The sequence below is a fragment of the Trachemys scripta genome, chromosome 22 (genome assembly GCF_013100865.1).
Source record: "Trachemys scripta elegans isolate TJP31775 chromosome 22, CAS_Tse_1.0, whole genome shotgun sequence".
In the NCBI taxonomy this organism is placed as follows: Eukaryota; Metazoa; Chordata; order Testudines; family Emydidae; genus Trachemys; species Trachemys scripta.
Genome location: NC_048319.1, coordinates 12,247,507 through 12,318,794, shown reverse-complemented (window position 1 = coordinate 12,318,794; position 71,288 = coordinate 12,247,507). Strand labels below are relative to the sequence as shown.

General features: G+C 50.0%; 2 protein-coding genes across 2 annotated transcripts in view; both read right to left on the bottom strand.

Moving 5' to 3' along the window:
* The window catches only part of LOC117869006 (unconventional myosin-Vb-like), a 51,111-nt gene extending 48,833 nt beyond the window's left edge, over window positions 1-2,278 (bottom strand). The window contains exon 1 of the mRNA XM_034755458.1: window positions 2,184-2,278. The gene's annotated coding sequence lies outside the window, so the exon portion shown is untranslated. The remainder of the gene's footprint in view (window positions 1-2,183) is intronic.
* Window positions 2,279-33,579: 31,301 nt separating this feature from the next.
* Window positions 33,580-60,237, bottom strand: MEX3D (mex-3 RNA binding family member D). The gene is made up of 2 exons (XM_034755429.1): window positions 59,649-60,237; window positions 33,580-35,830 (listed from the first exon to the last, which is right to left on the bottom strand). Exons 1-2 carry the CDS (start codon window positions 60,235-60,237, stop codon window positions 34,560-34,562), a joined length of 1,860 nt encoding a protein of 619 aa, XP_034611320.1. The 3' UTR covers window positions 33,580-34,559.
* Between the last annotated feature and the right edge of the window lie 11,051 nt (window positions 60,238-71,288).

Sequence of the window (71,288 nt, the reverse complement as noted above, 5' to 3'; positions counted from 1 at the left end):
CGGCAGTCACCCCCAATCCCCTGCCACTTGTCCTCTAAGCCATGGCCACCACACCAGGCAGCACTGCGCAGGGCGCGTGGGAAGCCAACCCTTTGACCTGCGGAAGGGACTGAGGCTTCTCATGGGAGAGACGCCAGCTCACCTGCCAGGAAGAACTTCTCCCTCCCTCCAATGCAGCAGGTGAGGGCATTTGCCTGTTCCCAAAGCCATCTGCCAGGCCAGTCGGAGGCTGGAGGACGAGCAGGCTGGGCTGTTGCCCTGCGTACCAGCGTGCAGGAGGAATAGGTGGGAGGAAGCCCAAGTTAGCCATGACTAGGGCCCTACCAAATTCATGGCCAGGAAAAATGCATGATGGACCGTGAAATCGGGTCTTTTGTGCGCTTTCACCCAATACTCTGCATCTCACGGGGAGACTGGCGGTTCTCAAATAGGGGGTCCTGACCCAAAAGGGAGTTGCAGGGGCTCAAAAGGTTATTTTAGGGGGGTTGCAGTATTGCCACCCAGCTCCGAAGGCAGCACAGAGAGCAGCGGTTGTTTGCTGGGCGCCCCGCCAGCAGCAGTGCGGAAGTGAGAGTGACGATATCATACCATGCCACCCTTATGTCTGTGCTGCTGCCTTCAGAGCTGGGCAACTGGAGAGCGGCGGCTGCTGACTGAGGACCCAGCTCTGCAGGGAGCAGCACAGAAGTACGGGTGGCAATACCATACCAGGCCCTCCTTACTTCTGCGCTGCTGCTGGCGGCGGTGCTGCCTCCAGAGCAGGGCTCCCGGTCAGCAGCTGCCTCGCTCCAGCTGCCCAGCTCTGGAGGCAGTGACACCACCAACAGCGCAGATGTAAGGGTAGCAGTACCGCAACCCCCCTACAATAATTTTGCAACCCCCCCCCCCCACCACCACCACCAAAAAACCTTCCTTTTTGGGTCAGGACCCCGACAATTACAACATCCTGAAATTTCAGATTTAAATAGCTGAAATCATGAAATTTACTATTTTTAAAATCCTACAACCGTGAAATTGACCAAAACGGACCATGAATTTGGTAGGGCCCCAGCCATGAGCCATCAGCACCTGCTTCGGCCAGTTATGCTTTGAGGCACTTGCCAGAAGCCTCTGAGCAGCCTCCAAGCCATTGGCGGCGACCCCGTAGCAGTGAAGCCAGGCAGAGCCGTGGCTTGTCCTGGGCATGGCCAGGCCCTCCGGCCAGGCTTACGATTCTGTCAGGGAGGTCACAGAAGTGGTGACATTGAATCAAGTCAGTGACACGTTGGAAGTGGCGGGAAACATGCTTGATGAGGCCCCGCAAGCAGAGTGGGCTTTGCAACCTGGTGCATGGGGGGGGGGGGGGGGGGGCAATGGCACTGCCGTTTGGCCGGTCCATCCCTCCGCAGATGGAGATGGACGGGCGGACAGGCCAAATCTCAGTGGCACCGCAGTGCGAGCCCAGGCGCTAGGTTGCAATGCCCGGCGCCTGGCCCAGCCCCACAGGAAGCTGCTGCAGTGGGGTGATCTCCCCTCTCCAAACCCACCCTCAGCACCCCCACTACACTGATGTAGTGAGAACGCTGCCAGGCAGGGACCTTCCCCAACCCAATGCCCTGAAATTCACTGGCATGTTAGGCATCGCCAGCAAGGGGCGGGGGGCGAGAGAAGCACCTGCACTTGGTAGAGGGGAATGCCACTCGCTGGGGGAGGGCTGGAGGACGGATGCCAGTTCTGCAAGGAGACCAGGCACTCCCCATCCTGCCTGAAGCTGCCAGAGCACCTGCTCCCCCAGTCGCACCAGGCAGCTGGACACGGAGCTCCAGGCAGCCCCAGGAGAGCCGTCTGCTGCCAAGCTCTGCAGAAGCCATTCCCAACCCAAGGAAAGTGCATTTGCCAGAGGTTGGCCAGTGCCCAGAGCGACTGGGCCGACAACAGGACCCTCCATGGGGCAGAGCTCCACCCCCGACCACAGCAGCCCCTGCTGTGCCTATTTAACCAAACTAAGACCCTGTCAGTACCTGCTCATCGGCATTGCGCTTGCCTGCAGTATGGATCTGGGACTGCTCCCACCCCAGGGAGCTTACAGCAGCTTAGAACAGTGTCCCCCCCCCTCCCCCCTGCACTGGAGTTAGTGGGGGGCGGGGGGGGAGGTTGGGATGCCACCTACTAGACCCTGCAGGCCAGAAGGCTCCCTGCCTTACCGAGCCATCTTCCAGTCGGAGATGGAGGACGCTGTCTCCTTCCTCATAGCTCCTGGTTAGTTCTGCAGATTTCCAGACTTCCAGGCAGTCAGGGATCCACACCCGGGTGCCCTACAAGAAAAGCCGGGGGAAGCACAGAAATGAGACAAGCAGCCGCCATCAGACACAAGGGAAGAACGGGGCTTCTTCTGCTGAGCCCCTCCCCTGGCGGCTGTGCCAGGTGCAGACACCCCTCCCCCCGCCGCCCCCGGCTGAATGAGCGGCATGGGAGAATGAGTGGAGGGGGGACCCGAAGTATGTAGGTGCAACCTCTTCACCCAGCTACAGGAGGTCACTTGGGAGCCCAGCTGTGCTCTTCACTGGCCATCTCTAGGGTCTGAAGGTAGCACCGAGAATTTGGCAGGGCGGGGGATGGGATGGTGGCGGACACCTGAGTGGGAGAAGTGCTCACCTTGCAGGCTTAGGCTGGGACATTCAGCCTCTTCCATTGGCTTTGTCCTTAGGGCTCTGGCAGCTGAAACTTCAGCTAAATTCAGCTACCAGTGACTCACGGATAAGAGCTCAGCTTTGCACCCTTCCCACGTCCTGGCTGGCCAAGACTGCAGCAGGAGGACCAGCACTGCTGGCTGTGACCCATCTGGCATGAGCTGAGGGGCTGCACCTTCTGCATCCACTCAGGTGGGGGGAAGCCACCTGCTCCATGACTGGCTCTAGGGGCAAATCTCCTCTTACAACTGGGGAACAGCAAGGACTAGCTCTCAGGCTGCATCCAGGAAGAAACCCCCTCGCCAGCTGCCAGTCTGCATACAAAAGCCCTTCCTAGCATCTGCAGGGAACCAAGCCAGTCACTGCCAACAGGCCTCTGCCTACACACCCAGCCCCATTGGAAGGGGACGAGCCATTGGCAGCACCATACGGCTGCAGGGGCCTAGCAAAGCAGTCTGTTACTCCGCTCCTCGCAGGGAGTCACTGGGACGAAGTCTGGGCAGGCCGAGGGTGTGCTGACCCCAGACCAGCTAACAAAGGCATTTCGTGTTCCTGCCCTGAGACCCAGGAGAGAGCGCGCCATTTTGGAGCAGAGCACAAAGGGGGAACGGCCCGAGCCGACTGGGCTGCTGCTCTCCACGCCAACCGCAGCTGTGTTCCACGGCACAGAGGCCTGACCATATGCCAATGGATTCCGTCCTGCCAGGGCGGCAGACAGGAGTCACCTGGGGAGATGCACATGTGGGTCTGAAGGGCCAAGGACACAGAACAGACCGGCCTCTGGGTTCTCTTAAAATCAGCGCTCAGAGCTGGGGCCTGACTTGGCTCTGAAATTCTCAAACACCAACAGATGAGCAGCCGCCTTCTCAGCAGAGGGTCTACCAAAGCAGCTGCAGCTTGGCCTCTCCCCACTAGACAACACTACCTCCAAGTCAGCATCTGACAGCGACTAGTGGGCGCCCAACTGGGTGGTTTAAGAGGAGAAAAGTTCTAGTGTGTTTGTATTGAGGTTTCATGGACCTCTGCTGCCCCAAACCTGGAGAGCTCTGTGTAAGCTCACAAGCTTGTCTCTCTCACCAACAGAAGTTGGTCCAATAAAAGATACCACCTCACCCGCCTCGTCTCTCCAATACCTGGAACCAACACGGCTACAACAACATTGCATTAAGAGGCATGTGTCAGGCCCCCCAAAATTGTGACCTCTTAAATAGATATGGGCTTTTTAATTCACCTTTTGGTCACGTTTTCAATCTTCTCTGCAACCATAAGCGCTAAAAACTCACTATAAAAAAAAGAAAAGCAGAAATTCTCCAGTTCCCAGGACTCCAGGAACTGGGGCTTTAAGAGGAGGTCAAATATTGCAAGTCTTGCAATAAAGCACCAAGAACCAGCCACACTGGTTTCTGGGTTAGGCGGCTTATTTCCCCTGCGTGGCAAGGGTCACCCCTTCATTTGTCTCCTTGGTTTCTGCAGCTTTTCCAGTTTTATTGGATTGCTTTACAACCACTAGCCTGATTTTCTTCCTCAGAGGTTTCAGTCAAACCTAACTCGATATCTAGACAGCGTATTCCCTAAGGCACGTTAAGAAGCAACTAATCTAGGACTTGCAGTGGTAACAGGCTGTCAGGGTTCCCTCCCCACTCTGAACTCTGGGGTACAGATGTGGGGACCCACATGAAAGACCCCCTAAGCTTATTTCTACCAGCTTAGGTTAAAAACTTCCCCAAGGCACAAATTCTTCCTTGTCCTTGGATGGTATTGCTGCCACCACCAAGTGAGTTAGACAAAGATTCAGGAAAAGGACCACTTGGAGTTCTTGTTTCCCCAAAATATCTCACTCCCCACAAGCCCTTTTACCCCCTTTCCTGGGGAGGGTTCAGAATAATATACCTACCAAATAGGTAAACAAGGTGAGCACAGACCAGACCCTTGGGTTTTTAGGACACTAAAAACCCCCCATCAGGTTCTTAAAAGCAGAACTTTATTATAAAGTAAAAGAAGCACCTCTGTAAAATCAGGATGGAAGGTAATTTTACAGGGTAAGAAGATTTAAGACACAGAGGATTCCCCTCTAGGCAAAACTTCAAAGTTACAAAAAACAGGAATAAACCTCCCTCTTAGCACAGGGAAAATTCACAAGCTAAAACAAAAGATAAGCCAACGCATTTCCTTGCTATTACTTACAATTTTTGTAATCTTGGATGCTGATTTCAGGGACGGGTTTAGGAGATGGTTGTTCTCTCCGGGACAGAGAGAGACCAGGGCAGGAAAAAACCAAACCTGCCCCCACAGATTTGAAAGGATCTTCTTCCCTTATTGGTCCTTTTGGTCAGGTGCCAACCAGCTTATTTGAGCTTCACCCCTGACAGGTAAAGGAGGGATTTTATGCTACCCATAGCTGTATGTTTAGGACACAGGCTCTTTGTCAGTTAGAGCAACAGCTCCAGGTTCAGTTAGCAAGAGATGCTAGAGCTGGGAGGACCACAAGGAAAGGGGATATCTGCTAGAATACCAGCCCTGCCTTCGGTCCTGAGCGCATCTGTGCCAGCGTTTGCTTAGGGGCTCCCTCAAACTTGGGTGACAAACAAAAATTCCCATCTGAAGCTCAGAAAAGCACCATTAAAATAGCCGATAAGTTTCGTTTCAGCTGGTATTGCCCCAGGGTGAGCCCGATACATAAAAGAGACCGATTAGTATCACGTAGGTCATTATAAGAGATTCATCTATAGAGTAATAAATTATTGATAACCTAATTTCTCATAGCATCATCTTTAATTCACCCTTCAGCCGTGAGCTCTTACTCCTCGTAAGGGAATTGCATGTAGGTCTTTCAGCGACGCCCAAGAGATGGTTTAGTTCTTGCCATTTTCCAATACAGAAAGATCAGCAGGTTGGATTTTTTGGGGGTGGAGGTGGGGGGAAAAGCCCTTCTGGAAAAGAATGGCACGATTCCCACAGTATGAAGCCCACAAGCGCAAAGAAAGCAGTTGGAAGTTTCCAGGAAAGAAGAATCTGTCATGGACTTTTTTAGGCTAGAAACCTGGGAACAGTCTGACTGGCCTAGATCGTTTGTCTAGTATCCAGTCTAGAATTGTAGCCAGCATCAGAAGTTGCACCTTGCTCTGAAATAAACCCCAGCATTAAGCAGGTGAGAGTCTGCACCCTCCAAATTAGATCTCCCAATCGCTTCTATTTAGAGATTCTCTTAAACTCCTTTCCAACAGTTGTTGGCAGACTGTGGCCATTTTTGAAAACCACCTCCTGGCCAGTCCTGTCATGGCAGATAATCAGCTGAACGCCAGGTCCCAGTGCAATACTGTGGCCAAAAGAGCCAACAGGATCCTTTGACACAAACAGGGGAATCTCAAGCAGAGGGGTTTGGCTCTAGTGCGAAAGCTACTGGAGTCCTGTGTCCAGTCCTGGTGCCCACAATTCAAGAAGGATGTTGCTAATTTGGAGAGGGTTCACGAGAATGATTAAAGGATTAGAAAACCGGCCTTGGAATGAATGAGCTCCTTGTGTCCATCTACTTAGCTTAACAAAGAGAAGGTTCAGGGGTGACTCGATCACAGCCTGCAAGTACCCACAGGGAGAAAGACTTGGCTCTTCCATCTCGCAGAGAAATGGCCACCACTATCCAGCGGCTGGATGCTGAAGCTAGACAGACCGGAAATAAGGTGCAAGTTTTGAACAGTGAGGATGATAAATAATTCAAGGGTTAATTAAGGGTTGGGAGGGATCCCCCATCACTGGAAGTTCCAAAAACCCCGACTGCTCTAAAGAGATTTGCTCGCATTCGGAGGAATTCGTTCAGGAAGTTCTATGGCTTGTGTTATGCAGGAGGTCAGACAACGGTGCCTCCTGGTTCCTCCATAGAGCAGTTACTTCGCGGACACTAAACTGACTCCACAGAAAATGCGATGCTAGAGCAAAAGCCGAACACGGTGCTCCCTGAAGGACAAGGTCTCCGAGTGTGTCACTTCCCAAGCCCCCTTTTCACCACCAAGGCCCCAAAGCATTCACTGGAAGAGTCAATCCAGCAACGGCAGCAGAAAGGAGCATTATCCCACATGTTCATTAGCAGTTATCTAAAGCAGACGTGCAGAAGACCAAATAGCACAACCCCGAACTGCTGACAGGTTTTATAGAATTCGGTTACCAAATCATGACCGAGAATTTACATTGCAACACTGCTCATTCAGAGGAGCTCTCCCCAGTTCTGAGCTCAGTTGATGACCAGGCAAAAGCAGCACGGGAACCAAGCCTGTAGCCAGTTTTTGTAGGCTGGCCTAGTAACCCCCCATCATGAACCAAGTGTGACATTATTGACATGACCTGTGACCGTATAGATCATTGTTGCACCCAGGGTCCTATGGTTGCACCAGTTCTTATACAGAGGAAGCCAAGTCGGGTGTCTATGGGAAGGTTATAGTTTGCTGGTTATGTTTATGCTGTCTGTATGTGTGTGTATCATTTTTGTATTTGAAGTTACAAACATTGGCTAGGTATTTGTTTGATTCCAAGTAGCCTCAGTGAAGTATTTGGTCAGCTTCTTGAGAAGAGACTTGTCTCAGTAAGTGCCCAATCAAGAAACACTTAACTGACAATGGACTTTGGGAGATGCCAATCCACATCTGAGCTTTCCTGGGAACGTTCAAACTAACATGTAAAGAATGGCGTCGGCCTGCAAAAAGCTGAATCATTCATAGACTTGCCCAGGTGACCGCAAACTCCCTCTTGTTGAGGGGATTTTACACAGGAGTTTCCACCCACAAGGGAAAGACTATAAGGCCCTGGAAACCCCTCCATTTTGTCTTCAGCTGGCTCAAAATGATGCTTCTCCACCCAAAAGAGATGCCTGAAAGAAACTGGAACAAAGGACAGTAAGTATGGAGGTGAGAGTGATTGCTGGACCCAGACTAGGAAGGAGTCTAGTCTGCAAAAGAAGCTTATTGGAACATCTCTGAGGGTGAGATTTCATTTATATTCAGTTTCCTACTGTATTAGGCTTAGACGTGCATGTTTTATTTAATTTTGCTTGGTAACTTATTTTGCTCGATCTGTTATTACTTGGAACCACTTAAATCCTATTTTTTATATCTAATAAAATCACTTTTTGCTTATTAATTAACCCAGAGCAAGTATTAATTCCTGGGGGAGCAAACAGCTGTGCATATCTCTATCAGTGTTATAGAGGGCGAACAATTTATGAGTTTACCCTGTATAAGCTTTATACAGAGTAAAACAGATTTCTTTGGACCCCATTGGGAACTAGGTATCTGGGTGCTGGAGGCAGGAGCACTTCTTAAGCGGTTTTCAGTTAAGCCTGCAGCTTTTGGGAGACGTGGGTCAGACCTGGGTCTGTGTTTGCAGCCGGCTAGCCTGTCTGGCGCAACAAGACAGGGTACTGAAGTCCCAAGCTGCCAGGGAAAACAGGCTCAGAGACAGTCTCAGCACATCAGGTGGCAGTCCCAAGGGGGTTTCTGTGATCCAACCAATCACACCAAGACCTGATGCAGTGTCCCATTTGAAGAGCGAATACAGCTGCATTTCTATAGCAGAGAGCTTTCTGTGGAAGGAGTCCCAGCGCCCCATTTTACAGAAGGGGAACTGCAGGCTGAGGACCTGACGTATCTGGGCATACGGAGTACCGGGCAGTGATGAAGGTGATACACAAAGTGCAGGCTAATGGCAAATCAGGCCCAGAGAAGGCAGTGGCAGAGCAGAAGTGAAGCCAGGAGTTCCAATCATCCCCTGCTCTAGTCATTAGAACCCACTTCTTTATTCTGCACAATCAATTCCTACTAATTAAGTTTCTCCTTGGATATTAGAAACTAGTGGGGCTATATTACTTGCCACCCGGAAATTCTACAAAAATGTACATCTACCCACACAGATTAACACCGAGTCATAAGAGAAGCCAGAGGCCTTTTGCAGTCCAAGGAAAACGCCTTTCCCAATACAGACGGCCCAGCTCTCAGGGACAGGCTCTGGGAGGAGTTTTAGGCCCGTGCAGAAGCCCCACAATTCTGTAAGTTATACAGTCTATTTTAGATTTGCAAGGCCAGTAATATATCATGCTCCCAGCTGGCTCCTGCCTGCCTGTTGCTAGAAATAAGGGCTGCAAATTTCACAGATTTGCAAAATCAGCAAAAACATAACTTGGCTCACAGCAAGTGTTTCCGCAGCATGGAAGACACGGGTTAATAAAATGTTAACAAAACAAGCAGTGAATAGTTAAGTCTAGAAGACTTGAACAGCTTTTTTTAACACTACACAGGGTGTGTATGGCATTATAGCCAAAAACCCTGTGCTGAAAATATTTCGGTTGCAAAGGTAAGCATTTCAACGTTGGGAAGTGCCAGAGTTTAGGTTACCCATGCGACCTAACTCAGCCCCAGCTAGAGCTAATGGAGTATCTTCTATATGACCAGCCGCTAGAGGGAGATGGCAACAGTTTGCCACTGGCTTTCACAGCTGTTTGAAAAAACTTCTGGATTAATTCCTGATTGTATTGGGGGGAAATGTGCTCTGGTAGTTCGACCCTTCTTACCCCCAGCTTGTCCCATCCCCTGGCTCCTGTGCCCAACCCCCCCGCCCTTCTGACCCCCTCCCACTGGGTCCTGCAGCCCACTGCCCTGCCCTGCTTTTCAGCCAGGCTCTTTTCAGGGGGCACAGAGCACAGGAGAGGTTTTCCCAGCTCTCAGTTCTAGTGACTGGAGCCTCAGGGTTGGTCTACACTACAGTTAAAAACCAGCAGCTGGCCCATGCCAGCTGACTCAGCCCTGTAGCCCGAGGCCCGCAAGCCTGGTTCACGGCCGTGTAGACTTCTGGGCTCGGGCTACAGCCCAAGCTCTGGGACCCTCCCACTTCACAGGGTCCGAGCTCAGGCACCGGCCTGAGCCTGGAAGTCCAAGTGAGCTGGTACAGGGCAGCCGTGGGTTCAATTGCAGGGTAGACGTACCTCTGGTGCCAGGAGGAGCAACTGCCGGGAGAGTCCTGCTCAGCCCCAAACCGGAACACGATCAGGGCAGACAAGCGGAGCTGCAAAACGCTACCAAGAGCGAGCGCGAACCAACGAACGAAGTTCTCAGAGGTTTTAGTTCTGCCAATTTGAGCACTTTATGGGGGCAGCAAAAGGTCCCTCTGACACCACGGTGACCCCCCCCCATGCCAAATTTCAAGGCCATGCTGCAAAGCAGCTGTATCAGAACTTTGCACTGAGACCCTGTAAGTATATCAATTAAAAAACAAAGAAAGCCAGGGGCAAGGGGTCGTTTTCCCTAAGCTTGTTTCTGGAAATAGCAGAACCACTTTGGCCAAAGCCTTTTAATCCCATTTCAAACACGAGCAAGTCAAAGTGCACTAGGGGATTTCTAGCACACAGCAGCAACCGTTGTAGTTCTGGGGCAGGTCTGAGATGTGGAGCACCCACTGCTCCTATAGCCTTCAAGTGGAGGGGGTGGGATAGCTCAGTGGTTTGAGCATTGGCCTGCTAAACCCAGGGTTGCAAGTTCAATCCTTGAGGGGGCTGTCATAACTATAAAGGGAAGGGTAACAGCTGTCCTGTGTACAGTACTATAAAATCCCTCCTGGCCAGAGACTCCAAAATCCTTTTCCCTGTAAAGGGTTAAGAAGCTTAGGTAACCTGGCTAGCATCTGACCTAAAGGACCAATAAGGGGACAAAATACTTTCAAATCTTGGGGGGGGAAGGCTTTTGTTTGTGTTCTTTGTTTGGGAGTGTGTTCGTTCTCGGGACTGAGAGGGACCAGACATCAATCCAGGTTCTCCACATCTTTCTAAACAAGTCTCTCCTATTTCAAACTTGTAAGTAAATAGCCAGGCAAGGCGTGTTAGTTTTCCTTTGTTTTCTCAACTTGTAAATGTACCTTTTACTAAAGTGTTTATCTTTGTTTGCTGTACTTTGAACCTAAGACTAGAGGGGAGTCCTCTGAGCTCTTTAAGTTTGATTACCCTGTAAGGTTAATTTCCATACTGATTTTACAGAGATGATTTTTACCTTTTTCTTTAATTAAAAGCTTTCTTTTTAAAATCGGATTGATTTTTCCTTGTTTTAAGATCCCAGGGGGGTCAGAACTGTATTCACCAGGAGTTGGTGGGAGGAAGGAGGGGAATGGTTAATTTCTCCTTGTTTTAAAATCCAAGGGGTTTGGATCTGTATTCACCAGGGAATTGGTGAAGGTTTTTCAAGGCTTCTCAGAAAGGGAAAAATTAAAATGGTGGCAGCAGAACCAGAGCTAAGCTGGTAGTTAAGCTTAGAAGTTTTCATGCAGGCCCCTACATTTGTACCCTAAAGTTCAAAGTGGGGATCCAGCCTTGACAGGGGCCATTTAGGGAACTGGGATAAAAATCTATCTGGGGATTGGTCCCTGCTTTGAGCAGAGCAGGGGGTTGGACTAGATGACCGCCTGAGATCCCTTCCAACCCTGATATTCTATGGAGTCAAGCATGTGTAACCCATGCCAGTTTGGTGTGGTACTCTGCCCCCCCACTTGCGGCACCTAAACCTTCTAGAGATTGAGTCTGAAAGAGCCTGTGGCTTTTAGCTCATGCAGTAGAGACTCGTACACTAAACATCAAGGTTCAATCCCATCCACAGCGTTACGCACGTTCAACAAAACTGAACATCACAAGAAGTCCCTTGATCTCGCTTGTAATATTTCCTTATTTCACCTCAGCACTGCACCACCGATTCCCCCACCTCAATACAGCAAAGAGAAGCTTGGGGGATGGGGGGGAGCAGTGCTTTAAACAGTGCTAAAATGAGGACGTGCTCTGAGATGCAGGAGTGAATACACCAATTTTAAACCATCATCGCTCAAGATACAGACTCAGTTGTAGACACTGTAGCACCTTAAGCTGGGTACATTTGCTATACAGAGTCAGAGCTCCATGGGTTTTGCCTGTTTCATGTAGCAGTTACCCACCCTAGTCCAAACTAAAAAAACACCCCCGATGATGATTTTGAAAAATCAAAACCTATTTAAAATTAAATGCGACGTTATAACAACCTACGCTAAGGTCTAAGCAGATTATAATCAATTACAAAGTTAGTTATTTAAACTAAATTTGGCCATTGCCAAGTTTTCAAGAAAATGAACTTGTGGAGGTCATTTGCTAAGCACCTGGAACCAGAGTTAGCTGAACCAGCTTTTGACAGCAATAGTCTCTTCTGCAGGTGCAGAGAAAGTGTTTTCTTCTCTTCAGTTCATTCAATTAGTTCAGGTCAATGACTAGTTCACGCCAAGGTAAGAAACCAACTGGGAGTTTGGGGGGAGACGGGGAGGGAGAAGAACAGGAAAGCTTGCCTTCCACTCCAAGAGTGAAAACTAGATGAGAGGATAAGATCTACTACTTCTAAATCCTTGAAGGACAATGGTGACCAGAAATCAGTTTGATTCAGTAACTGAGCAATAAAATCAAAATAAAATTTTAAAATGCAGAATAGTTTATCCAAGTATGTTTCTCCCTTCATGTATCCAGCCCTATTTTTATTTCACTAACAAAATTTGAAAACGATGTGTGCATTTAATTGAATTACCATCCAAATACAACTGACACAAATCACAAGCAACAAACTAACAGTCCTCCAGTAAATAAGAAATGCATCATTCACCATTTTCTAACAAAAATAGAAGTGTGAAGCATCTGAATAAATGTGTATAGTGATAGTATTTGCTCCTGGTTAGTATTTACCTGCAAATCAACATGTTCTAATGGTTACCAACGGATGAGGATTAATCTTTATTTAGGAAAGAAACTTAAAAGAACAAATGCAAGACAAGATTAAAATCTATCATTTAAATCAATGTTTCCAGCCTGGAAAAAAAATCAATCCATGCTGGCCTGGACACAGGGTCTAATTGCACTTGCATGGTAATTAAATTTTCAGAAAGGAACTAATGTGTATGAACCCACTGCTGGGCATATATATTTGGTGGAAGGGAGGAAAAACCTCAAATAGGCATCAGTATTTTAGAATTGCTGGGATGGAACATAGTAAGCAGGAGTGGCATTCAATATGGGGCACAGATGTCCATCCCCCAGACTTTTCTTAGGTTTATATGCTCCACTGCCATCTCCCCCCACCAATTGTGCAGGATATAATCACATATCACGTTCTATCGGCTAACAACTTCACTCCCCATCCCCTGAATTTTTTGGAGAGCAAGTCATGTTCTATGAAATGTTAGCCATGGTTGTGAATGGGCCACCATGCCCCAATTGCCAGCTCTGGGATAGGCCTTTCTGTGGTGAGAGTTCTGGTTGAGTAAGGGTAGGCTGCATCAAAGAACACAGGTATCACTCAAACAATGGTACGTCCATCATGTGAGCACTTATTCTCACTTCCCATGAGGGTGATAGAGGGTTCGCTGCTGCTTGGGAGGTCAGAGGAAGCTCTGGGAAACATGCCGCAACTCCAAGATGAAAGGCTACGAGCATTTAAGATGGGACAAAGACAATAGCATCCCTGAAGGTCAGGTGTCTAGGTAGCATTTCCATCTCGTTTAAACACAAGCTTAGAGGCCACCTAGCCGTGCTTCAGTCGTATTATCCAGCCGGATGAGCGTAGCCATAGTTACTGGTCCATTTTGCACAATTCTCTTCTAAATTGTGCCAACAGTTTTGCTTTTATTTAAGCCTCACAATTTGATGAGGTGGCTTAAACTGGGAAAGGAAGGCACCTGAACTCCGACTCGAGAGGAAGCAGAATCAGGAACAGCCAGACCTGCCAGAACACGTGGCTGAAAAGGAGGGACTCCGCTCCAGCTCAGAGAATCAGATGACCTGAAGGAGTGCCAGGCTGGGTTACACAGGTCTTCACACTGGAGTTTGTCCCCTCACCGCAGGCCTTCAGCTAAGCCCGGACACACTAAAGCCCTAGGTCTAAGCCGCTCAGAGCGGCCAGACTTTAAAGACACGTTTGTTCAGAACTGTGGCAGGTCACGTTGCAGCAGTGAGCGAATGCATGAGAACCAGGAGGTGAGACTGAAGGTTCGGTTTACTGCCCAATTTCTGAGACATGCGAACAGGCCACAGTAATGGGGGGAAATACGTTCATCCCTCGGATGTGCAGTTTTAGCAGCGTCCGGGATGGACACGCGATTTTCTTAGAGCAGGATTTTTGCCTCAAACAACGCCCCCGGTTCTTTAACCACAGATGGCCTCATACCAACAACTGGAAGCCCTAATTATAATGCAAAGGCGTGTCGAAAAGCCCAGGCTGTAAGTTAACCAGACCGTACCGTGCCAGAGATGACCTTACAGGCCTTGCGAGAGACTCGAAGCATCCTGAGTCATCAGAAGTTACACTGCACCAAGCTATCAGAGGCAGCAGCTTCTTTGTGGCACTGGTCAAACTGCTTTGGCCGGCAGACTGCCAGGAACGGTTGTATCTCAGCTGGAAACAGACCCACGGTCCCCAGACACCCACATGCTCCACCAAGGTCTGGAGTTTGCCATGGGTTTAGCTGGGTGCTAAACTTAGGGTGAGGAAGTCCTTGGGCTACTGTCCAGACTGGTCTATACCCAGCTCTCTTAGGTACTTCACTGCCTCCCCCATATTACTGTAGTATCAGAGCACGTCACTCTGCTGTATTTATCCTCAGCACCCCTGGGAGGCAGGACAGTCCTATTAGCCTCACTGCACAGATAGGATGCAGACACACAAAGTGACTTGACCAAGGTCACACAAGGAGTCTGTGGCAGAGCAGGGAATGGAAAATGCTTCTCTCAAGTCCCAGGGCACTGCCCTGACCTCAAGTCACCCTTGCTCCCCAGCCGTCTCTGCCACCACAGGCCACATCAGCTTGGTCATCAACTCCCCCCGCAAGTCTGGAGGAGAGGAAGTCATGAGCTTAGTGGGAGGGTGAAGGACTTTGTTTGGCATCTGGCTCACAAGGCACCTCCTGCCCTGGTGATCCCTTGCACCAGTGGGTTCCATAGCCTGGTGCACATTTTGCAAGAGTGCCTTGTAGACGCTCACTCCTGACCTCATTAACCCAACTCCTTTCCCCACTAACCATCCCTTAACCCTCCTGTGGCAGAGTACTAGGAGGGGCGGGTCTGAGGAATTTTAGCCATTGCAATGCAATATAGCAGCTGGATGGGACATCTGGCCAGCCAGCCCCCACACAGACCACAAACAGGGACCCTCTCGGAGGCCAAGAATTCCTTAGTGTCTGTAAAGGGGCAGGAGGTCAGAATAGTTTTAACAGCATCCACTCCTTGGCGATGAGCAATAACGGTCTCCGGATACTCAAGGTCTCAAGCAGGTTTTAAAAATGGGGGAGGAGGGAAAAGGGACACTCAAGCCAAATGGTAGTTTGCTTTTCGCTAGTTTCCCCGGAGACAAGGGGAGCATTGTACAAATGTTAAATAAGGCTCTATTAAATAAGGATCTAGCTTCTCTGCGAGAACCGAGATCCCAGCACTCAGCACAAGCCGACAGCAAACCTGGGCGCTTGCCCAAGCACAGGGGAGAAGGATGCTGAAGTCGAGCGGAAGAGAAATATTTTGCGTGCTGAATGCTTCTAGAAGAGGAACTTCCCAAGTCCGGGGTCTGAACAAGACTCACGCCCGCCTCCCATGGGGCAGAAGCTGTTCGAGAGAGCACCGCATTTAGGAGACTAACACAATACCTCGCACGGTTTACAGGAAAGCCAGCACAGAGCACAGCCGGTCTGCTCGCTCACTGGCTGGGGAGGAACACAAGGCAGCCCAGAGTGAGGAGGAGGTGGGGGTGGGGGGAGGGCTCATGCATGGAATGGGGGCCAGACTTCTAATTTGTGCCTTTGGGATTTCCGATCAGATGGGCCAGTGCTGAAGGTCGCACCTTTGATGCCAGCAGGTGCCACGCCTTGCCCGCAGCCCTCCCTCTGCAGGAGACTTGGATGTTTGGAGCTAGACCAGGTCACTTGGCCCTTCAGGTCTAGGCTATTGGGGCGAAATGAGTGGGACCCGTCATTGCCCAGAAAGACAGGGCCCTAACTTAGGGCATCGATGGGACGTTTTAGTGGGTGGGCTGGGGCAGATCATTGTAACTGCCCGCTCCCTGCCACCTATGCCCAGCCCCTAGTAATGCTGTGGAGAGAGAGTACAGGGGGGCTCGGGAGGCTCTGTCTACACTACAGAGCCCATGCCAGTGCAACCCCAAGTGTAGACACAGCATACGCTGACAGGTGTTTTCCCACTGGGATAGGATCACCAGCACCCTGAATGCTGTTAGCCCTCTTCTGGCAGCACAGCGGTATTTACACTGGGGGTTACGTCAGCGTAGCAATGTCCCAGGCAAGGGAGGGCACCCCACCCCACCGCTGACCAACATAGCTAAGCCAGGATACGTTTTAAAGCACAAAGCTTTTCCAGTGGAGAGCGGTAAGCAAGTGCCACAGCTCACTGCCTCCTGTAACAGACCAGCACGATTTGCTTAACAGCATGGCCGTGTCAAACGGCCATCAGCCACCCAGCGAGACAGGTATCAGCCCTTGGGCCTGACACGCCATCCAGCAAGCCAACGGTTTAGCTGCAGGAAGGTGCCACGCCCCAGCTTTGGCATCCCTGGTACTGTCCGGAGCAGGAGGGACAACAGCCAGTAGGAAATAGAAGCGTTGAGGAGAGCCAGCAGCTTCTCAAGGAGACAAAAGGCACAACTGCCCACCATGCCAATCCAAGGGAGAGGCAGGAAGAATAATCAGAGGCCAACATGGCTCCTGAGGAGCCCTTCAGTGACCTGAAAACTACCCAAAAAACAATCCTACACGAAGTGGAAATGCAGCCAGATTGCTGAGCAGTACAACAAAAGAACAGCTCGAGTGTGTATGGCTAAAAGCCAGCGAGGCTGAAGCACAATATGAGATACACCGGATGTGATGAACTGGGACTGTTCTTGCTGGGGTGTGGGAATGCTGACAGGGGAGTGTGACTAGGATGGTCTGCATCGGAGGATGGGAGTCTGCCCGAGGGAACATACCTGAGCTTGTAACATGAGAACCCAGGAGGGGGTTGGAGGTCAGGTGACTCCGGGGCCCGGGAAACTGAACAAAGGCTGTGGGAGGGGTCGCTGAAGGGAGAGTGCTGGAAGCAGGCTGGAGAGATGGCTGGGGGGCAGAGATGGCTCTGACCCCCCAAAGGGGGGTGGGCTGGCATGCCCTGGGACCCCAAGCTGGACCTAACTGAGGGGGGCCCTGTTGTCTGTGCCTGCAAGACCTGTCTTGGACTGTATTCCTGTCATCCAAATAAACCTTCTGCTTTACTGGCTGGCTGAGAGTCATGGTGAATCGCAGGAAGCCGGGGGTGCAGGGCCCTGAGTCCCCCAATACTCCGTGACACCGAGCAAGGGGCATGAAAGGCAATGAGAGGGGCTTTAAATACATTAATAGCCAGAGAACAACGAAAGAAACTCTAGGTCCTCCATAGGGGCAGGAACTTGGGGCACGGCTGCACCCCCTGGCTTGAAGTGGTTTCTATCATTACAGGGTTTACAGTTGGGTTCAATGGCTCTCAGCCCCCCGTTAGCATTGCCAACCCTCCTGCTTTCACCAGGAGTCTCCCAGAATCGGGCTCCATCTCCTGGAGGCTGCTGAAGCCACTCTGGGAGATTATAGCCTGCAGCACAGAGGGGCTAAGGCAGGCTCCCTACTGCCCAAGCCCTGTGCTGCTTCAGGAAGTGGCCAGCACGCCCCTGCAGCCCAGGGAGATCTCCACACGCTGTCCCTGCCTGCAAGCACCACCCCTGCAGTTCCCATTGGCCAGGAACTGCAGCCAATGGGAGCTGCAGGGGCAGCGCATGGAGACCCCCTGCCCCTCAAGGGACATGCTGGCTGCTTCCTGGAGCAGCACAGGGCCAGGGCAAGCAGGGAACCTGCCTTAACCCTGCTTTGCCACCACCCAGGAGCTGCCAGAGGTAAGTGCCACCCAGTCGGAGCCTGCACCCATCACCCCATCCTGCACCCCAACCTCAGCCCAGAGCCCCCTCCTGCACCCGAACTCCCTCCCAGAGCCCACACACCCTGCCCCAGCCCAGAGCCCCCTCCTGCACCCAAACTCCCTCCCAGAGCCCACACCCCCTGCCCCAGGCTCAGCCCCGAGCCCCCTCCTGCACCCAAACTCCCTCCCAGAGCCCCCTCCTGCACCCAAACTCCCTCCCAGAGCCCACACCCCCTGCCCCAGGCTCAGCCCAGAGCCCCCCTCACACTCCTCAGCCCCAGCCCAGAGCCCACATCCCCTCCCTCAACCCAAGCCCCTGCCCCAGCCCAGTGAAAGTGAGTGAGGGTGGGAAAGAGCTAGCAACCGAGGGAAGTGGGATGGAGTGAGCGGGGCAGGCCTCAGAGACGGGGTGGGGCAAGGGTGTTTGAGTTGTGTGATTAGACAGTTCGCAACCCTACCCCACTATCCAAACTGCTCCAGCACCTCGGACATCCATAACTGAGAACATCAAGAAGGCGGAGGTGTTAGTGGCCATTTTGCTTCAGTCCTCCCTAAATAGTTGTGAGGGCCTGACACGCCATTAATATGAACAAGGGGGAAGAACAGGTTAAAGGATAGCGAGACAAGTTAGATGTATTCAAGTCAGCAGGGCCTGATGAAATTCATCCCAGGGTACTTCAGGAACTAGCTGAAGCGATTACCTCTGCGTGTATGGAGGACGGGGGAGATATCAGAGGGCCTGAAGACAGGTGAACATAGCACCTAGCTTTAAAAGGGGAACAAAGAACCTGGGGAATTACAGACCAGTTAGCCTAACTTCAATACCTCAAAAGATACTGGAGCAAATTATTAACCAATCAGTCTGTACGCACCTGCGGGGTAACAGGGTTATAAGCAATGTTCAGTCTGCATTTGTCAAGAACAGCTGTGACAAACCAACCTAATGTCTCTCTTTGACAAGAGCTGACTGGCCTAGTGGATGAGGGGGCAGGAGCAGACATGACCGATCTTGATTTCAGTCAAGCTTTTGACACAGTCTCACACAACAGTCTCATCAGCAAGCCGTGGAAATGTGAGCACCATGAACTTACTACAAGGTGGGGCACAACTAGTTGAAAGACTGCACACGCAGAGTGGTTATCAATGGGTCACAGTCAGACGGTGAGGGGGGTCTACCATGGGTACTGCACTGAGGGTTGTGGAAAGCCCAAAGGAGAGCAACAAAAATGATAAAACGTTTAGAAAACCTGACCTCAGAGCATAGGCATGGGAACTAGCAGTGTGGAAGTTCTGCAGCACTCCTGGGTTTTACACAGGCCGCTGGCCCCAGGCTTCCACTCCCCGGCTGCCAGCCCTGCGCCCCGCACCAGGGTCCCGGCTGCCGGCCCTGCGCCCCGCACCAGGGTCCCGGCTGCCGGCCCTGCGCCCCGCACCAGGGTCCCGGCTGCCGGCCCTGCGCCCCGCACCAGGGTCCCGGCTGCCGGCCCTGCTTCCTGTGCCCAGGGCCCCACTCTCAGTCCCGTGCCCTGGGCTCTGTTCTTGGGGCCCTGGCCCTGCTCCCTGGCCCCTGCTCTCAGGGGCCCGGCCAGCTACTGACCCTGCATGCAGGGTCCTGGCTGCAGGCCCCATGCCCGGGGCTCCACACCTGGTCCAGTGCCCACCCCCAGCCTTTGCCCCCTTACCCCTGTCTGGGTCCCCCCATTCCAGAAACACTGCTCCTGGCCCCAGCTGGGGGGGCATGGACAGGAGTAGGGGGGCTGGGTTTCAGCACCCCCTCTATTTAAAGGGTTCCAGAGCCACTGCCTCAGAGGAAAGGTTAAAAAAATCCAGGCACATTTAGTCTTGAGAAAAGACAACTGGACAGGGAACCTGAGAACAGTCTTCAAAACCGTAAGGGTTGTTAGAAAAAGATGGTGATCAATTGTTCTCCATGGCCACTGAAATTAGGACAGGAACTAATGTTTCGGGTCAACGTTAGGAAAATCTTGCTAAGTCGAAGGCTCGTTCAGCTCTGGAACCGGCTTCCCAGGGAGGTTTTGGAATCACCGGCACTGGAGGTTTAAGACCAGGCCGGACAAACCCGCCAGGGCCAGTCCAGGTTCACGGGCTCCTGCCCCAGCGCAGGGGACTGGACTAGGGGGCCTCTCGAGGTCTCCACCAGCCCCACATTTCTAGGAGCACAAAAATAGCACCCAAGCTCCCAGGCCCAGGCAGGTCCCTAGCGCGGCAGGAGGCACACTTGAAGCCCCTGCAGAGAGTTGCAGCAGGGCACGACCGGGTCACAGTCACCACCGAGCCCTCAGCCGCCAAGGCCTATGGAGCCAAGTGGGCTCAGCCCAGGGACTAAGTGCCTGGGGGCTGGGGCGGTTTAAGGACTTGCCCCTTCTAGGGCTTCTCCCCCCGACAGGCAGGCAGGGCTGCTGGCTGCACCAGTGGCGCCTCCTCCATTGAAAATAGCCGCGCCCCTGCGCTGGCGCAGCCCTCGAGCTGCTATTTTCACTGCAGCCACAGCCGGGACCGACGCGCTCCGGAGAAGCCAGCCCCAGGGAGCCCGCCCAGGCTCGGCACCTACCTGCGCGTACAGCTCCGCTGCAGCCATGGCGGGGGGGGCCCCGGGAGACGCGGCCGGTGCAAGGACCCCGCAGCCGGGCCGCCCAGGGCGCTTATGGGAAGGGTGGAGCGCGCGCCGCCCTTTGCACGGGGCCGCGTGCACCTGGAGTCCATCGCCAATTAACCCGCCCGCGGGGCCTGCTCCGGGCGCCCAGCAGCCGCGGGGATGGGCCCTGCAGCGCCACGGTGCCATGCCACATCCCCAAGTCTCTCCCCAGATCCGGCTTCCCCTGGGGCCCGATGCAGGGGGGGAGAGACTCCTGCCGCAGGGGCTACACTTGGCCTCCGGATCTTTGCACCCCTGAGCGGCAGGGCCCCCTGGTAACCAAGGGGAGAGGCCCCTGCCCCAGGGAGCACGGTCCCCGTGTCAGGCCGGGTGCACTGGGCGGAGGAACAAGCACAGCGTGTGGGGCTCCCTGGCCACTGAGGCAGGATGGGGATTGATTAGCCGCAGGGCAGCCTGCCTCTTCCCTCTGGGTGAGAACGGGGGGACGCCTGAGCGGCGGCAAGGGGAGCAGAGTCAAGACCCACGTTCTGTGGATCAGTGAGGGCGGCGCTCCTGGGGAGAGGGAGGCACAAGGCCAGCCAAGCTGATCTGAGCCTTTCACAGCCCGTCCTGTAGTTAGCCTCCCCACGCTCTGGGAGGCAGGACAGGGCTGTTATCTCCAGGGCACAGAGGGGAAACTGAGGCACAGAGCAGCCAAGTGATTTCCCCAAGGGCACACGAGGTGTCTGTGGCCGAGAACGGGCTTGCACCTAGGTCACCTAAGTCCTGGGACCTGCCCGAACCACCGGGCCAGCCTTCTGCACCTGTCTTTCTGCATACAGCGCCCAGCACGATGGGGACCTGCTCTTAGCTGGGGCCTCTAGGCACGGCCATAACAATAACAACATGGCCCCAGTTCCACCTGATTTTTGAGGACACAATTGGTGGCATTGTGTTGGGTGAGTTTCACCCATGGCACATAGTGTGTCATTTAACAGGAAAGAGCCTGATGCCTCCAGCCCATGTCCCGTGCACCCCTGGCTGCCCCCCGGGCTGGCTGTTTCTCTGGTCTCCGTGGCTCAGTATAATTTGGTCCTGACAATTATATAAGGCAAACGCTCCATTAATCCAGCACGCACAGCAGGATTAGTGCAACATAATAATCGGGGAGATTAAAACATTGCCTTTTTTTATGTGAACAAATTCTGCAACATGAAGCCCATAAAGACATTTTCTGATGCAAAAATAATGAAGCTTTAATTACCCAGGGGCTGTCAGCAGCATGTGTCTCATTAACAAATCATGTAGGCGGGTTTGCGCCATGCGAACCCTGTAGACACAGACTGAAATGCCATTAATAGCAGGATTTTCAGCTAGGGAGAAAAGAGGGGTGAAAAAAAATTCCATCAGGTTTTGTCACACTTTCCAATAACAAAAAAAGCATGGTAAAATTTAGCACTGGTAAAAAGCGATTGTCTATGCAGAAAGCAACAGAGAGTCCTGTGGCACCTTATAGACTAACAGACGTATTGGAGCATAAGCTTTCGTGGGTGAATACCCCTTAGTCCGACACAAAGTGGGTATTCACCCACGAAAGCTTATGCTCCAATACGTCTGTTAGTCTATAAGGTGCCACAGGACTCTCGCTTTTTACAGATCCAGACTAACACGGCTACCCCTCTGATACTTGTCTATGCAGAGACGCTTAGAAAAATTATTCCGAATGAACTAAAGGTGTGAATTTGAAGTAGACAGGTTAAACTGTGTGACACCCCTGTGTGGACACTCTTATTCAGCATAGAAGTGGCTTTAATTCAGTTAACCTTAATTCTCTTCCAAAGTTAATTAAGCTAAACCGAATCTAGGCCACTTTAATCCTAAATGAGTGTGTCCACATAGGGATTTAATGCATTTTAACGAATCCACTTTAAAAATTAATTCAGATTAATTTTCCTGAGTGTTCCCATGTAAAACTGAGTGCCAGCCCTGCTGGATAAACCCTGTGCCAGAGCAAGATTCCCCACCCCCACCCCGGGCCTGAGTGCATCATGGTCCCCACGCTCAAGTCAATGGCATTCTCTATGTGTGCTGGAGAAACGCAGACACCCCTGCCCCAGAGCTCCCAGGCTGATCTGGAGGGACCCTGGAGGTTCTGCCTCTATGGCCCAGTCAGACCTTGGTCTTTCTGGTGAGACTGACCGCAAAGGGGAGCAACCTAGACCCAGGTTCTCACAGGTTTTTAGGCACCTAACGCCCAGTGAAATCAGTCAGCCTTAGGTAGCTAAATACCTCAGAGGCGCTGGCCTTGGTGCCCGCTGGGGCGCTGTTATTTCGTGGACCCCGGCCTCCAGGATTCCAGACTGACTCCGTTCACACAGGCTCCCTGAGGACAGGAAGCCCCTGCTCTGCGTTTGCACCAGAGAGGAAAGGTTCTAGAGCTCACAGCCAAGCCCTGAGCCAGCCAGGACTCTGCCCTGACATACGCAGAACTGGGGGCTCTAGAGGTACTTAACACCCCCCCCCCCCAAGGTATTTCCCAGCAAGGGCCTGGCCTTGCTCTCACTGGCGTGGGTGGGACCTGGAAGGAGCAAGGGCTGTGTCTCCTTGTGTTTCAGGCCAGACCAGCTCCCTGGCCCGCTGTTCCTCTTCCCCCCCGCCGCATTGTCCTGGCTAGCACCCAGGCAGCTTCACTGCCGTCTCTAGGCAGGACTCTTGAGACCAACCGAAGCTGTCAGGTCCCCCCAGTTGCCCTGCAACCCCGCTTCCCTCTTGCCACAGGTTCTGTGTGCCCCCCCCATCCCAGGGGCCATCCACTACCGGGGTTCTTGGTCCTTCCCATCCACGCCAAGGAGTTTGAGCCCCTCAGACCTCCGCACCAATCTAATTCTTTCTCCCTCTTTCCGGGTGTCAACATGTTAAGCTCACCGGGGCCTGGGCAGAGCTGAACCGAGGGGCGGGGTTCCGCTGGACAGTGTGAAGTTTTGCCATCAGCTGGTTCTTTGGTCTAGAGAGAATTACAGAGCCAGCGGAGGCTGCTGGTATTGCTAAGCAGTTGCCAGGGGCTCTGTGTGGCCATTTCCTCCTTTCAGCGTCTCTGATTTTAATCAGAACCACTAGAGTTACGCCCATTGCGGCCTAGCCCGTTCCCGGAACATTGGACTCGACGGGATGCAGCGTGGGAATGTTGTTGTGTGCTGGCCAAACACCAGCTGGTAAGAACCTGGCACATTCGGCTAACGGGCTCTGAGCTCGTAGCGCCTCCGTTATTTATAACCAATTCGGAGCATTTCAAAAGGCAGAGGAGGAAGTTTTTCTAATTGCCGACTCAGTCTGCGACGTGAAAGCCAAGCTGGGCCCGTTCCTGGTTCAGGCCTCAGCCCTATGAAAGATGCCACCGGCTGCAGTCATTGCTCTGACATAACCTCCAAGGCTTCGCAGGGCCAGGTTTGACCTTGCATTTGGAGCTGAGGTCACACTAGGATTTGCAAAGGGGTTCAGGCACCCAGTTTCCATGGGACTTGAATGTCTAATTCCCTTAGGCACCGTTCACAAATAAATCCCAGCCTTCAGCGGTAGTGGCTCTGCAGGGCTAACTGGAGTCAGTTGTAGCAAGAAGTTATTGTCAGCCGTGAAATCTGCGGCGCTGACGCCAAGGCCAGAGAGGAAAGCTGCTGAGTAGGATAGGAGCCATATTTCCAGCCCTGTTCACAGCACACCAGGCAAGGGGAGGAGGGGGGCGGCAAGGGTCTGAAGGAATGCCTAACATAGTGAATACTAATGGGAAGGGGGTAGGTTTAGCGGATAAAATAAAAAAAGAACAAGTTAAAAATCACTTAGAAAAGTTAGATGCCTGCAAGTCACCAGGGCCTGATGAAATGCATCCTAGAATACTCAAGGAGCTAATAGAGGAGGTATCTGAGCCTCTAGCTATTATCTTTGGAAAATCATGGGAGACGGGAGAGATTCCAGAAGACTGGAAAAGGGCAAATATAGTGCCCATCTATAAAAAGGGAAATAAAAACAACCCAGGAAACTACAGACCAGTTAGTTTAACTTCTGTGCCAGGGAAGATAATGGAGCAAGTAATTAAGGAAATCATCTGCAAACACTTGGAAGGTGGTAAGGTGATAGGGAACAGCCAGCATGGATTTGTGAAGAACAAATCATGTCAAACCAATCTGATAGCTTTCTTTGATAGGATAACGAGCCTTGTGGATAAGGGTGAAGCGGTGGATGTGGTATACCTAGACTTTAGTAAGGCATTTGAAAAGGTCTCGCATGATAGTTCTTGTTTAGTTTGGAAAAGAGAAGACTGAGAGGGGACATGATAGCAGTTTTCAGGTATCTAAAAGGGTGTCATAAGGAGGAGGGAGAGAACTTGTTCACCTTAGCCTCTATGGATAGAACCAGAAACAATGGGTTTAAACTTCAGCAAGGGAGGTCTAGGTTGGACATTAGGAAAAAGTTCCTAACTGTCAGGGTGGTTAAACACTGGAACAAATTGCCTAGGGAGGTTGTGGAATCTCCATCTCTGGAGATATTTAAGAGTAGGTTAGATAAATGTCTATCAGGGATGGTCTAGACAGTATTTGGTCCTGCCATGCGGGCAGGGGACTGGACTCAATGACCTCTCGAGGTCCCTTCCAGTCCTATAATCTATGAATCTATGAATCTATGATATTCTTATCGATAAACTAGGCAAATACAAATTAGATGGGGCTATTATAAGGTGGGTGCATAACTGGCTGGATAACCGTACTCAGAGAGTTGTTATTAATGGTTCCCAATCCTGCTGGAAAGGCGTAACGAGTGGGGTACCGCAGGGGTCTGTTTTGGGACCGGCTCTGTTCAATATCTTCATCAACGACTTAGATATTGGCATAGAAAGTACGCTTATTAAGTTTGCGGATGATACCAAACTGGGAGGGATTGCAACTACTTTGGAGGACAGGGTCATAATTCAAAATGATCTGGACAAATTGGAGAAATGGTCTGAGTTAAACAGGATGAAGTTTAACAAAGACAAATGCAAAGTGCTCCACTTAGGAAGGAAAAATCAATTTCACACATACAGAATGGGAAAATACTGTCTAGGAAGGAGTACGGCAGAAAGGGATCTAGGGGTTATAGTGGACCACAAGCTAAATATGAGTCAACAGTGTGATGCTGTTGCAAAAAAAGCAAACATGATTCTGGGATGTATTAACATGTGTGTTGTGAGCAAGACACGAGAAGTCATTCTTCCGCTCTACTCTGCTCTGGTTAGGCCTCAGCTGGAGTATTGTGTCCAGTTCTGGGCACCACATTTTAAAAAAGATGTGGAGAAATTGGAGAGGGTCCAGAGAAGAGCAACAAGAATGATTAAAGGTCTTGAGAACATGACCTATGAAGGAAGGCTGAAAGAATTGGGTTTGTTTAGTTTGGAAAAGAGAAGACTGAGAGGGGACATGATAGCAGTTTTCAGGTATCTAAAAGGGTGTCATAAGGAGGAGGGAGAAAACTTGTTCACCTTAGCCTCTAAGGATAGAACCAGAAACAATGGGTTTAAACTGCAGCAAGGGAGGTCTAGGTTGGACATTAGGAAAAAGTTCCTAACTGTCAGGGTGGTTAAACACTGGAACAAATTGCCTAGGGAGGTTGTGGAATCTCCGTCTCTGGAGATATTTAAGAATAGGTTAGATAAATGTCTATCAGGGATGGTCTAGACAGTATTTGGTTCTGCCATGCGGGCAGGGGACTGGACTCGATGACCTCTCGAGGTCCCTTCCAGTCCTATAATCTATGAATTGCAACCTCCCCCAAAAGACGGTTACTTTTCCGTAACTGGTGTTCTTCGAGATGTGTTGCTCGTGTCCATTCCACATTAGATGTGTGCGCTCACCACATGCACCAGTGCTGGAAGTTTTTCACTCAGCAGTATCCATAGGGGAGCGGCTCTGGCGCCCTCTGGAGTGGCGCCCATATGGCGCGGTATATGGGGTGCTGTGTGCTCCCCCTCCCCCAGTTCCTTCTTGCTGGAAACGCCGACAGTGGGGAAGGCAGGCGGGTCGTGGAATGGAAATGAGCAACCCATCTCAAAGAACACCAGTTACGGAACACGTAACCGTCTTTTCTTCGAGTGCTTGCTCATGTCCGTTTAACATTCGGTGACTCCCAGCAGTTCCCGTGGAGGGGGGTAGGAGTTCTCGGCTGTGCAGATTGTAATACAGCTCTGCCAAACCCAGCATTGTCTCTGGTCTGCTGAGCATAATGAGACATGAATGTGTGGACCGAGGACCGTGTCGCGGCTCGACGGATGTCCTGGATTGGGATGGGCGCCGGGAAGGCCACCAAAGACGCTTGTGCTGTAGTTGAATGGGCCCTGTCGATTGGCGGTGGTGGGACCTTTGCTAGCTCAAAACAGGTCTTTATGCAAGAGGTGATCCAGTTGGAAATCCTTGGCAAAGAAACCAGAAGGCCCTTCCTCCTATCCACCATAGCGATGAAGAGCTGGGTCAATGTACGGAAAGGCTTGGTACGCTCCAAATAAAAAGCCAAGGCCCTCCGGACGTTCAGCGCGTGCAGATGCCTCTCCTCGGCAGTCTTTGCGGCTTGGGACAGAACAGAGACAGGAACACGTCCTGGCTCATGTGGAAGGAAGATACCACCTTTGGCAGGAAGGCCGAGTGGGGCTGCAGCTGGACCTTGTCCTTCTAAAACACTGTGTAAGGCGGTTCCGAGGTCAAAGCCTTAATCTCTGAGACTCGTCTCCCCAACATCACCGCCACCAGGAAGGCGACCTTCCAGGACAAGTAGGAAAAGGAGCAGGAGCCCAGCGGCTCGAAAGGCGGGCTGGTGAGCCTGGAGAGGACACTTGCAGGACAGGGGCCCATCCCTGTGGGTAAAGCCTCTCAAGGCCCCTCGGGAACCTGACAGTCATGTGAGAAAAGACCGTCTGACCTTGGATCAGCTGGTGGAACGCGGAGATGGCCGCAAGGTGCACTCTGATGGAAGAATGCGCCAGACCCTGGGTCCTGAGCTGCAGTAAGTAGTAGAAGATGGACTGCACTGAAGAACGCGGGGGAGAAATGCTGCGCTCTGATGCCCAGTGGGAAAACTTCGTCCAGTTGGCCAGGTAAGTTAGTCTCGTGGATGGCTTCCTACTTCCCAGGAGGTCCTGCTGGACCTCCCCCGAGCAGGTACACTCCTCTGGGTTCAACCCCGGAGCATCCATGCCAAGACGTGTAGAGGCTTGAGGCTGGGGTGTAGGAGCCGACCGTGATCCTGTGATAGCAGGTCCAGACGGTAGGGAAGGGGCCAGGGAGAGACCACCGCCATGTTCATGAGCATGCGGAACCAGTGCTGGCGAGGCCACGCAGGGGTGATCACGATAATCTGTGCCTTGTCCCCCTTGAGCTTTACTAGGACCTGGCTGACAAGAGGATCTGAGGGAACGCGTACATCAGCCCCTCGGCCTGGGGACGAAGGCATGGGAGAGGGAGCCCTTGTTCAGGCCCCGCCGGGAGCAAAACCAAGTACTTTCTGTTTTGCCTGGTGGCAAACAGATCTATGTGGGGAGTTCCCCACCTCCGGGTGGAGCGACCACTCGTGGTGAGAGGAGAAATCCCAGCTGAGGTGATCCACTAGGGCATTCCTGATGCCGGGAAGGTGACCAGCTTCCAGATGGATGCCATGGTCAATGCAGAAGACCCAGAGACGGAAAGTCTCTTGGCAGAGAGCCGGTGAGCGTGCTCCTCCTTGCCTGTTCACGTACACGAACTTTACAAGAACTCTAGATTGTACCAACGAAGCCAAAGCAACGCTAGCAAGAGCAGCGAACGATCCATGCACCGTCACTGGCGGCAAGAAGGAACTGAGGGTGGGGGGAGCCGGCAGCGCCCCTTATACCGCGCCATATGGGCGCCACTCCAGAGGGTGCCAGAGCTGCTCCCCTACAGATACTGCTGAGGGGAAAACTTCCAGCACCGGTGCATGTGGCGAGCACACACATCTAATGTGGAATGGACATAAGCAAGCACTCAAAGAAGAACCATTGTTTTGCTGCATTAAAGATAGAGATGATGGCAACAGCCCCATTGGTCTGGTGCTAGGATACAGAGAAGGGATGTACACACAATTATGGTCCTTTCTATTCTGCCTGATGCATGCCTAAGAACATAAGAATGGCCCTACTGGGTCAGACCAAGGGTCCATCTAGCCCAGTATCCTGTCTTCCAACAGTGGCCAATGCCAGGTGCCCCAGAGAGAATGAACAGAACAGGGAATCACCAAGTGATCCATCCCCTGTCGTTCATTCCCAGCTTCTGGCAAACAGAGGCTAGGGACACCATCCCTGCCCATCCTGGCTAATAGCCATTGGTAGATCTATCCTCCATGAATTTATCTAGTTCTTTTTTGAACCATGTATGGTCTTGGCCTGCACAACATCCTCTGGCAAGGAGTTCCACAGGTTGACTGTAGGTTGTGTGAAGAAATGCCTCCTTTTATTTGATTTAAACCTGCTGCCTATTAATTTAATTTGGTGACCCCTAGTTCTTGTGTTATGAGAAGGAGTAAACAACACTTCCTTATCTGAACCCGTCATGATTTTATAGACCTCAATCATATCTCCCCTTAGCCGTCTCTTTTCCAAGCTGAAAAGTCCCAGTCTTATTAATTGCTCCTCATATGGAAGCCGTTCCATACCCCTAATCATTTTTGTTGCCCTTTTCTGAACCTTTTCCAATTCCAATACATCTTTTTTGAGATGAGGTGACCACATCTGCACGCAGTATTCAAGGTATGGGCGTACCATGGATTTATATAGAGGCAACATGATATTTTCTGTCCTATTATCTATCCCTTTCTTAATGATTCCCAGCATTCTGTGAACTTTTTTGTCAGCCACTGCACATGGAGTGGATGTTTTCAGAGAACTCTCCACCATGACTCCAAGATCTCTCTCTTGAGTGGTAACAGCTAATTTAGACCCCATCATGTTATATGCATCTCTTGGAGGGGGCGCTGGCAGAGAGCTGAAGCTGTGGAGTACAGGAATGAGCAGGGCGGGGGAGAGGGTTGTAAAAGGTGTAGGGGACATGCCAGAATTAAATGCTGTGTAGTAGGAAGAAGGAATGCTGCTGGGGCTGGTTCAATGATGTGTGATGGATGTTCTTGAGTTTTGAAATGTGTCCAGGGCACCCAGCATTTTGGATTGTTAGGGAGCAGGGGGCGTGCCCCTTAGCATGCAGTTCAAAGTACATCCATGTTGGGGTGCCACCTGCATCAGGACACTGTGTATTCTTCATACCAGAGCCATGGCCCACAGGATGGAGCTCAGATTTCTGGGTTCTGGTCACCAACTCCCACGGTCAATTTAAGTAAGGCGCAGGGCGGCTCAGAGCTGTTTTATCCATCTGCAAAATGTGGCGAACACTTACCTCATCCATCGTGGATGGATTTTGTGCAAATAAATCATTGAGCCCTTTCACAGAAAGTTGCTAGAAGCATTTCACGTCTGCATGGGAGGGAACTACACCCTCTCTCTCTCTCTCACACACACATACTCACACACCATTTCCAGTTAGAAGCAGGGTCTGGGGGTGTTTAAAGAAATAGTTTTGAGAAGATACAAGTGGCTGAACTAGTGTTATAGGGCTGGAGGCTGGACTCAGAGGCTGATGGTCTCTGGACTGTGTTTTGCAGGAGGTCAGACTAGATGATCAGAAAAGTCCCTTCTGGCTTTGAAATCGAAGAATCACAGCGCGTTGTAGACCGACTCTCTGATCGTTGGGGCCCTGGGTGCCTGGGACCCCTGTAAGGAGCATGTACCGAGGACCTGCGGGGTAGGCAATCATGCAACATCTAATGGTCTGGGACCGATGGTCCCGAGACATTTATACAGAGCACATCACCGGCCACCACCAATACCGAGAGTGAGCTGGCGTGACTCCACGCACCCACAATGAGGAAGAGACCTGAAGACTTCCTCTGTTGGACCCAATCCCCTGAACCCTGAACCCACCGGGCCAAACTCCACCTTATGAGGGTCATCCTATCCTCATTACCCGGCCCACTTACTTATACCTATGATTGCCTGTAACTCCTGTATGAGTGATGTACCCTCACTGCTTGCTGACTGTACCTTGATTCATCCACCTTGTACCCCCCCATTGGGGATATTGCAGACTGTATGTGTTATGTGCTGTCCAACGTCAAAATACTAACATCCCCCTATACTCTGTATGTTACCCCCGCTGACTAATAACTGAAGTTTCAACACTCTGTATCATCTATTTGTAAACATTTTCTAATAAAATTTTAAATCTGTTCCTTCTCCCGCCCCACATGTAGGATATGGCATCAGGGCAAGAAAAAGTTCCTCATAGCTGGGAGAGCCCAGGGCAGCTGGTCTTCAGCATGGCTTAGTGGGCAGGAGGCTAACAATTGTGCACCCACTTTCAGGGTGAAGATGGGCACCTGGTGGAAGCTGAACCAATTGCCCCAGGATAATCTAGACTGAAATTCTGGACTGTTCCCTTAGAGCCCAAAGCTCCTGCTCCCTGTCCTGGCCTGGGGCAGGCTGTTTTGCTGTAGGGCCGTCGCTTTCCTGTACGCTAACAGCTCCTGCACTGAACCACCTTTTAGGGCCTTCACAGAAGGCTGCAGAAATCGCTCAACCCGCATTGCCGGTTGTGGCATTTCCACGGGGTGACCTGCTGACGGGAAATGCCTTTTTCACACAGACCGATTCTGTGGGGAAATGTTCCGTGTCGCCAAACAGTCTGGATTGGCCAGCAGGAAAATCGACATGACCCCTGCCCGCCTCCAAGGCGCTTGTCAGCTTCACTTGCAGCCCGCCCAAAGAGTGAAATTGACAAGCGCCTTGGAGGCGGGTAGCCAGCCAGCTGAAACATTCCAGTTTTGGTCCTTTTGGAAATAGAATTTTTTGGAATTTCTGGCTTGTGAAAAAGTTGGAGGTTTTTGCTTTTCCTCTTGAACTGCATCAATATTTTACCAGACCCTCAACATTTCCCACAGGCTGGAAATTCCCTTTTCCAGGCAGCTCTATTAACAAGCTGCACACAAGTGCAACAGGCCGACCGGTGCCAACCGTGACGAACGGCTGGCCAGCCGAAGCCTGGTCTTTCTTTGTGCAGATTCTGAAGGTGACCAACATCCTTCTGCCCCTAGCACTCTTCTCTGCTGGGGGCCTTAACTGTGCCATAGGTACCAGCTGCAAGGTAACTGCTACTCAGCAATATCAGACTCTCTCTGCCCCCAGAGGCAGCTGTCTCCCACAGCTGGGCCATCTCCAGCAGCCTTTGTTGAGAGCACCGGGCCAGCCCTGGCTAGTGTTGTAGGTGAACCGGGGCAGGAATAGGAAGAGAGATGGACAAGGCCCTTGGGAAGTGCAGTGGGGGGAGGACTCCCCTGCTCAGAACCTTTAGAGCTTTTTTGGGCCCAATGGGCAAGACTGGAAGACTTGTCGCTATAAGCCAATTGACTCCAGGCCAGGAAGATCCAGTCACACCTCCCTCCAGGCCCAGTACGTGCTGGCTGGTGCTGCACAACCAAGAGGTGCTCTCCTTGAAATGACAAGCTATGGGCCCATGCACCGTTCTAGCTGGTGGCCAGTAGGGAAGTCTGAGTCTATCGCCCCTTTTAGGAACTACCCGGGACAGAGTTAATGGTGAGTCGTGGACACCATTCCCTTCTCCAGAGAGGGAGTTTCAGGACGTGGTTGAACATGCAGCAGTGGCTGGCTTTGCCATCTTTCCACAAAGTTCTCAGAGACCCATGCAGCGAGACCGGCGCTACCGCAAGAGAACTTGGGGTTCACAGCACTGCAAAAAGCACCATTCTCCTTCTATGGAGAAATGCAGCGATAACCCGGCCTTGGTCCTTTATACAGCAGGACCAAGCCACTCCACCCCCAACACCCTGTGACCCAGACACCCCTTGATGCCAATGGACAGAGGGCATAATGGGTGCATAGGGGTTTACTGGGATCCCCTAGGTCTGATGTCTACATAACAGTGCGACAAAGAGTGGCATGTGAGGTCTCGATCAACAGACAGTAACGTACTGGTACTCCCAATCCTGGTGAGATGTACAGATGTTGTTTTAGGGTTAGATGTTGTGTCTATGCTGAAAAGGATGTTCTGATTTAAATGAAGACAGGTCACCAGCAGGTGAGAAGCAGGTTCTGTTCAGGTCAAGTGTACAAGACACTTAACTCCCTGACTAACCATTGTGTATCATGTGTCTTCCAATGTGAGTCTATTTGAATATGGAGCCATCAGCTAATCAAGACTGCAAAGGCGAAGAGATCACAAACCCTAGCTGACGGGACACCCAGCAAGGGGGAGGTTGGTTTATGACGAAGATCGAAGAAGTCACCTGATAAGGAGACACACAGTTTCCTTCACTTGGGGACAAGCTGCCCACATGCTTGTCGTATGAACAGAGGATGACAGCTAGCCTGGCTGTTAAACGCTGGGAGACAGGCTTTGAATGAGAGCTAACCAGACGTCTGGCTGTCCTGTCTCAGGGACGTTACGTCTAGGCTCTAGAAGGCATATGATTTTGTTTTAGATGTAACCAATTGTTTCCAATTCTTCCACCTACTCGCTATTACTTGAATCTCTGTTCTTCCTTAATTAAAACGACCCTTGTTCTCACAAGTGACAAACCCAAGTGCTGAGAGGTAAGCGGAGTGGTGAAACTGGAAAGCTGAGGTGAACTGTCACTTTGGGGCCAGCGAATCTGTAAATGCTGCGAGTGTCCAGAGGATCAGGGGCTGGGTACCCCGGGGGACGCTTGGGGGTTTGGCCCAAGCCTATCGCTAACCAGCAGGACAGCAGAGCCTGCATAGGCTGGAAGGGCCCTTGGCTGGGGGAGTCAGAGAGCTGACCCCTGGCAGGCACAGACAAGTTCCCACATGCTAAGGGCTGGTGATAGGGGCCATGGGTACACCCGGGAAGCATGTCACACACATCCATGCAATTATACCCCACTGCTGCAATGCGGCCACCTCTGGGGTGAGGCACAGCAGCTGTTTAATATGACCTAGCACTTTAAGGCAGGGAGTAGAGAATAACCAGTTCTAACCGCAGAAGCAATGTTACGTAACTGGCGTGTAGTTTGTCAAAATTGGGATTTGGCAAAGAAAAGAGAGTCAACACGCACATACTGTCTGAATAGTTTTGGAAAGCCGGAGCTTGAAACGGAGCCTGACGTTCTTTGAACAAACTCCACGGGCAGGCAGGCAGTACGAGTGGTCGCTGTTCGGCTGCACCATGCCAGTGTTTCTCTGTAGAGTCAAAGTGATGTAATAGTTAATACTGTGACCTCGCAGAGCGCAGCACACCGGAGAGACCGTGTACATTCATATATAGTAAAAAGTCTTTATTAAGAAGTCAAAAAATAAAACTCTTGATACAATTTTCATAACCGTCAAGTCAGCTCAGCAAATATATAATCAGTACTTTAGCCATGTAAGGTTAAAGGTCCGTTATTTTCTTTTAAAATAAAATATATTTTAGTTCTTAAAATTTATTCAATAAAGTACATATTTTCCTATAAATTCCCTACATATACATAAGAGGTAAAAAATAAAAAAATAAAACTAAACAAAACAAAATAAAAAGGCGATCAAAATAATCTTTTTTTGCGACATGACGTGCTTAACTGTTCCCCCAACTGTCCCACACCTCTTCTCTTCCCCCAGTCCTCCCCCGCCCCCATCCCAGCCAAGACACCTGTCCTTTTCAATGCATTGTGGGCAGCTTTCACATTGGCAAATAGAAGATAAAACTGTTACCAAAAAAAATATAGATATATTTATAGAACCGTCAAGAACTGTCCAAAAAAAATAACTACATACAAAAACCCAGAAAATTATAATAATAATAAAATGCTTTTAAAAAAATAAAGACAACCCTTGTGTGTCCTAAAATAAAAAGTGCAACCGGACCTTTTCTTTCTGTTTATTTCACTTTGCAAACTGAATACTGTTATTTGGAAAGAACTGTTGAAGAACAGCTGCCCGTTCTCCTCCCCAGCCTCCACACCTGGGTTCAGAGTTAAAGCTATTCTGTAAACATTTGATTTTTTTTCTCCCTCCTGCAATTTCACACCCCTCTTTCCTGTCATTTTCCATGTCCCTTCTCCCCCCCACCCCATCTTCCTCTCCAGCTTTCTATCCAGCAAGAAACATGGCCTGTCACCCTCCCCACCCGCAGTCCCAATCCAATCCCTTAAATAAAAAGGTTGATTTAAACAGTTAAAAGTTCTTAAAAAGCTGTGTTGTAGGGAGAGGGGTGGGGGTGGGGGCCCATCCGATCGGACTCCGGATGGACAGCTAGGAGAAGATATGGATGGCTTGAGTGGCCGGGGTGTGGCAGGCGGGGCACTCCGGCTCGGCTTTGCCACAGATGCGGATGGCGCACTCCATGCAGAAAAGGTTGTGGCCGCAGGGCACGAGGGCAGCGATGACCTCACTTTCAAAACACACCATGCACTCTCGAGAGCTCTTCCGGTGCCCGTCAGAGCTGCTGGAATCCGTGGGGGAGCCGGAGGTGCCGGAGATGCTGCCTGGCAGGGAGGAGGAGGAGGAATAGCCTGTGCTGTTGGAGAAGGAGGAGAGCGAGCCCTGGGTGGGCAGCCAGGACAAGGTGCTGACCGGGTCGCTCTGGATGCGGCGGGCTAGGGGGTGGTCCAGGGCGACGCTGCTCTCTGGGAGGGTCGGGGAGTGCCGGGGCGTGGCCGTCCTGCTGATGCTGCTGTTACGTCTCTGCGAGCCGTTGATGGAGGAGCAGCTGCTGAAGGCCTGCAGGGGGTTGGAGCGCTCGAAGGGAGACCAGATGGTGGTGGGTGTGGTGAGGTCCAGGGCCAGGAAATCGAAGCCGAAGTCAGAGTCTTCGGAGCTGAGCGGTGGCGCCTGGGACTCGCTGAAGTTGAAGCCGTTGCTGGTGCTGTACGGGCTGGTGGGGCTGGCGTCGGCTATCCGGCCACTGTAGTAGGATTCGGTGGAGGTGCTGCCCAGGGAGCTCAGGCTGTCGTTGCGAAGACCGGCCGAAGGCCTGCGGGTGGGGTTGGGGGCTTTGGCCCACAGGCTGGCGGTGCTGCCCAGCAGGTCGAGGCAGACGTCGGTGCCATTGGAGTGGAAGTCGTTATCTGCGCTGACGTCGATGAAGGAGCCTGTCCTCATGGTGATGTGGGCTTCGATCTCCTCCCGGGCCCGGTCCACATTCTCGGGCATCCCCGTCACCTCAAAGACAGGCTCTTTGTCTCGGCTGGGCGTAACGATGTACGTGTGCGTCTGCTGTTGGATCCTCTTGATGGTGGCCCCCTTGGGCCCCACCACCAGGCCCACCACACGGTAGGGGACTCTCACCTGGATGGTGGTCTGCCCTGGCAGGTTGGGGGGACCCTGCACGGTTCCCGACAGGCCGTTGACCTTGTTGCGCGTTGCTCGGATCATGGAGAAGTGTTCAGCCGCTGAGAGGATCTCCCTCTTGGCCATTTCCACATCCTCTTTCCTCCCGGTCACGATGAAGATGGGCTCCTCCCCTCTGACTGGTGTCTTGATGTAGGTGTTGGTTTTAGCACGCAGGGCTTTGATCTTACAGCCTGGAATGCAAAGGAGACAGGAAAGCGACACATGTTAAGTCCCAGGTTGAAGCTGGGAACCAAGCGCACCCTGCTGCCCGTGGAAGCCAACAGACCTGAGATGATGCAGTAGTTTCACTGAATTCACACTTACAACCGGGAGACCTTCCGAGAGGGGAGGCCTCACGCTTCACAGGAAGTTACACCTGAGTTCTGGTGAATGCTATGGGCTAGCGTGAAACACGAAGGCTTGCTGACCCCCCGTCGCCATGTCCACTGGGGCAGGACCTCGGGACCCCAGCCAGGGATCAGGGCCCCATCATGCAAACACAACACAGATGGTCCCTGCCCCAGAGAGCTCCTTATCAAGGAGTGAGACAACATGCAACAGGTGAACACAGAGGAAAAAGGGGTGCACCCTGGGTGGAGAGGTGGGGGCAAGGTCAAGGGGACAGAGACAGACACGCTCACCCAAGTTAATAGTTACGGCAGCCCTAGGTGGTGGCCTTCCCCCTCAGAGACGGATTGGAAGGAAGTGGCCGAGGACGCAGGCACAAGAGTTACTTTTACCTCAGCAGCGGGTTCGAGACGGGACAGAGAAGTGACCCTTTGGGTTTTTTTAAATCCCAATGCTTCCTTTATTTGGAGCTGGAGAATGTCTTCCCGGAGCTCAGGAGGCAGCAAACTAAGCGAGAGCAGCCTGTGACATGGAGAGCTGAAATGACCCTGACCTATGAGCACTCCAATGACCAAAGGATGGGGGGGTGGGGGGTGTTTATCTAAACAGAGACCAGGCAGGCTGAACAAAAGGGGGACCCCCTCTCGCCCCCGCATCTGCCAGGCCCATCTTTTATTTCTTCAGTTCCCCTTATTAGCATGTGTACTGTTAGCCTCTTGTCGTGGCCCCATTGAGACCCCCTGTCCAGACACACACACCGGGAGAATTTCTTCCCTCCTTCCTTTGCTTTTGGTCTAAAAAAATGCATGTGTTTCTGCCTGGAGGAAGAATTCAAAATGGAGGACAGGGAACGTGTCCACTAGGAGTGCCACAGGAGGGGCTATGTTAATTAGGGGCTGAGCTAAGGGCCTATATATGCAGCTCTGGCTCCAAGATCTCTGGGTCAGGCAGAGTGATCTAGCCCAGTGGTTCTCAGCCAGGGGTACGGGTTCAGGAAAAGTCTCCCCTCCCACAGAGCGGGAATGGGAAATGACTCTGAACTTGAAGCTTGATGTGAATGAGGATGTTTGGACCACAGGGCAGGGACCTTTGCTAGAGAAACCAGTGACACATGGAACCAGGCTAAGGAAAATGTTTCCTGGAGTCAATAACTGGAATATCAGCAGTATTGTGCAGCAAAATGTCTGCCAAGAGGAGTTAGCGCATTGGTGGTTCGGTAGAAGTCACAGATACAGCGGGGGAGGTCTAGCTTTGGTTTCTGGCCAGCAGAGGGATGAGTTTTATTGTCTCCAAATATCAGTAGAAAAATTCAGACCCAAACAGGGTGTGGTGGGAGTCTGCAGAGCTCTTCCAGGGGGTCCATCAACTCCTCTAGAGATTTGCCTAGTTTTACAACAGGCTACGTAAAAAGCACTAGTGACGTCAGTACAAAATAAAATCATACAGACAGTGACCTACTTATACTGCTCTCTATACCACACACTGAAATGTAAGTACAACATTTATATTCCAATTGATTTATTTTATAATTCTAGGGTAAAAAGGAGAAAGGAAACAATTGTTCAGGAATAGTCGCTGTGGCACTTGTGTCTTTTTAGAGCTGATTTTGTGAGCAAGTCGTGTTGAAGTGAGGTGAAACTTGGGGGTCCGCAAGACAAATCAGACTCCTGAAAGGGGTACAATCGTCTGAGAGCCACTAGTCTAGTGGATGGGGTGTCGGCCTAGTACTCAGAAGACCTGGGTGTTACTCCCAGCTCTGCCACCAACCTGCTAAGCGACCTTGGATAAGTCACTTCCCCGCTCTGTGCCTCTGTTTCCCCTCCCACCTGTTGTCAGTCTTGTCTATTTAGACCGTGAGCTATTGGTGGCAAGGAGCGTCTCTCACTGCGTGTGTGCAGGGCGCCTAAGCCAATGGGGCCTTGATCTCAGCTGGGGCCTCCAGAGGCAACTGGAATACAACCAGTAACTCCCTAAACGCCGATCAGAACCTTCTCTGGGGATACATTTCCGGTAGCTACGGTCCCACTATGCCCGATTTGTGTTCGCGCCACTTGCACTCGATCACTTTTTGTAACAAAATCCACACAAGTGACACATTCTAAATCTAGAGACCAGGCTTGTTTCCTGCCCTTCGTTCCCAATCATGAAGGCAGAGGAGCCCACATCCTCTGTGCCTGCCCAAGCTTTGGTTTAACCCAAACCATTATCAATCAACTGTACTGCGGCAGCACCTAGCAGCCCGTCATGACCGAGAGCCCATCATGCCAGGCACTGTACAAACACAGAAAAAAAGACAGTCCAAGAGAGTCACCAGTAAATATTGATAACACCATGAGATCTGTTAGAAGGACCCTTGTCAGGCAGGTTATCAACCTATCTAAGGCATATGTCCCCCACATCACTGTAGTGACAGCGCTTCTCACAATCTGCAAGGCATTTGTCATCACAGAACCCATGTGCGTCAGGGCAGTGCGATTATACCCATTTATAGGTGGGAAACTGAGGCAGAGAGAGACATTGACATGCCCAAGATCATATAGACAATCTGTGGTGGAGCAGGGGCTTGAACAGGGCTCTCCCAAGTCCCAGGGCTGGAGCCCTAACCACTGGACCAGGCCCAAGGTTTAGGCGTTGTAGAACTGTAGTAATCTGCATATAAAATGGGTCTCCTTTCACCACATCCCTGCAAAGAGGCTGTAGTCAGGTCGTGGCTGCTTTTAGGAGGTATACCACAGCACACTGACAAGGGCATTAAGTGCGTCAGAAAATTAAAACTAAAAATTGTCAAAATGAGCAAGCAGAGTGCATTTTTAGATGCCAAATCCTTGCTTTTTGATCACGTTAATTCATCCCTTACAAAATTCAGCCAGTCATTCACAAAGGGGTCTCCTGGTCATTTGTGTGAATGACTGGGGCTCGGCCCTATCAAACAGGAGCTCTCTCACAGTGGTTAAATACATTCAACTCTGTAGAAGCCAACAAGAGAAATGAGTTACATTTGAAACAGGAGCATCAAGGTGTCACAAAAGCCCGGGACCCAACCAGCTGTTCTGAGCTTGAGAAGGAGCTTGGGGACCAGACAGTCTCTGGAGGATGAGAAAGGAGTGGGGAAGTAGTTTTAGAAAGCCTCAAGACGACTCCCCAGCTCTGGAGATCATGCATAGAACCTAGAACATAGAGCCAATCAAGGTGGTCATATTGGGTGGCTGTTATGTTTTCCCAAAGCCTACATCATGACAAAAAGAAGAACAGGAGTACTTGTGGCACCTTAGAGACTAACAAATTTATTAGAGCATAAGCTTTCGTGGACTACAGCCCACTTCTTCGGATGCATATAGAATGGAATATATATTGAGGAGATATATATACACACATACAGAGAGCATAAACAGGTGGGAGTTGTCTTACCAACTCTGAGAGGCCAATTAATTAAGAGAAAAAAAAAAACTTTTGAAGTGATAATCAAGCTAGCCCAGTACAGACAGTTTGATAATAAGTGTGAGAGTACTTACAAGGGGAGATAGAGTCAATGTTTGTAATGGCTCAGCCATTCCCAGTCCTTATTCAAACCGGAGTTGATTGTGTCTAGTTTGCATATCAATTCTAGCTCAGCAGTCTCTCTTTGGAGTCTGTTTTTGAAGTTTTTCTGTTGTAATATAGCCACCCGCAGGTCTGTCACTGAATGACCAGACAGGTTAAAGTGTTCTCCCACTGGTTTTTGAGTATTTTGATTCCTGATGTCAGATTTGTGTCCATTAATTCTTTTGCGTAGAGACTGTCCGGTTTGGCCAATGTACATGGCAGAGGGGCATTGCTGGCACATGATGGCATATATCACATTGGTAGATGTGCAGGTGAACGAGCCCCTGATGGTATGGCTGATGTGATTAGGTCCTATGATGATGTCACTTGAATAGATATGTGGACAGAGTTGGCATTGGGGTTTGTTACAAGGATAGGTTCCTGGGTTAGTGGTTTTGTTCAGTGATGTGTGGTTGCTGGTGAGTATTTGCTTTAGGTTGGGGGGTTGTCTGTAAGCGAGGACAGGTCTGTCTCCCAAGATCTGTGAGAGTAAAGGATCATCTTTCAGGATAGGTTGTAGATCTCTGATGACAAAACTCCAGGATGACAACTGTGGTCAACAGCTTTGCTCGTTGTAGCTGACAACTGCATTTCTCTGGCCCAGTGGGACACACTATCAGCAGCTCATCTGTGTGGGGGACAGAACTTTCTCGGGGGCTGGTCCGAGATTGTGGAATGAACTTCCCCCAGGAACTAAGGAACGTCACAAACCTTCCACTCCCAGTGCCGGGTGCGTTTCTTTGACCTGGCTTCTCTAACAAATAGAGAGCAACATGTATATTAAAATAAATAAATAAATAAAAAGGGCCCTAAAATTCTACCAGAACAAGACACGATCCTGTACAAGCTTCTCCTCCTGGGAAGAGGAGAAACAACATGTGATTTAGTTGGGGATTGGTCCTGCTTTGAGCAGGGGGTTGGACTAGATACCTCCTGAGGTCCCTTCCAACCCTGATATTCTATGATTCTATATGACGTGTAGGGTCAGGGCGCTTAATGCACAACTGGACGGCGCTTGGATACTACAGTGATGAGCGTGGTATAACTACGCTCCTCTGGCACAACGGTGTATAAAACAGAACAGGAAGCTTCCTTCGAGGCCCGTGCATGAAGGATATTCAGACTAGTGTGACCGCACTGATGCAGTTACATTGATGCAACCTTTCTGACATACGCAGGGCCGAGCTGGCACAGCAGGGCTTATGCTTGTGTTACACCAATGGTGCTTCAGCAGAGACAGCGACCCCGACTTGGTGCTGGTGCAATGTGCCTACGTTAGGGGTTTGCATCAGGAGAACTAAATCAAGAGCATTTACACTGGAGCTAGTTTTTCAGTGTAGACAAGACCTCAGTCAAGACTCTGTGGCACTAGCCGCAGTGGGGATATTTCCTATAGCCGGGGTGAGTAAGGAAAGATGTATGCCACTCTCTTGGGCCTCCTCCATCAGGAGAAGAGCTACAATACAGTTACTCCCACACGGAGACCCAGTGACTGCCATGGGATTCCACATGGCAGTAATGATACAGGCAGATGGACCCTCTGCGAGAATTGTGGCCTAAGATCTTGACTGGATTAAAGCACCCAGCGACTTGTAGTGTTCAGAGAAAGACTGAATTGTGCTGGACCGAATGTAAAGGGGATTCTGTATTGAGTCTGCTGGAGACAGACAGACCCTGTGGTTCTCTCGGTCTCTCTCAGTTCCCGCTGGCACTGCCCAGAGTCACCAAGCCGGGGTCTCCCTAAGTCTTGGAGTGGAGCAGACAAAAAGGGATGTTGTCTCCACTACAGATCTCGTGTTCTAGGTGCTATAAAAGGCAGCAAATAAAGCAGAGAAGCAAACCTGTTCACTGCAAAGAATTTAGCTCTGGGGTTGGCAACATGTACATTTGGGGGCCCAAGCCCCAAAGTCACTTGCGTGCCTAAGGTACGTTCCAGCCCTGGCCTGCGGCTACGTCTGCTCAGCGTGACCCATGTTACAGCAGAGTTAACGCTGGTTTCAGCACAAGTTCAGGATTAGATGCAGCTGACTGCCTGTGAGTTATGGCTATGCCAGGCTGTTTCCTCCTCACATCCCCCTCCATCCCCATTCAGAGGGCTTGGGATGTCAGCTGCTGCACACAGCAGGGGGCTGATGCTTGGCATGTCGGGGTTTTCCCCACCCACCCAGCTGTGAATTTTTGGGGGGGGAAGCAGAAGGGAATGAGGAGAAAGAAAACCTAACGAACAGATGCAGCTGGATTTTACTTATGGAAGCTGCTCAATCATAGACTATCAGGGTTGGAAGGGACCTCAGGAGGTATCTAGTCCAACCCCCTGCTCAAAGCAGGACCAACCCCAACTAAATCATCCCAGCCAGGGCTTTGTCAAGCCAGGCCTAAAAACCTCTAAGGAAGGAGATTCCACCACCTTCCTAGGGAACCCATTTCCAGTGCTTCACCACCCTCCTAGTGAAAAAGTTTTTCCTAATAGCCAACCTAGACCTCCCTCACTGCAACTCCTTGTTCTGTCACCAGGTACCACTGAGAACAGTCTAGATCCATCCTCTTTGGAACCCCCTTTCAGGTAGTTGAAAGCAGCTATCAAATCCCCCCTCATTCTTCTCTTCTGCAGACTAAACAATCCCAGTTCCCTCAGCCTCTCCTCATAAGTCATGTGCTCCAGCCCCCTAATCATTTTTGTTGCCCTCCGCTGGACTCTTTCCAACTTTTCCACATCCTTCTTGTAGTGTGGGGCCCAAAACTGGACACAGTACTCCAGATGAGGCCTCACCAATGTCGAATAGAGGGGAATGATCACGTCCCACGATCTGCTGGCAATGCCCCTACTTATACAGCCCAAAATGCCATTAGCCTTCTTGGCAACAAGGGCACACTGTCCCTAGTCTGTAGCAGTGCATGGGATTCTTCCTTCCTAAGTGCAGGACTCTGCACTTGTCCTTGTTGAACCTCATCAGGGTTCTTTTGGCCCAATCCCCTAATTTGTCAGGGGAGCCGACTAGCCGATGACACTCCCTGATCAAAGGAGTGAAGATAAATCGCCCGGGGGCCCGGTTAGCGCCGTTTCGAGGGGCTCTCTCTCTCTCTCACACACGGCATGCCAGGTATAGTCATCCAGAATGGCCACAGGGCTGCGTTTCTGGGCTCAGATTGGAGGACACACCTGAGTTCATCCCCTCTCGCAGCCTACTGGACTCCGTCTGCCAGCCTCTGGGAGACACCATAGGAATCAAAGCACCGCACCATGGTCAGAGTATGCAGAAAGTTGAATGTCAATTGAAAAGCGTTTGTCTCTTCTGTTGGTGGGGGTTTTTTTGGCACTAATTTAGGGCAACAGCTGGGTGGGTGTATTTATGGCTAGGGGCTGTCAGGACACGACTCATTTAGTAGCCTGCCGGGTGGGTATATTTATGGGTTGGTCAGTGCGGCCAGGTTTAGTCTGCTTAAGTAGGTCTGGGAGGTTGGGACTCCTGAATTACCAGCCTGGCTGTGTCCCTGACAGCTGCGTCTCCTGCAGCCAGCCATTTCCTGCTCTGGGTCCCAGTTCCCACATCTGTGAGATGAGGGTAACACTCTGGCTGTGGAGATGAACCAACAGGCCTACAAGCAGCTCCTTTAACCTGAAGATCTCAAAGCAGTTGCCACCATGGCAGATGTTCTCCCCTGTTTATTGATGGTGAAAGAAAGGAGCAGACAGGTTAGGAGACTTTGCCCAAAGTCACACAGCAAATAAGTGGCAGAGTTAGGAACAGAACCCAGGTTGCCTGACTCCCTGTCCCATTGTGGGACCACGCGATCATGCTGCCTTCAAGAGGCACGGCTGGTAGAGCGCTAACTCAGGGCTGAGGATCCCTGGGCTTTTGTTACTCCTGGGTTTGGAGAAAAACTCACATCTCTGGCACTCTCGAGTAATGTGCTCATTCGAATCTCACCGGGTATAGTAAGCGGCTCAATCCCATGCAATGAGAGGTTGGGGGAACCGGCACAAAGCCTGCAATGAAAGGGAGCCTTCTGCCTTTCTCGCCGGCCACAGGAAAGAACTACATACACACGCTGTTTGCTTTGCTCCTAGGAGTCAGTCCTCAGCACTGTTGTGAGACAGCTCCGTAGTGACATGGAAATCAGCCTACCACGTCAAGATGGCTGGTGCATCTGTACAGTAGCTCTGCTTCAATGCATCCATCGCATTGATAAAAATGCATTTACACTTCTAGGCTGACGTGATGCTGGCCACACGTTACATTGAAGGAAGTTTCCTACCCACTTTCAAGTCTCATTACGCTAGTGATCTTGCCAGGGTTCTCTCTCCATGCATTTCCCTTGGCTCTGCCTCCATCAGGGAAAGGATGCAACTCAAACAGATTGCCAGGAAATGAAATGCAGTAGCAAAAAAGAGAAAAGTTCTGGGACTTGATCCCCTAGAAACAGGAGAGTGCAGAGTTCACCCACACAGAGCTTTGGGCCAGGAATTTCAGTAAGAACTTTTCAAATCCCAAACTATTAATGGTCTCACTGCACCCTTTAGCTGATCCGCAATGTTAAAGGGCAAAGAGTCTGGTGGCACCTTAAAGACTAACAGATTTATTTGGGCATAAGCTTTCGTGAGTAAAAACCTCACTTCTTCGGATGCATAGAGTGAAAGCTACAGATGCAGGCATTATATACAGACACATGGAGAGCAGGGAGTTACTTCACAAGTGGCGAACCAGTGTTGACAAGGCCAATTCAATCAGGGTGGATGTAGTCCACTCCCAATAATAGATGAGGAGGTGTCAATTCCAGGAGAGGAAAAGCTGCTTCTGTAGTGAGCCAGCCACTCCCAATCCCTATTCAAGCCCAGATTAATGGTGTTGAATTTGCAAATGAATTTTAGTTCTGCTGTTTCTCTTTGAAGTCTGTTTCTGAAGTTTTTTTGTTCAATGACAGTGACTTTTAAATCTGTGATAGAATGACCAGGAAGATTGAAGTGTTCACTTACTGGCTTGTGTATGTTGCCATTCCTGATGTCCGATTTGTGTCCATTTATTCTTTTGCGGAGGGACTGTCCGGTTTGGCCAATGTACATGGCAGAGGGGCATTGCTGGCACATGATGGCATATATGACATTAGTGGATGTGCAGGTGAATGAGCCCCTGATGGTGTGGCTGATGTGGTTGGGTCCTCTGATGCTGTTGCCAGAGTAGATATGGGGACAGAGTAGGCAACGAGGTTTGCTACAGGGATAGGTTCCTGGGTTGGTGTTTCTGTGGTGTGGTGTGTAGTTGCTGGTGAGTATTTGCTTCAGGTTGGGGGGTTGTCTGTAAGCAAGGACTGGCCTGCCTCCCAAGGTCTGTGAGAGTGAGGGATCATTTTCCAGGATAGGTTGTAGGTCGTGGATAATGCGCTGGAGAGGTTTTAGCTGGGGGCTGTATGTGATGGCCAGTGGTGTTCTGTTATTGTCCTTGTTGGGCCTGTCCTGTAGTAGGTGATTTCTGGGTACCCGTCTTGCTCTGTCAATCTGTTTCCTCACTTCCCCAGGTGGGTATTGTAGTTTTACGAATGCTTGATAAAGATCTTGTAGGTGTTTGTCTCTGTCTGAGGGGTTGGAGCAAATTCGGTTGTATCTTAGGGCTTGGCTGTAGACAATGGATCGTATGATGTGTCTTGGATGGAAGCTGGAGGCATGTAGGTACGTAGAGCGGTCAGTAGGTTTCCGGTATAGGGTGGTGTTTATGTGACCATCACTTATTTGTACTGTAGTGTCCAGGAAGTGGATCTCTTGTGTGGACTGGTCCAGGCTGAGGTTGATGGTGGGGTGGAAATTGTTGAAGTCCAGGTGGAATTCTTCAAGGGCCTCCTTTCCGTGGGTCCATATGATGAAGATGTCATCAATGTAGCGCAAGTAGAGGAGGGGCACTAGGGGACGAGAGCTGAGGAAGCGTTGTTCTAAGTCAGCCATAAAAATGTTGGCATACTGTGGGGCCATGCGGGTACCCATAGCAGTGCCACTGACTTGAAGGTATAAGTTGTCCCCAAATCTGAAGTGGTTGTGGGTGAGGACAAAGTCACAAAGCTCAGCCACCAGGCTTGCTGTGGCCTCATCAGGGATACTGTTCCTGACAGCTTGTAGTCCATCCTCATGTGGAATATTGGTATAAAGTGCTTCTACATCCATGGTGGCCAGGATGGTGTTTTCAGGAAGAACGTCAATGCACTGTAGTTTCCTCAGGAAGTCGGTGGTGTCTCGAAGATAGCTGGGAGTGCTGGTAGCATAGGGTCTGAGGAGAGTGTCCAAATAGCCAGATAATCCTGCTGTCAGAGTACCAATGCCTGAGATGATGGGGCGTCCAGGGTTTCCGGGTTTATGGATCTTGGGTAGCAGATAGAATACCCCTGGTCGGGGTTCTGGGGGTGTGTCCATGTAGATTTGTTCCTGTACTGTAGCTGGGAGTTTCTTGAGCAGATGGTGTAGTTTCTTTTGGTATTCCTCAGTAGGATCAGAGGATAGTGGCCTGTAGAATGTGGTCTTGGAGAGTTGCCTGGCAGCCTCCTGTTCATAATCTGACCTGTTCATTATGACTACAGCACCTCCTTTGTCAGCTCCTTTGATGATAATGTCAGAGTTGTTTCTGAGGCTGTGGATGGCATTGCGTTCTGTACGGCTGAGGTTATGGGACAAGTGATGTTGTTTGTCCACAATGTTAAAGGGGAGATGCATCCCGGCTGTTACGCCACTGAAGCTACACCAGGGTAAATCACTTCCTTCATTCAGCTGAGATCAGGATTCTGGGGTCTCCTGGCAAGAGCTATCAGCTGAACGGCACAAGGGAAGGAGGCGGTAATCACCCCCTGCTCTGTTCACACCCCTAAGAACCTGGTTTGCAGAGGTGCCGAACACCCCCCAGCTCCTGCCAAAGCCGATTGAAGCCAAGAGGGTTCCAAATCAGGCCCAAGGTCTTTGATCAGCAACATTTGATTTAATTGGGGATTGGTCCTGCTTTGAGCAGGGGATTGGACAGGTGACCTCCTGAGGTCTCTCCCAACCCTGATCTTCTATGATTCTAGGATTTACTTTTCACCCTTTATGCTGCCTGCTTTCCATAAGCAAAGCCGGATGTGAACGGGATAGCGCACCTGCCAGTAAGGCCGGCTATGTCATTTTAACAGTGCGTATTTTGTATATACCACGCTCACTGCATTCCTCCCCTAGGAGATATAGGGCTGGTTCTTCACCACCGGGTACCTCGTGCAAAGGGTGTGTAAACTACTGCCATTGGCTCTGGCAGTGCTTTACATTTGCTTTGCACAGGTGTAAGTGAGAGCAGGGAAGAATCGGGCTCACAAGCAATGCAGGGTTACAGCGGGAAGGGAGCCTGGTGGATGTGCAGTGGAGCTCGGAGTCCAGCGCACGCTCCTCTGGAGACCATCCTCATACCTGGGATTTGAAACGTTTCCCTTAAAACCCTCACTCATGTTTCTTGGGAGCATTAAAAAAAAAATCAGGAGCTTCTGAAAGGTTCAGTGAGGTCCAGAGTTGAAAATGGCAGCCGCTGGTGCAAGCGGGCTGGTGCATTTGCACACGTGCTGGCCATGCTCCCAGTAACGTTTTGTAGCCTGGCATCAAAGGGCTGCCTGTTATTCTGGCCCAGGAACAGTGCCACTCCTCACTTCCTGTTACGCCAGCCTCCAGCATGCGCATTGCACCAATGGGGTGCTTCTATTGTGAGGTCATTGAAACAGATGCTATTGCTGGGTGCAGAACAGAGGGGAGAGTTCATACAACTGCTCCAAAATAAAACCAAACTCTGTTCCTCTGGCTAAGGCAGAAGCCCTCAGCAAGAGAGGTTTCATACTGAGATTGGTAGGGAAACCCACGCTCTTGGAACAGGTACAATGTACCTGAACTTCCATCATCACCAGGGTAAATCCCAAAGGGACGCAGCCACTTCACAAATCAAGCACCACCCAGATCTATCTCTAGTTAATGCCTTAAGAAATACCCTTCTCTGAATAATTCTAGTGGCCACTGGATGGCACCGTTGCTGCATGGGGGAGGCGTCTAATCCCCAGGGCAATTCAATATGAGCTGGGGAAAGACTACTCTTTAGTGCCGTAGGGGTTACAGGATTGGGGCCAGGCCTGCTGGCATGCTGAGCACCCACAGATTCATTTTAAGGCCAGAAGGGACCATTATGACCATCTGTGTAGCACAGTCCAAGGTTACCAGCATCATCCCCCTTTTACAGATCCCACGCTGAGGTGAGGAGGGACGACATGACTTGCCCAAGTCACACAGAGTCTGTGGAACAGCAGGGAATTGGAACCCCTCTGCAATGGGAGAGGAGGGCGATACCCCTAGAACACGCAGGGTCAGTGCTGCTACGTTCTCGTCACGCACCCTGTGCACACCCTGGAAACCAAGGCTGCAAACAGCAGACCGAATTGGGATAATCCGGATCCTGATTACTCATAGACTTTAAGGTCAGAAGGGACCATTATGATCATCTAGTCTGACCTCCTGCACAATGCAAGCCACAGAATCCCATCCACCCACCCTGTAACAAACCCCTAACCTATGTCTGAGTTACTGAAGTCCTCAAATCGTGGTTTAAAGACCTCAAGGTGCAGAGAATCCTCCAGCAAGTGACCCATGCCCCACACTGCAGAGAAGGCAAAAAACCTCCAGAGCTTCTGCCAATCTGCCCTGGTGAAAATTCCTTCCTGACCCCAAATATGGTGATCAGTTAAACCCTGAGCACGTGGGCAAGACTCACCAGCCAGCATCCAGGAAAGAATTCTCTGTAGTAGGTTACAGTGGGAATGGAGCAGTATTTGTTGGTCCTTCACATTTCCTTCTTCAATTCATTGGTTCATGCCATTGCGGAGGCCTGGCAAGATGTAAAGCCGACAACAACGTCCAACTGTTTCAGGAAAGGCAAATTTGTTGTGCCATGGAAGGTGGGTGAGACGAGGATGTCGAAGAGTTTGTCGACCCCCCCGAATGATGTCCCACTTCCAGTCCACATGGAAAAAGCGGGATCGATCATTCAGTGGGGGGAGGGGAGGAGAAGGGCACAAACTTTGCTAAACTTAGTAGCTGCTGCGGCTGAGGGTTTGGTCACGTTCGGAGAGCTGCCCGATGAGGAATTACTAAGGCCAGAGAAACGAGCTTGTGTTGATGAAACGGATCATAATCAAGAGAGTGAGGATGATTTTGAGGACGTTCCACCTCCAACCAACTCTAAGCTGTTGAAGGTTTTGCACAAACTTTGGCACTTTTCGCAGCTAGGGGGACGACGTGACAGGGTCTACAGGTCTCTTGGGGACACTGAATTCCATCTTCAAATCAAAATTGTGACTGAGAAGAAGCAGAGCAAATTAACAGAGTTCTTTCACCTGACATGAGTTTATCCATTCATAATCAATGTACAAGTGGATCCTGTATAAACAGAATGCACTTGGATGTGGAATACTACTTTAATGTAGGTTATTACAGTATTATGTATTTGCTTAGCAGATGCCCTCATCCAGGGTGACTTATAGGGCATACGAAGTATTACAGTTAAGTGCGAATACAAAAAACGTTCACAAGTAAGAACAAAGAGGCTGTGTTTGCTATCATGGTCGATGTCGGATTATTCTCAAAACATAAAAATAAAACTTGATACTTTTATAATGTGAACTCCATGAATACCACTTTATTGCTACAATATGTTAGTAGGCTACAAATGCAGAACAGAGCACATGTTAAAATGTACAGGATGTACACTAATGCAATACTGTAGCAATAATAACAAACATACATTGCATTGTTGCAATTATAGATAGTTAGCGAGTACTGGAGCTCTTTTACGTCTCAGAAAAAGCACGCGGCCTTTGGTCAGACGAAACGCCCCATAACAGCAACAGCTGCTTAGGAGCAGCACAGCAAAAGGGAACGAGTATGTTGCTACTAGCGAGTATTTCTGTAGTGCTTAACGAGATGGGTCCAGTTCTACTGGTATCAAAGCTATACCCGCATAGCTTATTCCTGTATGGGAAAGCGAATAAGCCACGTCAGTACCAGGCACCTTTATACCAGCAGAACTGAAGCCACACAGGGCATTCCCAGTATAACGACACTGGGAAAATAAACCGGACACCGTTATAGCCGTGTAAAATCTGTGTGCAGCCCGGGCCTTAGATTCCAATGGAGCTTAAGAACGTGCTTCAGTGCTTTGCTGAATCAGGCCCTTAGTAAATGGCCAGAGAAGAGTTTCAGCGGGAGTTCACACAGTGCAGAGGGTCAGCTGCTAAGGAGGTGAATGGCTGGCACGGACACAGACTGAGCGGCTTGTAATTTACAAGTTGCAAGGGCAGATCCAACCTAAAAAAAAAAAAAAATAGACAACAGAAACCTGTACAGCCGTGTAGGTAAGTAACAGCCAGAAACCAAGCCACGCTGGGGATTGAGATTTCACTGCAGTATACGCACAGAGCACTGGGCAATGGGAAACCGTGCAGGCCACGGTTCCGTAGAGAGCAGCTACAGATCTGTTAGCACACTCAGGAATCCCGACCCGGCACACAAAGGAGGCCGTATCCTGTGCAGGGACAGTTACTATGTAGCAGCTTGCACTGCCCTGGGCAGCTGGGATGTCAGGGAGAGCGCCAGTATCTGGGAGGGGTCTTTGTTCACTAAGGATGGAACAGGGCTGCAGAGGTGCGACTAGGGCAAGGGTTGTAAAGCGGGGCACTGGGGCAGGGGAGGAAGGGAGGCAGATGGGCGGGACAGTCCCGGAGAGCTAGGACAGAAGGGAGCCGTGCTGTCTGGAGAAACCACTGGGGAGGGAGAGGTATCGACCGCCCTGATCCAAAGGGTGACGAAATGGCTGAACGGCAGGCCTGCTGTACCAAACAGGGAGAAGGAGAGCTGCCCATCAGGGCTGTAGAGGGGCCAGGAACGTTCCCAAAGGTGGCGGTGTGGCTACATGTCGTATTTACTATTTGTATTTGCAGGTCACCTCAGAGCCCTAGTCACGGCCCACACGCTGTACGAACAGAGCACAAGCCACTCCCTGCCTCAGAGAGCTGGGTAAGCTGAGCCGCGTTGCTGTCCGGTATTAACACAGAACAAGACTGAGCCGCGTTGCTGTCCGGTATTAACACAGAACAAGGCTGCGCTGCTTGGCGGGGTCGATCATTCAGTGGGGAGAGGGGAGGAAAAGGGCACAAACTTTGCTACACGTCTAACAACAAAGTTAGATCCACGTTTCTACTACAGACAAAAGCGAATCTCGCCCGGCCCCCGGGGGAACCACTCGCAGCGACATTCCAGTTTGTAACTCATCCATTCGCTCCCGCTTGGTTTGACAAACACGCCGAGAGGTTTCCTCCTCTCCAGCGGCAATAGGTTACGTTTCACTTCAGGGTCCAAAAAGAAAATGTTCAGTCCTGACGTAGGCTCGATCGGGACAGCATGTCAACAGGTGCTTTACTCTAAGCACGTGCTCTAGTGCTCAGTGCAGGGTAGGGGGCGAAGATGGCCATAGCTGTATTCAAACCAAGCGGCCAAGCTTGCTCCTGACCCACATCTCCACCCAGCAAAGGCGACTCAATAGACTGGTTTAAATGGGATGCTTCTCTTGAAATCCTCCCTTCCAAGCCCCAGTCACTTGCTGACATTTATACTCTGCTGTTTGGCCAAATTCCTCCGTCTCATTTTAAATGGGCGTGCGGCTCTCTCCACGGCCCCTCCTGCAGTGCTGCGGGGGCAGAACAGCTACGTTTCAATAGCAGGCACATATATCGTGATAATCATCTTACGCTGACACTGTGCCTTTCATCCCTGAGGGATCACGACGCACTTTAGAGGGAGACGCTAATGTACAGAACCACACACAGGAATCGCAGAAGCCACTTATGAACTGCACCCACCTCTGGGGTGGAAATGGCGCAGTGTTGCTGTGGGCTGTTAAGACGTTACCATCCATTTAGGACAGGAAGTGAAGAACAGCGGAAACAGGGCAGAGGCAGAAGGCAGGTACCCAAGCTGGAATCTGGCCAAGTCACCAGCGGGGAGCACTTCACGAACGCCCGGGGTGGGGCAGCAGCTGCTGGAGCCCATCGCCTCTCTAAACTGACCTGGGGTGATGTTGGTGAGAAACCAGAGCGGGATTAAGAGTCTCTCACTTCGAAGTGCCACCGGGGTAGAAAATATCTTCCCAACATTCCTAGCTAGTGCAGCGTGGCCACGGCTGCAGGACTGCTCCAAATCAGAGTCCCTTTTGCACCATAAGCATAGAGTCTGCATTCACACACTGGGTTTACTGCTCTTGGCTCAGGCTTGGACTTGAGGAAAGTAACTGACTTATTCACACTGCATGGCTTCTCACCCCCCACTGTCCAGGACATGTGCTGCCCCACAGGCAAGAACTGTTTGGATTCAGGCTGCCTGAGCTCTGTCTTCACTCCCCAAATGCAAGCCAGAGCTGAGCTGTGGGACAAAACCAGCACGTCACCCCCATGCTCCTGGCTCCCCAAGGGCAGAGCACAGGACCAGGAAGCGAGCTGGACAGTAGGGAGGGAAAATAAGTCCTTTCTGCCTTGGTTTGGGATACTGTTGCTGACTTCATTTAAAGCTGGGTCTCTTTGTCTTTGCCTTTGGTCTGGCCAAGCCCCTCTCCACCAGCTTCCCCCTCCTTTCACTTCAGCACACATCAGCAGCTCCTGTCCCACAAGACTCTGTACGAAGCCGGCTGACTCCACTTTAGCATCCATCAGGCAGGGGCTGGTACGCACCCTGGCTACAGTTACCCTCTAGCACACCCCGAGATCACACACAGGCCAGCCTGCAGCGCTGCCATCCCCAGCAGCACCAAGGCAAGTCTGAGGATGGGCAGGGCTTACCTACAAGAGACGCTTACAGCCCTAGCTGCTGGGACAGCCCCTTGGGAACCTCTAAAACAGGGGTAGGCAAACGTTTTGGCCTGAGGGCCACATGGGGGTTCCGAAACTGTATGGAGGGCCGGGTAGGGAAGGCTGTGCCTCCCCAAACAGCCTGGCCCCCGCCCCCCTATCTGCCCCCTCCCGCTTCCCACCCCCTGACTGCCCCCCTCAAAACTCCTGACCCATCCAACCCCCCCTTCTCCTTGTCCCGACTGGCCCCTCCTGGGAACCCCGCCCCTAACCGCCCCCCCAGGACCCCACCCCCATCCTACCCCCCCGCTCCCTGTCCCCTGCCTCCCCCAACCCCTATCCACACCCCCGCCCCCGACAGGCCCCCTGGGACTCCCACGCCTATCCAACCGACCCCTGCTCCCTGTCCCCTGACTGCCCACCGGGACCCCCTACCCCTTATCCAGCCCCCCCACTCCCTGCCCCCTTACCATGCCGCTCAAAGCACCAGGACTGGCAGCTGTGCCGCCCGGCCAGAGCCAGCCACGCCGCGCACAGTCTAGCGCACCGGGGCAGGCCGGCGGCTCTCGCAGCCCCGCTGCTCAGAGTGCTGGCGGCATGGCGAGCTGAGGCTGCAGGGGAGGGGGAACAGCAGGGGAGGGGCCAGGGACTAGCCTCCCGGCCGGGAGCTCAAGGGCCAAAGCAGGACGGGCCCACGGGCCGTAGTTTGCCCACCGCTGTTCTAGCAAGACCCTGGCCAGCACATCTCAACTAGCCCCCCAGGACTCTTTCTTTGGTGAAAGAGGCTGCTCACGCTTAGTTGCTACGCACATCCCCACCTCCGTTCCCTGATCCAAGGTCTCATGCCACCATCAGCAGTACAGCGCTTGCGATCCCTCGTGTAACAGAACAACGCTGGCACAAGAGGCACCAGGGCTGGGGCTAGATGAAGAGGGGGAGAACAATCACATTTAGCACTTCTGTTGCACTCTTCAGCTCCAAAGCGCCTTGCCAATGGTAATGAATTACACCACCAGTTACACCACCACTGGGAAAGGCAGGCGTGTGCTGTACCTCTGTGCTTTCTCCAGACGGTGGGGAAGCTGAGACAGGGAGACCGAGCCACTTGCTTCAGGCCACAGCGGAGAAAGTCAGGATACATCTACCCTGCAAAAAAAGCCGGTGGTATGTCCACACAGCTACTAGACACCCGTGGCTGGCCCATGCCAGCTGGCTCGGGCTGCAGGGCTGTTTCAAGTGGCAGGGTCCCAGTGCTTGGGTTCCAGCTCAACCCAGGAAGTCAACACAGCAATGAAACAGCCCCGCAGCCAAGCACGAGTCTGCTGGCATGGGCCAGCCGCGGGTTTTGCTTTGCTGTATAGACATACCCTCAAAGCTTGGGTCAACTGACTCAGGGTCTCTCTATGGAGCTAAAAACAGCAGCGTAAACATTTCCGCTGGGGTGCCGAGACCCACCATCCTCGCTGGGTTTCAGAGCTTGTGCAGGAACATCTAGACTGCTATTTTTAGCCCAGCACAAACCCAAGTCAGTTGACCTGGCTTCTGAGACTTGCTACTGGGGGGGGGGGGGGGGGGGGGGGTGAAGGGGAGGAGTTGCAGTGTAGAATACCCTTAGTGTCAGCCCAGATAATGCAGTGATCGGAGAGCTCTGTAATAGCACAGGGTGTTTCTGGCCCTGAGCTCAGACCAAGGGGAAGACACATTTGGGAAGGAAATTTCAGACTGACATAAAGGGATATAATAAAATGTTCCTTTTATCTGACATGCTGGGCGTGAAGGCAGAGAGACGAGCTGGGTTAGGGCTCAGAAAGGACAGAGAGCAGTAAAACAAAAGGAAGATCATTAGCGGCCTAGGTGAGAGCAATACATCATCACCCATGTGAAGTTGGGACTCGTGGTCTTACAGCATATTCTCAGTGTTGGAACTACTGGGACACCTGGAGTGAGGTCAAACAGCGGCTGTATTTCACCCTTCTCTAACACCTTGCCTCCAAGGATCTGTACAAACGTCAACTCTTCTAAATCCCTTGCCGAGATAAGAACTGTTCCCATATCACAAATGGGGAAACTGAGTCCCAGAGAGAGGAAGTGACTCGCCCAAGGTCACACCTCAACTCCAAGTCAGAGCTAATAGAACCCAGGAGTCCTTTCCCTGCTCCAATCAATGGTAACTTGGGGCCTAGCTGAAGAGAGGGGATGTTCAGAAGCGTGGGCCAGTAACCTCCATCAATTCCTCTGCTCCAGTAACCCCGCCCCCGCCCAGCACTGATTTCATTAGTACTGCTATGGTTTTTGCTGGTTCAAAAGAAGACCATATTACTGCAATTCATGCCTACAGCGCTTCTTAGAGCCGGCCCCGCCCACAGCCAGATTCATGAACGGGTTTGCATGCAAAGGCATGACAACATAATCCCTCTGGGCTGAGTTGCTTTTTGGTACCGCCGTGTGCCACCCGAAGCGGTAAGGATGCGGAGGAGAGGGGAAGGGCCCTATGCTCCCCACTCTCAGGCAGCTTGCGGGAAGACGCACAGCTGCTGGGCACCTTCCCCAAAACCGCTCCAGCCGCCTCTCGCCCTGGGATGGGGGGTTGCTCGGTCGCGTTTTGCTGAACACCTCCTTGTTTCTGTAAGCTCAGCTGATGAGCGCCAGTTGTTTGACCGAGCAGATGTGCTCCTTTACACAGCACAGGCCAGCCGCGGCGGGTCCCCAGAAGTCCCAGGGAACAATAAGGTTAATAGACTTGGAAGAAGGGTGGGGAGTCACAGTGAACAACGTATTTCTGATGGGGAAACTGCTGCCCGACAGACGGGGCTCTTGAAGTCTTTCACACTCAGTCTATTGTGATAGTTTAGTTTGGTGCTTATGGAAGCCAGGCAACTAAACACAATACAGCCAAGGGCTGGTATCTGCCTTCCAGTTACTCCCACAAAGATCCAGGTGGGCTTCAGACATTTTGGAAGGCATGGTCCTTGCTCCAAAAAACTGGTGTGAGAAGCTCTGCCGATGCACCTCAATCCAGATGTGCAACCCCCCCCCCCCCCACCGCTATTCAGTCTCTGGGATCTCCCCCCAACCTCTGCTCTGCCGATGCTCCTCAATCCTGATCTGCAACACTCCAAGTCCAGGGCTTTCCCCTGAATACACACACTGAGTCTGTCTGGACTGCACAGCGAGTGTGTGATGTGGATAAAATGTCCAATGGTTGCTTAGGTCAAACTGATTTCACCCATGACCCTTCCATTGCTCTCTCTGCCTGCAGGGGCCCATGGTGCATTCATCCTTGTAAACATCCTTGGAACAAAGCATTTCCCACACTACACCTCATGCTCATTTTCCTTATTACAACTGATTTAGGAGCCAAGGTAGCAGAACCTTTACAACACGGAATCGTAACACAGAAGGAATATATTATAGCCATAGAGGTGGGGCTTAGTAGTCCAAGCACAGATCTAGGAGACAGTAACACTTCAATTCTTATCCTGGCTCAGAAACAATCTTTCAGGCCCAGGAAAAGTCAGTTAACTTCTTGGTCTTAGTTTCCTCATCTGTAAAATGGGGATGCCTAAACTGCACTAAGGCCATATTCTGCGGTGGTCAGCTCACCAGACTGGGGAGTTAGGAGACATCAATTCTAGTTCTAGTTCTGCCACTGGCTCACTGTGTGACTATGGGCAAAATAATTCCCCATTTTACAGACAGGGAAACTGAGGCAAAGGGAGGGTTTTCCACCCTCAGCTAAGATATCAGTTACCTCTAGTAATTTAGCCCAGACTAGGCACTAAAGCAGTGGTTCTCAACCAGGGGTCTGAGGCCCCCTGGGGGGGGCCACCAAGCAGGGCCAGCATTAGACTTGCTGGGGCCCAGGGCAGAAAACCAAAGTCCCACTGTTTGGGGCTGAAACCCAGGGCCCTGAGCCCCCCACCCAGGGCTGAAGCCAAAGCCTGAGCAACCTAGCTTCGCAGGGCCCCCTGTGGCATGGGACCCAGGCAATTACCCTGCTTGCTACCCCCCAACACTGGCCCTGGCTTTTATATGCAGAAAAACAGTTGTGGCACAGGTGGGCCGTGGAGTTTTTCTAGCATGTTGTGGGAGCCTCAGAAAGAAAAGGGTTGAGAAGGCCTGTACTAAAGAACACTGGCAACGGATCTCTGCTACTTTCTCTTAATTGGGAATTCTACTTCACTGGGGTGAAAGGTCCATCCTACTAAAGTAGACTTGACTTTAACATAGAAGCATATTGTAAGGATTAATATTCATGTGTCCATAGTGATCAAGGGATCTTGGTACCCAATTCATTCTGGAGCTTGTATTTCACACCAGTTTCATGCAGCCATAAAAGATTCTTAGGACACTGCAGTTATGCACAGAAGTCCCAGTCATTTAAAACCACAGCTCTCATCATCCCTCTGGTGGGGCTAAAAAAGGCTCAGAGATACTTGTGCAGGGGGCTTCAAAACCACAAGAGCACTACTTGTACTTCCCAAAAAGGGTTGAGGGCACAGTGGAAAGTTAGATCCCATGTCTGGGGAAAGGTACAAGACAGATCTGCACAAAGCCAAGCATTTCAAGCAGACAACCTGTGAATGGGAAGGGCTTGATTTCATTTCTGCACTCAAGCTGAGCTTGATGCAGGACCAAGAGGAAGTGAAGTCACCTTTGTGCCTTCCCTATTCTGGGGCTGGGTCAGATCCAGTTTGACCTCTGATGCAAGTTGGAGCAGCCTCAAAACAGTCCTAATTTGCACCGGTTGTCTGAAGGGCTTTTCTGGTGGTTGAGAATAGCTACATCCCCTCTCCCCTGGAAACGTCCTGACATGCCCCTCCATGGGGTGGCACACAACCAGGGCAGCACCAACCTGATGGCACCCTAGGAATCCCTCCAGAGCTGAATCTGCCAGCCCTACTACTTCTTTATGACAGAAAAGGTGCCGCAGAACAGAACTGAATCAGGCTCCAATTGCCTGGAAGAGCCGGGAGATGAGGGAGACAGGGAACACGGAAAGAGGAAAAAACAGAAAAATATAAAATTAAAAGGTATTTCAATATTTACCCTGTGGGGTGGGGGTAGTGGAAGCAACTACATTCCGTTAGTGTTACGAACCCAAGTTTCTATCCTATTTCAGCCTTTGCATGTGCTATTCCAGGGCGCTCTCTCCCTCACAGCATGCCACTCCTAAATCACATTGATTATTAATGACCTTGCAGCGTATTTGCATAAACCACACCAGTTCCCAGAGTTTGACAAGCATCCAGGCTTCCCTCTGCACCAAGTATTTCCGGGAGGACTAGGAGCACACAACTTAAGGAGACACACATTTAACTTAATAAGGGTTGATGAGACTTGGAATTGTGGCTTTTCTATAGTTCAGTCACCCAAGCAGACAGTAAATCTGAGTTACTAAAAGGGCACTGGACTCTGGTTTGGGATCCTAACAGCTAAGAGATAGAAAAGACCTATTAGATAATTGAATCTATCCCCCAAGAGAGGATGGATCAGAGATTAAGTTTCTGTGGCATTGGCCAAGAAGCAGTGAGATCCTGCTATACTCTGTCCCAGGAGTCAGTTACCCAGGTATCATCCGTACAGCGATCACGCCCACCTTTCGCTGCTTCACAAGCTCTCAGCACAGCCTCCAGGAATAGAAAGGGAACCACAGAAAGTTGAGGCCGAGCATGAGCAGTTGGTATAAATTGGGATTGTGTATGCCTGGAAGTGGGTTGGAGCTCTGGGAGCAGGCCAATGGGAAGCAGAGAGTATGATGTCATCATGCTAATCACAGCATGGCTCTAGCTAACAAAGAGAACAATGGGCTGCCACACTACCCCACTTCCACCCATGAAAAATGCACAAGGGCCCCACAAATCCTATCCATTAAAATGAAATGATCACCGTGAGCCACACACCTACAAAGAGAGGCAACAGTCGGAGGTCAAGGCAGAAAGATGAGGGAGGAAAGGCTGCACCTCAGACCAAATACACTGGAGGTCAGTTTGCAAACAGGCAAGACTAAGATCTCGACAATTATTTTTTGATACTAAAAATGCCCATTTTATTTATTTTGGGTTTTTCTTTAAGAAGTAACTTTAAAGACTAAAATATATTTTTATTTTAAAGAAACAAAACGCGCCCGGCACACACCCAGCTAAGTACCACAAGCATTGAGGCGTGCCCTTGTGTCCTTTTGTGACAGATTTTTTTGCAGTCAGGGATCCTACGCCCCTCCACAGCTACTTCATATCTCAAGTGTTTAACATATTTTAAATTAGTAGATGAAATTAAGAATCCAACTGAGATCAATTAAGGCTGATAGTAAATATTACATTAAGTGTGTGCGTGGGGGGAAATCATTCAAATAAATGGAAGTATTTTCCATCTATTTCATAGTCATTTGTACTTTACAGTCTATTTCCACAGACTTGAGAAGTCCAGTAAACATGAGAACTTTGTGGGTGTGTATATATGTAATATACACAGTGTGTAGCAGGCCTCTATAGTTTAGACAACAGCAAACTCTAGTAAAATATTTACAAATGTGGAGTCATTTTAAAATGGCACACAGAGAGAGAGGGCTTGTTCATAAAATCAATAGAATTAAAAGTGTCTCTACATAAAGAGTTTGAAGGGGTTTTATTTCTAACAAGTTTCCACTCCACACTCCTCAGCACAAAGAAACAAAGACTAAAACTGACCCAAATAAAAACTGGGATGGGCCAGTGCATCTCATACTTTCTGATTGCTGTCTGGGGGGGGGGGGGGGGTGTCTCACACAAAAAAACATAGAACACACATTTCTGTGCATGCCATGGCTCTCCAAAAGACAAGCAAACACCTTTCTAACTAGATACTGGTACAGAGCAGTGGCCCAGGAGTATTTAAGCTACAGGAATCTCCATTTCTCTCCAAATCTACCAGTGTCCTCTGGTTCCCAAGTCAAGTTATTCAGACACGAATTACATATATAGGATCTATTAAAATCTCTCAGTACATATAGAGGGAATATTTTAAGTGACATATATATAGATATTTTGGCTTATTAACCAGACTCATGGACTTGCATCTCCTCCTTTCTCCATTTTAGATAGTGTGTTACCTGAAGGTATCAAAACTGAAAAGCTGCCTACAATAGAGCGGGGGAATTGAAGGGGTACAAGGGAAGACACACAGACAATGGGTAAAACAAAAGGAAAAAAGGCCGCTGAAGTTTACCTTGTCTCCCCACAATCTCTGCTACATGTTCAGAGCTGGGGACAGGGACACACTCAGTCATGTTCACGCTCTTCTTTCTGCTTCCAATGATGCTCATCTGTTCAGCCAAGATGGAGTGGTGGTGGCCCAGGTGGGGGTGAAAGTTGCTGAACACATCTGGAGGGGAAGTGGTGCTGGAGGTGGAGGGGCTCACATCTGGATCCAACATTGGCAGCCCCCCCAGCATCCCAACTCCCCTGTCCAGCCCTGAGCCATGGTCCATTTCCTCCAGCCCTCCATCCCCAATCTCCAGCACCTCCTCCTCCACTCCTCCTTCTTCAATCACCCTTTCTTCTGCCTCCTCCTCCTCCAACCCCAAGATGGAGAGCTGGTCCAGGGCAAACCTCAGCGCTGCTGCCGCTTCTTCCTGATCGGCCGGGGGCTGCTGCCCTCCTCGCTCCGGCTCGGACTCCGGCAGCGGCTGCTCGCCGTGCCCCTGCTGCCCAGCCCCAGCGGCTGGGGGCGGCGGGGGGGCGCTCAGCAGCCCCAGGCAGTGAGGGGGGCAGCAGGCTGCCTCCCCCCCGTCAGGCTGGTAGATGGAGCTGGGCATGCTGGCGAGCCGAGGCGAGCCGGGACCCGCTGCTGGCCGGTCCCCGTCTCCCGGGGCTGACAGCTCCGCCCGCACTTGGAGCCTCTCCCCCTCCTGCTCCCGCTTCTCCCTCGCCGCCGCCGCGCCTCCCTCCGCCTCCTTTGTCTGCTCGCCGGCCGGCCGCCTGCATCCAGCGGCAGCCGCAGGGCTAGAAGGGGCTGCCGCGAGCAGCGCCCCCCGCCTCCCCCCACTGCCGCCCCCCTCCCGGCTCCTCCCAGAGGCCCAGGACGTCAGCTCCAGCCCAACAATGGGTCAGGGGCGAGCCGGGCGCATGCGCGGCGGCCCGGACTCCCAGCCCATGTGGCCCGGGGAGGGACCGCCGCGCTCGCCAGCCAACCAGCTCCGCCCGCCCGCCGCCGCCGGGGCCGGGGCCGGGGCCGGGGCCGGGGCGGGCGGGGCAGCGGGAAGCACGTTGCGAGGGAGGCGGCGCAGGGAGCGCGGCTGGGAGCGGGCCGAGCGCTGATCCCGCCCCGCCCCGTGCGCTGGAGCGAGCCAGACCGGGCCCCCTTACTCCTGACAGCACCCCCCAACAAGACTCGCTTTTCACGCTCGCGAGGCTGCCCTGAGGCCCAGGCAATGACCTACTGAGTTCCCCCTAGCAAGGGACAGACAAGGCAGTAAGAGGTGGCTTTGTAAATAGGTTTGCAGCAACAGACAAAGGAAACTCCCTTGCTGGCCAAGGAGAGCTCCTTGGACATCAAGTAAGGTGAGCTGTTTCAGGGCTGTTTTCCTTCAGTCTTCACTAAAAAAGGAAACTGGGACCACATATTCACTACAGTATTAACAAAGGGGAAGGGACACAAACCACCCTAGGGAAAGAACAGGTGAGAGACTATGTAGATAAGTTGGATGTATTTAAGGTGACTAGATGTCCCTATTGTATAAGGACAGTCCCACGATTTGGGTTTTTTCTTCTATAGGCACCTATTACCCCCCACCCCCATCCCGATTTTTCACACTTGCTGTCTGATCACCCTAGCTGTATTCACGTTGGCAGTGCCTGATGAAGTTAACTGTAGGGTACTTAAGGAACTAGCTGAAGCAATTTTGGAACCGTTAGCCATTATCGGTAAGAATTCATGGAAGATAGGCAAGGTCCCAGAAAACCGGGAAAGGGCAGATGTAATACCTATCTTTAAAAACGGGGACAGAAGCTCAGGGGAATTATAGACCAGTCAGCCTGACTTCAATATCAGTAAAGATACTGGAACAAATTATAAACAAGCAGTTTGAAAGCCCTTAGATGATACTAGGGTTATAAGGAATAGTCAACATGGATTTGGCAAGGACAAATCATGACAAATAACTTTATTTCCTTCTTCAGCAGGGTGACTAGCAGATGGGTGGAAGCTAGAATCCTAATAGATTTTATTTTAGTAAAGCTTTTGATATAGTTCCACATGATATTTTATAAGCAAACTAAGGCACTGTGGTCTAGCTGCCAGTACTATAAGGTGGGTGCCTAAAAGGTTGAAAGACCATCCTTAAAGAGTAGTGGCTCAAGTTTGCTGTCAAATGGGAGGATATATCTAGAGTGGAGTTCCACAGGGGTCTGTCACTGGTCAATATTTTCATTAATAGCTTGTCTAATGGAATGAAGAGTGTGCTTACAACATTTGTGAATGACACCGAAGTGGGAGGGGTTGCTAGCATGTTAGAGGACAGGATTAGAGGTCAAAACAGCCTTTACAAATTAGAGAATTGGTTTGAAATTAACAAGATTAAATTCAGTAAAGACAAGCACAAAGTACTACACTTAGGAAGAAAAAAAAATCACACACACAACTACAAAATGGGGAAAAACTGGATCGGGTGGTTACAGTTGAATGAGAGTCAACAGTATGATGCAGTTGCAAAAGTTAATATTCTGGGATGGATTAACAGATGTAAGACACAGGCAGTAACTGGCCTTGGCACTGCTGAGGCTTCACTGGAGTGCTCCATGAGAATCTAGAGGACAGCAACAAACATGATCAAAGGTTTAGAAACTCTGACCTCAGAGGAAAAGGTTAAAATAAACTGGGCATCTTTATCCTCAAAAAAAGAATACTGCAGGGGAACCTGATAACAGTCTTCAAGTAGCTTAAGAGTTGTTATAAAGAGGACAGTAATCAATTATTCTCCACGTCCACTGAACGTAGGACAAGAAGTAATGGGCTTAATCTGCAGCAAGAGAGATTTAGGTTAGACATTAGGAAAAACTTCCAAATTACAAGGATAGTTAAGCACTGGAATATGCTTTCAAGGAGGTTGTGGAATGTCTGTTGGAAATTTTTGAGAACAACTTAGACAAACACCTGTCAGGGATGGTCTAGGCTTACTTGGTTCTACCTCAGCGCAGAGGACTGGACTAGATGACCTCTCAAGGTTCCTTCCAGCCCCATATTTCTATGATTTTCATGTGATGCAGCTCTCCAGACCACCAGCAGTTTTTATAATGTAAGGAAAATGTCAGGCAACCTTAATATGAAGGTTGTTTCCAAACCCCCTATAATTTAAGTTTACCCACTCCTTCTGCTCTCTTCTTTCCTAAAGAGTAGTTCCCAAGCTAATACAGCAGAGTATAAATATAGACCTTCATAAACTACAATTGCCAAGTAATATACCTGGTGGGATCCTAGAAACAATGTATTAGAAACCTCCAGCATTAAGTAGGAAAGAGCATATGTTTACCCCCTGCCTTTTTTATTGTTTTCAAGAACTAACCTTCCATAACCTCAGAATAATCAAATATCACACTGCGTAATAGTCTGAGCATTTCTTGTGAACACCAGCAATAAAGACAAAAAAAAAATAAGTACATTAAATTAATAAAATACATGATTCAGTGTGCACTGCAGGATTATTGTATCAAGGATGGAACAGATCCACTAGATCCCAGTTTACCAACTTAATAAAAAGAAAATTAAAAAAAAATCTAACAAAACATGGAAATAAAACGTGAAAACAAGAAACCTCATAACATTAGACTTTGTGGGCTCTCCTGTTTCCTGCTTTTCCCCCTCCCTTCGTCATGTCATGTTGTTTAACCTAGATTGTAAACTCCTCTAGGGAAGGACAGCATCTTTTATTTGTGTGCAAAGTGCCACAGACGCCTACAACGCTGTTAGATAATAGATAAAAATGAAGTCCACTCCTCCTGTAATGACAGGGCAGATTTCCCCCTCAGGGGGTATTAAGGAAATATTAAGCTGATCTGCTGTACATAAGCGTATGTAGCCAGTCACTATATTGTATGTTAATGAATGCTTCTCTCTCTATGGTCTTTATTTTTAAATGAATGAAATGTTATATACTAAAATAGCAAAATCATGCTTCAGTGAACTTAAGTGCACTGAACTTTAATTGCATAACTGATACCTTTGTTGATACATGCAGTTGCATTCAGAATTTCTAATCCCCACCCCAATCCCATTAGTTACTTATCAGATTTTGGAGGATTTTAATACATTTTCCATTACCACCATTATTGAGAGTGAGATATTTTTCTTAGCAGTCAACGAAGCAGGCTCTCTCTTGGACAGATTGCTTGTTAAGAACTATATTTTCCTGTTCTTGTTTAGATCTCTGCATTTTATAAATACTAATCATCATCCTTCAAAAAGGGAGATGGTAGAGAAAAGAGAAGATGTTTGAGCCTCTCAGTGGTATTTACCTCTGTAAAGCTTGTTTGGGTTACAATTCTTATGAAGGATACTTAAACAAAATAAGGCCCTGATCCTGCAAACATTTGCGTATACGTGTAACTTTATGTATATGAGTACTGGTGTCATTGACTTCAATGGGACTACTTGTAGTGTGTAAAGCTATGCATGCGTGCAAGCCTCTGCAGCATCTGGGTGTAAAGCTATTATTGAGTGTATGTTTTACAAGTATTAACTGACCTGAAGGGGAATGGCCATGAAATATTACACCAAAGGGTAACACATTTTGCTGCTATTGCCCTGAGTCGGTATTTCTTATCCCTTTGATGTTTCACACAGAACAGAGTGGATAGTGTTTAATCATAGCCTCTCAGAAATGTAGGGCTGGAAGGGACCTCAAGAGGTCATCTAGTCCAGCCCCCGCACTGTGGCAGGACTAAGTAAACCTAGACCATCAGAGCCAGGTGTTTGTTCAACCTCCAGAGATGGGGATTCCACAACCTCCCTTCGAAGTCTATTCCAGTGTTTAACTATCCTTATAGTTAGAAAGTTTTTCCTCATATCTAACCTAAATCTCCCTTGCTGCAGACTACCTCTGGCCCTACCTTCGGTGGACAACCACGAACAACTGATCACCATTTTCTTTATAACCTCCCATAAGATATTTGAAGACTTATCAGATTCCCTCCCTCCCCAAGTCTGACACCAACAACACTCCTATTAATACACACCAGAATATTAGCGTTTTTTGCAAGTGCATCACACTGTTGACTCACGTTCAATTTGTGATCCATTATAACCCCCCGATCCTTTTGAGCAGTATTACTGCCTAGCCAGTTATTCCCCATTTTGTAGTTGTGCATTTGATATTTTTTCTTCCTAAGTGAAGAGCTTCATACTTGTCTTTACTACTTTTCGTCTTGTTGATTTCAGACCTATTCTCCAATTTGTCAGTATTGTTTGGAATTCTGATCCTGATGTCATTCACAATTGTTATAAGCATATGCTCCACTCCAGTATCCAAGATATTAATGAAAATACTGAACAGTGCCAGACCCAGGACAGACCCCTGTGGAACACCACTAGATACATCCTTCCAAGTTAGAGTAGTGATCAATGGTTCACTGTCAAAGTACAGATTTCCATGGACCTTTCCACTCACTACCCAATCTCCTTTCAGCCAACCAGGAAAGGCCATATACAATGGACTCCTGCCAAGTATCCATCGTTTCTGTGGAGCTGGAGCAGACTTCGCTCATTCTGTTCTAATGGGGAATTCATTACTGTCAGAGCTCTTCCAGCCTCAGCTTCCGCAGCTACACCCTCAGTTTCTGAGAAGAGCCAAGCTAAGATTCTGCCTCTCTGATAACATAGGTAGTAACACCACTCCCAATCTGTAGGCACTAGCACCTGTGTCCAATATGAAAGATCTGAAACAAACAAACAATCTGAAACAGGTAGGCTAAGACAGGAGCAGACACGAGAGCCCTCTTTCAACTCTGAAAATGCGAAGTCGCTCTGCTGTTGACCACAGATGGTTTCCCTTCCTCATCCAACCTATGCAATGGTTTTACAATATTGACAAACCCACAAATAAACCTTCTATAATAGAAGCAGAGCCCTACAAAACCATGCTTATTTGTGGGCGTCTCAGGAACTGACTTGTACACAACCTCAATTTCATTTTTGTCAGTGAAAGTTCCCTCTTCGTTGATTGTGTGCCAAAGTGGATTACCCAGAACTCCAATAGAAAACTCTGGGGCTCACCTTCACCCCTTTCTCCCTTTTAGTTTTCTTCTATACCAGGCATTTACTAATTTTAGTGGTTCACATTTTGCAGATGTGGTTCCCTTTTTTTGTATTTACTGTTTATCAGAAACATTCAGCAAATGAACAGGAATCTGTTCCTCCCTCTGATCTACAAAAACCTTTGCAGTTAAAATTCCTCCTGAGACCAGGAGTCTCAAAGCAGGTCTCAACAACTCCCCATCTTTTCCTTGCTGGAAAACTACCACAGCATGTAGCTGTTACTACGGCTATTTCCCCTGGAAGTAGGACTCTTGTTCACTGCAAATCAATTACCTACAAATCATTGGTTTCACCTAGGCCACATCTTAAAATCCAATGTGTGGACATTTCTTAAGACACCTTTCCTGACATTATGCAGTTATTAGCCATAATGAAACCCACCAATGATTAACATCTGCTATTGCTGCAATCCAGACCTGCTCAAATTTAAGAGGTCCAATTTTCATGCCCAATTTTCCCCATATTTGGATAGGTGCACTTTCACCAGTAACTGCCTCTATTTTACATCAGTTAGGTGGTTCAGTTTTGGGTCCCCTATTACCCTAGCAATACATTTTTATTTAAATTTATGGAGATATCCTATCTCCTAGAACTAGACAGGACTTTGAAAGGTCATTGAGTCCAGCCCCCTGCCTTCACTAGCAGGACCAAGTACTGATTTTGCCCCAGATCCCTAAGTGGCCCTCAAGGATTGAACTCACAACCTTGGGTTTAGCAGGCCAATGCTCAAACCACTGAGCTATCCCTCCCTCCAGCAGCATGCCTGGTCTACTAACTTCTGTTTGTGCCAGTGTCATCTGTTCCTGTGCACATCACAGATCCTGTAACGCATTCAATAGCCAATTGCCTGATCCTAACAAAATCTGTGGGGCTGATCCTTGTACCTCCAAGTTTACCCTCCCCCACCAAGTTGATGTCCCTCCTGTTTCCCAAAGTGGGTGAGAGACTTTCAATAGATACTTGTTATGCTCTGTTCTGGCTTGCCTTAAATTTATAATAATCCTTCTATGGCCAATTTTTTCACAGTACCACCAATGAACTGAACTGCTTCTCAAATGTTTGCATTATTGCCAACCTACCTTGCTTTACAAACCAAATTTAATTTTTTTCCCAACCATTCAAAACGGTCATAAACCAGATTAGAATCCCCTTGTCCATCAGGCATATTAGACCCAGACCTATACTTACAGGGCTCACGGTGATCAGTTTCCATCTTCCTCACTAGCAGCTGCTTCCTTTTCTGGTGGGCTCCTGCAAGGAAAGATTGAAGTTCTGTGGCAAATTCCTCAGCCACAGAAAGCATTCTTGGCCTCCTTTCAATGCTCTTGAGCTGAAAATCTAAGCCAAGCTGCAAATCTGTAATTTGGTCCATTGTTAACTTAGCTTCAAAATCTTAGTCCTCATTGGTATCTGGATATACCAGGCCCAGCTCTTCATGTCCTATTCCAGTTGAGGTGGGGTCTGTTCTTTCCCTCTTCTTCTAGCCCTTAGCTATGCCTTGGTCAGCTCAGATTGATAGCTAGATTTTAGCTGCATATCAAGAGCTTGTACGATATCCTTGTCGTCCCCGCCCCCAATGGCTTTTGTATTACCTGAGCTTGAACAATCTAACCTCTCTGGGTTAGAAAAAGGGTATAAAATGGTTGTAAATATCCTGTTTGACCCAAATTCTCAGTCTGGCCCAATTCCTAATCCAGACTTAGTATGCAACCCTTTGAGCTCCTTCTCCGGGTGATTTTTTAGCTCCCTAAAGTCCTTGTTGCAGCTGTCTCTATTTACAAGCACAAAGTTGAGCAGATATTTCTTGGTCTCCCCTGTTACGTGGAACATCTTTTGATCCATGATAGTCAGTTTGTTGGTCACCTCATCAGTCCATCTTGCCTGTCCGCACTGGAAATTTTGTAGTATGACTTCCAAATCTGTCTGAACACTTTCTGGCTGCTGTCCCAACAAAGATTTTATCTCTGACCACTGGTGGTCTAAGTCCTTTCTGGGAAGCCTTCAGCTGTTGCTTAGATTCCTTCTGTGAAGTCCTTATTTGAAGCTCTTTTGGTCATCTTTGATTTCTGCAAGCATCTGCACCATTTGTTCCATTTTGGTTCAACAGGAGTACCAGCTCATAATTTCTCTCCTTTGACACTGTTATTCCACTCCTGAAACCAGTTATGTCCCCTTTGGCCTGAGAGATTAGCCAGTATTCAAGGCCTTGCAGAGCTGTTTCCAATAGGAGAAACTGGTGATATGAGTCAGGTATTTTCTTTGGTACAATCCTGTTTATTTGCAAAGAACATACACACAATCCTGTCTTCCTGAAGACAACAGAAACAAACAATTGGCAATTCCCTATTTCCTAGTCTGCCCTTCCAATCAATTCTGGAGCTCTGTCTTCAATCCAACAGGGCCATGTTTACGACTGCTCCTCTCACTGCCTGCTGGCTTTCTGCCGCTCACAGGCACACAGTTTGCCAAACAAACCACTAGCCCCTGCATTTGCCTACAGTCGAGGAAAACACCCAGATCACACAACTTAGCTCTGCTCAGGCTTTGTCATGTGGCCCAGTGCCTTCAGCAGGAATTTCCTATTGTTTCTAGCTATCATTACATCAAGAGGAATTTCATTACTCCTTCCATTTACCCTGAAAGAACGGTGTTTAGCACACCCATTGGCTATAACTAGGTCTGTGATTTTATAGCTCAAAGATACACTTCAGGCAACCATTAAAGCCTCCCAGCATAACAATATACTATAGTGTAATAAAGAATTAGCACTGAAGCAAAAATGAGGTGTACAGGTGCATTAAGAGCTTGTCTACACAGGGAAATTGACTGGCAGCTATAGCAGAATAGTTTCCCAGCCTAAATAAGCACTAAGGAAGAAAGGACTCTAAGCAGCTGATGGAAGTTCTTCTTGTACAGTGATCCAGAGCAATCCTGTGGTTCTGGGTGTTAATCAAAAGCAAATGAACACAAACGTTTAATTTGCACATGCAAATTGGAGCTTAAGAAAAGACTGTATGGTGACTATTCTTTATGTGGAGGCAGGTGCATATTCCACTCAGGTGTGCGTGTGGCCAAAGACGGAAAACTTTACCTATCAGTACCCGCAGGGATGACATTTGCATCCTCTGGTCCCTAGGGCAATGCTGCTCCGACCCACCTCAGTTCCTTTGCACCAAATATCAAGAGTTGAGACTCTGATGCAGAGGCGATAGAGGACAGCTTTAAAAAGCTCGCTCCTAAGCAACCAGAGGAGCTAGCGAACAGGAGCGGCTAACAGGAGTTTCATGAGGGAGTTCGCCAGGTAAAGGAGGACCCTTGGGGTAAGTTTGTTGTCTGTAGTGTGTGTGTTTGTGATGGCAAAATTTGCAGATGATACAAAATTGTTCAAGATAGTTAAGTCCCAGGCAGACGGCAAAGAGCTACAAGAGGATCTCACAAAACTGGGTGACTGGGCAACAAAATGGCAGATGAAATTCAATGTTGATAAATACAAAGTAATGCACATTGAAAAACAATCTCAACTATACATATAAAATGATGGGGTCTAAATTGGCTGTTACCACTCAGGAAAGAGATCTTGGGAGTCATTGTGGCTAGTTCTCTGAAAACATCCACTCAATGTGCAGCGGCAGTCAAAAAAGCTCTCAGAATGCTGGGAATCATCAAGAAAGGGATAGATAAGACAGAAAATATCATATTGCCTCTATATAAATCCATGGTACGCCCATATCTTGAATACTGTGTGCAGATGTGGTCACCCCATCCCAAAAAAGATATATTGGAATTGGAAAAGGTTCAGAAAAGGACAACAAAAAGGATTAGGGGTATGGAATGGCTGCCCTATGAGGAGAGATTAAAAAGCCTTGGACTTTTCAGCATGGAAGAGATGACTAAGGGGGCATATGATAGGAGCTCTATAAAATCATGACTGGTGTGGAGAAAGTAGATAAGGAAGTGTTATTTACTTCTCATAACACAAGAACTATGGGTCACCAAATGAAATGAATAGGCAGCAGGTTTAAAACAAACAAAAGGAAGTATTTCTTCTCACAACACAGTCAACCTGTGGAACTCTTTGCCAGAGGATGTTGTGAAGGCCAAGACTATAACAGAGTTCAAAAAAGAACTAGATAAATTCATGGAGGATAGGTCCACCAATGGCTATTAGCCAGGATGGACAGGGTTGGTGTCCCTCGCCTCTGTTCGCCAGAAGCCAGGAATGGGCGACAGGGGATGGATCACTTGATTACTTGTTACGTTCATTCCCTCTGGGGCACCTGGCATTGGCCACTGTAGGAATACAGGATACTGGGCTAGATGGACCTTTGGTCTGACCCAGTATGGCCATTCTTATGAATGGGCTGCTTAAGATGAAAGGCAGATATCATCTTAGGTAAGGATCTAGGCTGCAGTTTAAAGAAACCTTATATTTGAAAAACATTGTAAAGGGGGGGTGGGAGTTCCAGCTATTTCTCAGGAGGCCCCAATTTCTCCCACTCTACAGGTCGATGGGATAGCCACTAAAAAGGCAGTCTTCATCGATAAGTGACGCAAAGAACATGTTGCCATTGGTTCACATGGAGGTCTTGTAAGACATCTAAGCACGAAATTTAGAGCCCATGTTGAGGTGGGGTCCCTTACTTGGGAGATTCCTCAAACCTTTAATAAATCTCAAAGACATAAGATGAGCAAATATCAAAAATGCTTCTACTGAAGGATGAAAATGTATATTGTGGCCAAGTGAACCGTGATCAAGCTAACTGATAACCCTGACTTCTTTAAGTCTAACAGGTAATCTAGGATAGCCGAGAGAAGGATTTGGATACAAGCTGCTAGAGCGGACACCAAAACCTGAATCTCTTCCACTTCTGCAGGCAAGTGATTCGTGTTGACTTCTTTCTACTGTTCAGTAAAAAACGGTTACTCACCTTTTTGTAACTGTTGTTGTTTGAGATGTGTTGCTCATATCTATTCCAGGTAGGGTATGCGCACGCCGTGTGCATGGATGTCAGAACATTTTCCCCAGCAGCTACCCATCAGGCCAATTGTGGAGCCCCCGGAGTGGCGTAGATATGGTGCTCTATATATATATATGACCCTGCCGGCTCGACCGCCCTTCAGTTCCTTCTTGCCAGCTACTCCGACAGAGGGGAAGGTGTGTGTATGTGGGGGAATAGAATAGATATGAGCAACACATCTCGAAGAACAGTTACAAATAGGGGAGTAACTGTTTTTTCTTCTTCGAGTGCTTGTTCATATCAATTCCAGTTAGGTGACTCCCAAGCCTTACCTCAGAGGTGGGGTCGGAGTCAAGGTATTGAAGACTGGAGAACTGCCCGAAGGCGGCATCATCACGTGATTGGTAAATGATGGCATAGTGCGACATGAAGATGTGCACCAAACTCCATGTGGCAGCCCTGCAGGTGTCCTGGAGGGGTAGGTGTGCCAGGAAGGCTGCTGCTGAGGCCTGAGCCCTTGTGGAATGTGCTGTGACAGCAGGTGGGAGGACCTTCGCTAAGTCATAGCAAGCACGAATACATCCCGTGATCCAGGAGGATA

Excerpts from the sequence above, each read along its gene's own strand:
- MEX3D (XM_034755429.1), bottom strand. The coding sequence starts at position 60,237 with ATGCCCAGCTCCATCTACCAGCCTGACGGGGGGGAGGCAGCCTGCTGC. Across the intron at positions 35,831-59,648 it reads AGAGATTGTGGGGAGACAAG|GCTGTAAGATCAAAGCCCTG; the intron begins GTAAACTTCAGC and ends TTTGCATTCCAG.